General features: G+C 38.2%; 1 protein-coding gene across 1 annotated transcript; it reads right to left on the bottom strand.

Annotated features, from left to right (window-relative positions):
* Positions 1-20,974: 20,974 nt before the first annotated feature.
* Positions 20,975-45,483, bottom strand: LOC139122427 (uncharacterized). The gene is made up of 5 exons (XM_070687805.1): positions 44,975-45,483; positions 41,844-41,944; positions 33,562-33,761; positions 29,094-29,229; positions 20,975-22,683 (listed from the first exon to the last, which is right to left on the bottom strand). Exons 1-5 carry the CDS (start codon positions 45,444-45,446, stop codon positions 22,009-22,011), a joined length of 1,584 nt encoding a protein of 527 aa, XP_070543906.1. The 5' UTR covers positions 45,447-45,483; the 3' UTR covers positions 20,975-22,008.
* Between the last annotated feature and the right edge of the window lie 26,606 nt (positions 45,484-72,089).

Below are 72,089 nucleotides of genomic sequence, written 5' to 3'. Positions count from 1 at the left end.
AGACTCACGCATGCACGCACGGACAGACGGAGCACAATCTAATTAAAGTCCCCGTTCCGGACTTCGTCTGGCGGGGACAATAAATAATTTGCAACATGATATATTACGCTTAACGTCTATTTTCTCTGGAATATTTTGACATCTGAAGTATTTATATTGCTACCGTACCAGCAATGTTAGCGTCTCAAATCTTTCTTCAAACTTATATATTAGGCGTATTATGTTAAAAGATGACAAGATACAGTTTTTTGTCTTCTTTCGCATGTGCAACAGGTGTTAATAACAAGTGGCTCCTGTGCTGTCCCCTTGCATGGTTTTGTCGTCTTTCTTTCCCTTTTTCCTTTCCTTTCTTTTTTTCTCTCTCCCTTTTTCCTTTGGTGTCTTTCGTTTTCCCTCTTCTTTGTAGACTCCATGGGTGTGTGCATGCTTCCTAGCGTCGTGCTACTAGTGAGTGTAAGTGGATTTTGTATGCACCTTGGTTATAGTATTTGACTGTATTTGAGACGGCTGCTATATGGTGAAGAGATACTTTTCCGCGGTGAGGACATGTATGTACAGTGAGGTACACAGGTATGTGGTGGCCGTGGGATACCAGAGCGACAAGGCTTCTGCTTTGTGAGAAGTGATAAGGCTTTGCGTCAAAAAGAGTTATGAAGCATTGAGTTTGAAATGTCATAGTGGTTGTACAGGTTGTACAAAAAATAAATATCTAAAATATGGTGAAGAAAAACGCACACCAAAAAAATTACACTAATTGTGTTGAAGGTAGTTCCAGTCTTGGGAGAATCTTCCTCACTGTCTTGTGCAGATATTTGAGCAACTATCTCACACACATGTGATGTGTTTTTACAGATGCCTACCCAGGATACATTGCAACAGCTGCTGCATAAGGTGGAAAAGTTACAGCAAGCAGCGGACTCTGCCAACGTGGATGAGGCCCTGCAGAAGGTCATGGATCTGGCACACCTGTCAGCGACACGCTACCAGATTATTAACGCCCTCAGAGTGCTTGTGGATAGGGCTACTGAAGCTAACCACCATGAAGTTGAACCGGTTCCGTGCGGTTTTATCCCAATTTGAAGGAAACGAGTTTGGGCGGGACGCAGGAAAACTGATAGTGCTCCTTCTGGGCAACAAAGAGGAGGAGGAAATTGCCTCTAAAGTTGGAAAATTCCTAAAGCATACGAGGGAACCCGCCCGTCCATATCCAAGCCCTCGCCAACGGAGGTTTCGGCAACCGAAACAAACGTCAAGTGCTATGTTTGTGGAAACATCGGCCATGTTGCCAGACACTGCCCTGACAAAAAGCAATGAAAACAAAATACATAATGTGACCCTTGGAATACTCTGATATCGGACTTGACCATGGACTTGATTTGATGTACTTAAGTTACTCTATTTATTTTATGTGTTGCATATATTTGCAGCAAGTTTAAAAAAATGCAATAAAATAAATAAATAAATATAATACAAGTTGTTGTTCATGTTCTTGGAAAATGTTACATATTTTGTTCACCCCGTCATAAAAAATTCTAGATTTAAAAATCCCTACTCGTGGACAGGGGGCCTCCTAGAGCCCTCGGCCTTTCAGGCGGCCTGCCTTTTGCATGGTCCTGTCCGGGGGTGCCTCCTTCTTTTTTGCCACGGGCTGTTCAAAGTTTTCAAGTTTGTGTTTTGACCTTGGTTCTCCCTCAAGATCTCCCACCCTCAGCCCAGAGGATGTTTTGGATGGGTTACACTAACGGTCACCCCCGGAGAGGCACTGCATGACGAGGTTTTCGACGACCTCCAGTTGGTAGCCAGAGGTTTAGAAAAGAGAGCTCCGACCAGTCTTTCTTTTAGAAATCAAGAGGAGTTTGTCGCCGGATAATTGCATCAACATCTTCATGTATGGAAAAAGCTGAGGGCAGACCCTTACAAAGGAAAACTGGTAATGAACTGGTTGAGACTGATGACGTCTCGGTATCCAAATATTTGCAGCACTTCAGCGGGACATTAAAAGGGAAAACTTACAACCACGACACTCCACCTCCATGTGTATTTCAGAACTATCCAAACATTAGATATTTCTCTTCATTTATTGGAAAAACTATTAATGAACGTTTGGAAATGGGGGCCATTTCTATATGGGGTAACGTCGAACGTGATCGTCCCCCTCTTATCGTCATGCCTATTGTTGTCGAACCGAAAAAACAGGATGTGCATAGACATGCGTTATGTTAACCTTTGGATGAGGGATATGCCATTTAAGCTTGACAAACTTGTCGAAGTTAGTAGATACCTGAAAAAGGGCGATTACCATTACAAATTCGACGATAAGAGTGGCTACGACCGTGTTTTAATAGCCAAACAAGATTGTACTTATTTCGGTTTCCAATGGGCGGGTGTGTGGTACGTGTGTAACACCTTGCCCTTTGGATGGAAAATTTCTGCATACGTATACCATACGATGGGCTATGGGATATCCAATTACGTGCGTAGGTTGGGGGGTCCCTTGCATTCAGTATATCGACGACCGTCATGGAGAGCCTTTGCAGTTGTCATCTAAATCATGTATATGTAATGTGCCGCAAGAAAATTTTACCCCTCTACAACTTGCGCAATCAGCCACGTATATATTGTTCGCATTGTGTGTATTGGCCGGTTATTTCATTGCCTTTAGAAAGAGTGTTCTTATGCCAGTCACGTCACTTGTTGTGCTAGGTTTCAAAGTAGATTCACTCACTCAGTCCTTTGCTATTCCCGAGGACAAAAAAATAAGTTTTTTACAGCTAACAGAGGACATACTCGATCAACGGGCTGTCCCCATACAACAAATACAGAAAGTACTCTGAAAATGTAGCTCATTCTCACTGGCTGTCCTATGTGCTAGGTGTGCATTCGCCAGTTAGCAGGAGCGATTTCAAAAAACTAAGAAGAAGGCCACCTATTTGATTCCAATTAGGCAAGGCGTGTATGAAGAGATGTTGGAATGGCGAGAGTTAGTTACAAAAGTTAAACCATTTTAATGGCTATCCACAAGACACTCCAACCTCAAGTTGTACACTGATGCTAGCTCTTTTAATGAGGGGCAGTTCTCCAAGCTAAGGGTGTTCCCTCCGTAGAAATCAGTGACATGTGGGAAGAGGCGTGGAAACGTCAGCATATTAATGTCAAGGAGGCAGAGACACTTCTTCGCGCCCTGATTGCTTTAAGAAGAAGTTACACAATATTAGGCTAGGTGTAAGTAGAGATTCTATGGTTTTGGTACACTCGTGGAATAGCTGGTTTCCGGGCTCAAAAGCAGAAAAACTCAATAAGATTCTTAAAGATGTTTTCTACCACTGCGTCGAGCAAAATTTGCATAAAGGCCTAATGCTGTCCCACGTTGGGTCAGTCGACAACATCGCGGACAAACCGTCTCGACACTTGAGTCAAAATGATGTTACTGTGACCAAAGCAACTTGGCAAAAAATCCAAGCCGAATACAGGCCTCACGACATAGATGAAATGGCCACCGAATCAAATGCGAAATTAGATCGTTTCATATCCCCTTTCTTTCAACCAAGATGCGAGGTTGTGAATTTCTTTTCTCACGACTTCAATTAGCGAGACAATCTATACATTTCCCCCCTTCCTATCCAGTCGCTCGTTATCTAACATGTGGTTAAAGAGAAGCTACGAGCCACAGTCATCCTCCAATTTGAGAAATCAACGCCGCCTTGTTGGCCTTTGGTGAAAAAACATAGCTCAGTTTGTACCCAGATAGCCGCGGCCGGTGAAACGAATGTTATCTTGTTTCCATCGCGCTTAGGATACGTCAATGCACAAACTTCTGGCCCTTTCTTAATAATCACGCCGACGAGTAGATAAAAATTAGTGTTAATCACTTGCAGATCGGAACTAATAGGCAAAACAAATATATACATTTAAAAAAGTTTAAGATAGTACACAAGACATGTCAAACTTTTTACGTTGACAAAAAGAAAACAAAACAACCCCTCCCCCCCAAAAAAACCAAAAAACAAAAACAAACAAAAACAATATGTCTGCTGATAGCTTTATTTTCCGTTGTATTTTTTCAGAGTTGCTGTTTATGCGGTGCGCCACCCCCTGGCAACTGTTCCCCTTCCGACGACTCCGGAAAATGTCACGTTTGCTCCACTGAAAGAGTTCGTAAAGAGGAGCAACAAATTTCACTGTAACACAAGCCCGTCTGGACCTTACAGAGGTTGACGCCCGTATCAACCATTTGCTAGGTGACAAACAAAAAGGCAGATTGGTACTGCAGCTAGAGGCTTTCTTAAAATTATTGCCGGTTCCTAAAGATTTGACCCAAGCCTCTCCCCAGGATATAGTTGGATTTTTGGTCTTCAAGGACTCTGACGCACGGCCTCAAGAGCACGAAGCAACCTGCCGATTTCTCAGACTTTCTGGTAGTAGTCGCTCGGACTGCTCGTGCCCAAAACGGCTACGTTTAGGAACAATTAAGAATGCAGTGGCAAAATGCAGTTCCTTTTACACTGCCATGCAAATGATCGGTATCACAGCGAGTAACCCGGCGGTATCTATGGTAGACAGGTATATAAAAAAATCCGGGGAAGAGCAAGCAAAGGCCTAAGTCACGCCGAAACAAGCTAAGCCTCTGTTTGTTAACAAAATTAGAGGTTTTCTACACCATATTGTGAATAAGATTGCATCCTGCGGATCGTCCATAGAAATGTACATCTACGCTAGAGATATAACTGTGTTCAAAATGTTAATGATGTCGGGCGACAGAGCAGGGGATCTGGGGCAGATCAAAACCCAAGAAATATTTCGGTTAGCGCGTAGCGGACGGTACGGGTCTCGTATTCAACCACACATTTGGAAACGCTGAGAGGGGAACACTCGAATATGTTTATCATTAAAAATTGTCACGATAAATTGCTCTGTGCAGTTACAGCTATAGAGAAATATGTCAAGACAGAATAGGACTGGATCTGTCGCTTGGATATCTTTTCCGCCCAACCTCACCAAGTGGAAGAATCGAATGCAAACCGTTTACATCACAGTCAATATACTTCCGTTTAAAGTATTATTTGCACGAGTTGAACCTCGATGACGGGACCCCCCCCCCCCCCCGCCATAGTTTCAGGAGTGTTTGTGCGATTATGTTGACGCTGGCCTGGTCTACGGTCAGTGAAGTAATGTCACATGTGGGCTGGAGGTCGGAAAGATCCCCTAATCTTTACATGCAGTTGCAGAAGTCAGCAAATGCAGGGGCTCCTGGATCTAGATTTTTGGAGGCAATAGCCAACCAGGCCTTTTTGACTCGTGAATATGAAGTTTTAGAAAGAATGGTTGCCTCCAGTCGACCTGCTTTCCCCTTGAAGCAGTAGATAAGTCACCTTGCTAGCAGTTCATCACAAGATGTGTACCCCTCTCCGTCCGTATATACTTATCAACAAATAAATATTGCGTACGGTGCGCTCATGCATTCAATATAATATTAATAATAGTGATAATATACAGATGTACGTACTATGCTTCTTTGAGGATATGTATTAAAGCGATGAACTGTATATCGTCTCTTTGAGTACCCTCTTATTGAGTGTCTACTGTTTTATGAGAGCAAAAAACATGGAGGAATAGAGGTATTGGTGGTTTCATATAGTAAAAGACCAGGTAAGCGGAGCTAAGGAGGCAGCAATAAAGATATCTCGATCCCAATCCTTAATACAATAGGCTATATCATTGAGCGAAGTGATGAGACTTTAAATATGATAATAGTTTAACATCACTTCTGTTTATAGAATTTCGAGTCTCATGTAGATCTAGCAGGTCACCATTATTGTTAAGTGCACTTTCTAAGTACGTCTCTTTCAAACGAACAACTTGAAAATCACGCATTTTTGAATGGTTCAGTTCTGTTCGGCACGCTTTGGTTGGTATTCAAATGAATACGACTGACACTCATGTACAGTGTATATGCAAAAAGGGAGTAACGTTTGTTGAAGTTCAATTCACCTTACGAAATGCCAAAAAACGAATAACAGATCTTTCTCCCGAAGAAAGACTTCACAATCTCAAATAGACGCTATAATACCCAAGCATATATCGCCCGCCCGCAAATCTTGGAGCAAACTGATGAACAATGGCTAGCCTTGAGTAAAACTGTGGGTCTTGTACGGTATGATTATCGACACTGTGCATTCTGTATATGGTCCTTGAAAGATTTCAGAAGATTTGATCGCTGCTGCTCCGATACAAGTCACGGTCCAGCTCTCTCACATTTTACATCGATGTTCGTGTGCTAGCACATGAAGATACAAGGACGAAACGCACTTACACGAAGTAATCATTCTGTTTTAAAGTCATAGACATATGTGTGTCAGGGCTGGGGTTTCTCAAAGTCTAGATAGCTGAGACGTACTACAGAGAATCGTAATACTGTCAGTAACTGGAGCGTACACCAAGTTGTCAGTTGCACTGATCACCACATCAGATCTTTATTGCAAATGAAGAGCGGCTCTCAGTCCATACTCAGGTTACTGCAGGATAATGGAGAAAGTTTCTTCTAGGTCCAGTTCACTATCATCGATGGGTAGATGGATGGATGGATTCAATTTAATTGATCCATTGATTTATGATTTTTTCTCTCTAAATCTTTGTCTGTCATCATGACCATAACTGATTGTCATTACAATTACGCCCGACACTCTAACTCCTGGAAGCGACTTTCATGTTCACATGATGCACGAATAAGAGACGTTTAGGCGATAGGCTACAAACAGCGAAGGGTATACCTCGAGATTTTCACCAGATCGTGACAAAAATGTACAAGTGATTCACATGTAGCAAATGCACACATGGAGTGAACTAGTCAAAACTGAGTGGTATACACTACATTGAGGTGTTTTATTGCTGTTATATCCAAGCAATATATTGAAGTTTTTGAGTGAAAAGTTACATAATACGGATCTAAATGAGAGCTCTTACGTATTCAAACAATGTTATATCCTGAATTAAGCTAAGAACCAATTTAATTTCTCGCCTAATCAGATCACTTGTATTTCCCCATTCCATATACCGGTACTCCATCGTACGGTAAGTTTATCTAGCTTTCCGTACTCTACCGTAGGGTAAGCTAATCTAGCTTTCTAAATTCATTTTATTGATACCATGTTGTTTCTTTTCTGTCTGAAAAGTTAATTAGTGATGTAAAGCCACAATCAACAGGTGGTTGTCAATTATCCTAACAAGCTAGAACATCCGCTCAGTTTTCGCGAAGTTATCTTTTGCTGAGCCATTTAACGTTAAGTTTAATAAAAGAACGTTTTAACGGTATATTTGTTTGACTTCTTGGTAACAGAATAAGTAGAAGGTATAATTCTATTTGATGGCAATGCAGAAGAGACTTTACGTTTCAACTTGAAAATTTAGTTTTAAGATCTAGATGAGAATTGTGTCAACGTTGAAGAGTTTAGATTCTTACAAGTAATTGAAAACGCCCTCACTAAAAACGTTAGGAAATTGATCAAAACTGTGCAGTACAACTTTAGGGCGATATCGAAATTTCAGAACTTTTGTCTTTGATGAAGATTGAAAATTGTGAACATACTGGTCAAGTAGACAACTAAAGCATCCCGGAACTCTTGCTAGAAAGTCTTTAGCCGTGTTCTTACATGTATGATGTTAGCTTTCACTTTCAAATGTCACTGATGCTGATGGAATCAGTGACATTGGGCCTTAGTTGGTGACCACTACCTATTTGACTTACATATTGATGTATGGCGGGTGCCACATGCGCTTACTATTTTCAAAAACCCTGACATCACTTTTTGGCCATTTGGCCAGCTGGGTCCATATATCTTTCTTTCATGAATTTGATTTTGTTGTGTGTATCGGTGCTTTACTGTTTTTGTTTTGTTTGTTTTTGTCTTTTATTTGTAAAATTCCACATCGAGATAGAGATGAGTACAAGTTCATAGAGTCACTTAGGTTGCTTTCACGGCGAAGAATGACGATATATTTTTCTGGGAGTACTTCTAATCCGATGATGTTGAGTTGTCCTGAAGATAGTAAAGGAACATTGTTCATTTTCCCCAACGGTAAAACATAGGGCCAAAGTCCCTGAAGCTACTAAAGACATGGATACAAAATTAAGTATTTCCTGACTGTATGAAATTATCTCACTAAGGTCATCCTACGGACAAGTAAACTAAATATTAAAGCTGTCTGACCAGCGGTTTTGAAAGAACAAGCAACTCAACAGTTGACAGAGCTCTGTTGAGTTATGTAGAGAATAACCTTTTGTGATACATGTATTGATGAAGAAGGTGGATATCTTTGATTAACATTGTGAGTTCTGTTTAATAAGTTGAGATTGTACATACTCAGAGAAAGCACACTGAAGAGACAAAGGTTTGAAACTTAAGAAGTTCAAGGTCATCAAAAGCATTATAAGGAATCATGTTACACTTTCATTGCACTGTTTACACAGATTGCATAATTGCTATAAATAGCACATGAGGAATCTTTATACAGCCCAGCTTTACCATAAAAACCCTATCACTTTGACCACTCTTTTAATTGACCACTCTATTCTTTTCCTCAAAAAGTAATTTTATTTTATCCTTACCAAGTCAACCATAAATGGAAATTAGAACTTTCTCTATCTCTATCTCTATCTCTATCTCTATTGACTATTTTGAGCAATTTCTTTTAGATAACATACAGAGCACAATACATGACGGTTCAGAATATGTCAAAGTTGGGATTCAGGAAAGTTGCCTTTACATGTTTTAATCCTCCAAGATGGTTTCACTATGAACTGTCAAAAAAAGTTGAACTTTCTGATAATTCTACACTAAAATTATTTTGGCTTTGATGATTTCCTAATTAATTCAATTATTTAAAATCATATTAATTTTTTTTTTCTGGGTGAATTGATAGGGTTTATACAGTACAAGAATTACATACAATGTAAGTCAAATTTGACCAAAAATGAAAAAAAATTCCTTAAAAATACAGATTTGCATATTTCATCACAATTTGAACAGTCTAAGTTGGGTTACCCCTAGGGACCTGTATACCAAATAACAAAGCTGTCTGACCAGCGGTTATGAAGAAGAAGATTTTTTACCAAAAACACCTTTTTTGGCATTAATTTGCCTATTTTCAACAATATCAAAAAATTAAAAAAATGGTTTCTCAAAATCGTATTTTTCATCTACACAACAAATATAAAATCAGTAAGTACTGCGGTTCTCAAGATATTTGAGTGGACGGACGCCTCACAAACGGACATACATACATACATACATACATACATACATACATACATACAGACTGACGACGGACGCCGGACGGATACCCATCCCAATAGCTTCTATAGACTATAGTCTATAGTAGCTAAAAAACCATCGAATTAGTAATTGATTTCAAGACCCAAAGTCATGGCTACTAAAAATAAAGTCAATCAGAACGTTGAGTAGATTATGGAAAGTTTTTGCTCCTTTCTTGTCTGGTCGGGGAGAAAGCTTTCTCTTTCTACTCAACAGTTAGTGTAGTGACATTTCGCCCGGAATCATATATTATATTTTGCATTGAAAGCTATTCAATATGTTGATAAATAAACCTACCTCTTCTTTTTTGACTTATTAGCAATGGAAGGGTAGCAAGTAATAGTCTGACAGGTCTACTCGGACAAGCAAACACACACTTCAATGTACTTGACCTTTGGACGCCTAACTTCGGTCATAAAAACAAAAATTTCGACATTAGGCCAAGAAAAATAAAGAGTTTGTTTGTCATCCTAGACATATTGCAAAAATGATGCGGTGACGCGGGGGTTTTTTGTTTTCATTTTTTTTATTCTTCAACCAATAAGACGGCACACCCCCCCTCCAAAAAAAACCCAACAAAAACATGAAAACAACATAGGAATGCACGCAGAGATAAATGCACAGCAGTGTTGTTTTAATATTTTTGTATAGCAACAGTTCTGTTGTTTGACTTTTAGTACAGCAATGCACAGTTTTGACAGCTTAATATAACAGTGACATATGTGTACAGTTCTGAATGGAATGTAAGTGTCAGTTATTTGTTTACAGTTCTGTTTATACAACATTGTGTTATGCACTATCGTCGCATATTTTTGCGGGTTTTTTCATTTTATATCCTCGTGAGCAGAAAAAAGGTTGACGTTGCGATCTGAATTGATGCGAGAATGAGAGACACACTTTTTATTTTCTTGGCCTTATTGAATTTACCATTTGGAATGAAATTGGAAAGTATAGATATCTCAATGATGAAAGGAAAAACTGAAAGACATATGTCCGTAGCAGCTACTAACGTCACCCTAAGGAAAATACGTTTTGAACTGTTTATACATATTATAGATATGGAATCTCTCCCCTTTGAAAGGCAAAGGGAGGCATGTTCACGCAGGGGGAATAGGATGGAAAGATGGATCCGAGGTTGAAGGTTGAACTGAATCGCAATTGATTTCATGCCATTTTTGTTGGAAATGCCGGGCTAGGCCAGTTATTGTTTTTGTAAGAATATAATTTCTCGATAAAACTAGATATTTTAATTGAATAATTGGATTCCAAAATCAATGTGACAAACGCCTTTGTCGGAAGGAAAACGTGAATTATTGAATGAAAACGCTGAGAATGTTTATTCTGCACACCGTCACTAAGGAACTATGGTCTGAACTGCGAGGACCTTCGGTACATATGATGAAAAATGCTCCAAGGCGTATACTTCGAGAAGCTATGATAGTCATCACTCTCGATTGACTTATGTAGCAGTTCAATAATTCATCAAAACATTTCTTTATTTGATGATTCCCGGCAAAATTAAACAGGTTTAGCTAAATTATTACACGTTATTATCTTTTGATGATAACGACAAGACGAAACTTTGTTGTAGAACAAAAATTCAGAACATCAAACGACGCTTCTAAGACATGATTCGAAGTCATAATTACGTTTTATATCTGTCAGATTTTCTCTCGTTTTTCAGATAGTTCAGGCGAATAATCTCGTAAAGTGTCAGAGTAAAGTCAAGAGCATCTCTTTTTAATGTCAATCGTTTTAAAAGTTTACACCAGTAACAGTATACGCTTTACTTCCCAGACTCAGACATAGATGAATTGTTTGTAGTCTGGCAATCAATTTTTAGCCGACGCATCGACAAAGATTTCTTTAAATTTCATGTAAGTTTTACTATAGGAAATCAGAAATTGCAATTTAATTCCAGGGTGGTTGTATTTTTGAGAGTGATCGTCACGTCAAGAATTAGACGTGGTTCAAGTCTGTGATTTGTGAATGTTTGAGTGGGGTGAACGCGATGATTTGTGTTCTGTTTTCATGTGAAAACCGTGAGTAGGGTGAATGCAACGAGTAGGGTGAACGCTATACAGGGGAGTTTCTCCCGGAATCCGGCAGAAACTAACTCACTACTGCGCAGACTCAAAAGTAACTCCTAATCACTGGAAAATTACGTTAACTGGGCTGCCTAAGTCCAAACACTTGTGGGTTTGTATGAAATAGGAAAGACACCGGAGAAACTTTTACAAATGATCTTGTTTTTCCAAAATTCACCGACTTGAACCAATTCTGAACAAATTATGTCTTGCGTGAAACAATACACGAACTTTGCATGCTTCCTCAAAGTTCTGTGTTAAAATCAGCGGAACGAACAGATGTAGTATCGCGTCACCTATATAATCATAGTCATTATCACGTGATATATTTATTTGTCCGATTTACTGGACTTTTTTCTGTTAGCTCAAAAGACATTATAGGTAAAGATTGCGAGGCTGGATCTGGAAAGTGACGGTGTCTCACAATTGGTGAGAATCTCTTGTTACTCTGACCGCAATCAGTGAGAATTTTTCAATTTTCACCGTTGGGCAGTGAGAATGCTCTCTTTTTGAGAATCGAGAATGTTAATTCTCACCAAGCACAGTAAGAATGGTTATTTCCACATTGAGAATGTATCATACTCATTGTTCACTGATGAGAATCAACTAGGCCCGCCGTTCCTTCATTGGTGAGAATCACCACACTTGTTGCACTGCACTGTGACTGCACTGCCGATGTCAAGTACATAAATTGTGCCCGCTGAGGGCGCCCCATACATTAAGTAACCAAACCTTCCACAAATACACCTATAGTGAATTGGCGGGGAATAAGCGAAACGGTTTCACTGTTTCGGTACACATTACAGTGATTTTCACTAAAATTTGAAGCATTAACGATAGGAATACACTGTGATCAACTCTTCTCCCTACCCAAATCGGTACGCCATCTGGCCCCCGTCTGTTTTTTGCCCAGGTTTATACTGATAATTGAACAGGACTTTGGCCATTTGAAATAATTCAAGACATTAAACTGGCATACTTTTGCTTAAAAACGGATCAATCAATGTAGGTTAACAGTTGCACGAGGAAACATTCGGTGATTACTGCGCATTGGATCACGGGAATCGGGTGAAGGTTTATTTTAAGAAAACCGTGACAGTGCTAGGGAGGGTCGGTTTTTTGCAAAGCCGTGTTTTTGGGGGCATCAATTTATACAGAAGCTGATTTAATATACTTACCAAAGCTGATTTTGATGATATTAAGTGGATTGCTCTATACAGAAACAGTCAACTGAATAAGCTACATGTGTCTGATCTGGACATGTATTTGTAGAAGCACAAGAACTGCACAAAGGCTACGCGAGAAAGATAAAGTTGAACTTGTAGGGGACCATATAAGTCAAAGTCTTGGACATGAAACACTACAAAGACTTCAAGTTCCAAGAACATCGAGTAACATCCGAGAGATGGAAGCAGTGGATGGAAATGCCAATAGTGACAGTGATGATGGATTTATCCGGCGGTACTAGTGGAAGATTAGATGATGATGATGATATTCTCAATGTAATGAACAACAGGAATAATGACTGCATTTGAAAGAGTTATACAGATTGTAGTAATACGGTAACTATCGCTGACAACAATGACAGTGACACTAAAACAGACCATGACATACAGACATGTTTCAAGTAACACGGAAATCACGCTTTTAGTATTGAACAGCAAGTTTGTTCCTAGACATAAAAATAGTATAGCTTTATTATAATCAAGTGCCTTTTGTCAGTCTCGTAATCCCTCTTGTTAACAACATTGACAAGTATGTATGCACACCATCAGGGCTGTAGCCTAAGGGGGCGGGAGGCGGCTCCCCTAGAATTGTCCACAATGTCAATATTTCACTGTTTTATTGGCAAAGCATTCATTAATTGACGATTTTTATTCAATCCAATACATGCGTGTAGAATAAAATGGTCACAGACAAGCTTACACTGACTTACATACTGTGTGACTTTATAGTTTTGCAAAAGAGTAGTGAGTCCCGCTTCCGTTTCAGGGCATTCCCGTTTAACGCGTGTGACAGGAGCGAGTAAATGCGTGTTGGCAGCAGGTTGCAGGTTGAATCGAAGATAGCAGGTCGCAAGTATGTCCGAAATCAACATTCCCAGAAACGACGTTGTATCAAGCAATCTATTTTGACTTTTCTGAACATGCAGACACGGCCAGTTTAACATTCAAACAAAAATTGGCCTGCCAGTGAAAACAGAGAAAATTCAAGTACAGATTTTTCCCTGCGCTAAAAATATTGACTCGTAATCTGGTAAGCCCCGAGGTAGTTTATTCAAGAAAAACAAACCAACACGAGAAAATGACTAAACTAATTAGGTAATTAGAAATTCGACTTAGAAGTTCTGCTTGTACATTTACATTCACTATATTTTGTTATCAAGTTTTATGAGGAGTTATCATTTCAACTTTTTCATGCAAAACATCCTAAAGCAACTCATACAATTAAAAATTGCAAACGACACTGAGATATTGAACCAGTCAGTTTTCTGAGTTCATACAACCACTATTGTTTTATACTTTGTTTTGAAATGTATTTATCTCGTCCTAATCAGAAGTAAAAAAAACATAGTCCATAATGAACATATTTATGATCATTATAGTCATAGAGTAAAGTTGCCAAAGTCATTGAAGTGTGATTTTTATAAACTTTGGCCAAAAAAACATTGACTTCAAAATGCTTTTTTCCCAATTGGTAATATTAATAGGCGTTTACATTATATCACAAACATAAACTATATAATTGTTATAGCTTAGTTTTCGCAATAACCAGGACGTAGATTAATATTCAGCGGATGCGTAGATATCATGATTGTTTGCTACATAAATGCAAATAATATGCAAAATATGTAGATTAATGTAAATTACCTAAATTCGTGATAAGCTAGGTTCTGCTCCCCCCCTTCCCTTGGCAATTTGGTAAGGCTAAGGCCCTGACCATAATCATACAAACGTCTCTGAGCGTCTACTACGTGCATGGTTAAGGCATTTTAAGTACGGCCAAGATCCAGTGGGAGACAGTCAGTACAACAGTGGAATGGAAGGGCCGATATTGAGAATATTCCATAGCGAAACTTTACCCTTACCTTGAAGACAACCAAAGAGAGACTGAAAATTCCATGAGATGACCAAAGGTTAACGCTGTATAGAAGAACTTTTAGAACAAGAACGAACTACGGATATGGAAAATCATGACGTTGTCTTGTAGTAATGAATATCCAGAGTCAGCATTAACAAGTGTGCAATTTGATGTGTGGGTCTTAACAGCTAGTGTGACGTATAATGTAGTGAAATGAAAAAGTAATTCAAAAATTCACAAAAAAAACCCCAATCAACTTCCATACATGTGACCCTAATTGATGAAGCTATTGTGGGTATAATACTAAATTTTGCAGAGGTCTAAAATTTAACTTTTATAGATTTGAAATAAAGAAATACTTTATCAAAATAAAAGTCACCGAATCTCTTTTCTTAACTTTTCTTCAGAAATTTACAACCTGATTTGTTCATTACTAAACTTCCCAAAAGTGTGCCACTTGCAGTCCCTGCAAAACATGGTTTTTATGGCCACTTAATTGTAACTCTGAAATGTTTTGTTATATCATTGAATAAATGATAACTGTATTGTTCCTGCACAGTGTGATAAACTTGTCAGACTGCATGTGTCTTAATGTGTAAGTATGCATGTATATATTGGAGGGACCATGGACAAATTTATAAGACAAATAGAAAATCCTCTAGCCTCCCCTGGAAGTAATTTCTGAACAGTCCTTTAATATGTCTTTTTTTCTTGTCAAACCAATTCAAAAATTTAAAAACATCTTTGATGACGAAGTGGTTATTTTCCTTTGAACTTAAAAAAATATTTCCAGAAGAAATTGATAAAAACCAAATATTGAACAACCACCAAGATATTTCCTGTATTACAGATCACAGTCATTGGCCATTTCACTCACTGTGTGTCCCACACAGCCAATGACATGCAGTGAGTACCAGACACTGATCCATATGATCGGTTTATGAGTACATATCTACTCATATACATGCCTTGCCAATATTACACAGACTCAACCTCTCACAATTAGTATTTGTAATGGTGAAAGAGTGAATCTTTCAGATCAACTGTAAAACAGCATTCCATCAACCACTATTAAATATACCACATTTCACAATGGACACAATCAAAGTCTGGCATGTAGAACAGCAGTGAAAATCTTGATCATTTGATTTATATTTTGTGATCTCTTTGATATTTGTATGTGACCTTTGACCCTCATGGAAGGTCATAAACCACTGACAATTTTTTTCGATATTATAAACATATTGAGCGGCCATGACGGTAACAGCATATGTTTGTTGCTTGGGTGAGTGAAAGTTGCCCAAAAATGTCTGCATGGAAACAAACTCTTTTGGGCAAGGGAAACAAACATATGTTGTCAATTGAATACGGTTAGTCAGTGTTTTTTGCAACACACCTCATCTAAATTTCTTGCTAAAAAATTGAGGTTCTCTGCTATTACTTGTCTCAGTGGCAGATGACTCTGATATCTCCCATGTGTTCTATAATTTTAATATGCATGCAAAGATAGTGCATTGACTTTTACCATCAACAATTGTCTGATTTATTGGATTATTAGCTATTAAACAGTTTTCAAAAATGCATAACAGTTTGGTAACATGATGTGCCAAAATGATGCATACAATACGGCAGTATACATCATACAAAAAAATTTAGATGAGATTTGTTGCAATATATAATTTATATTTACATAGGAACATAATCAAATCAAATAAGACAAGATGTGAAAAACTGTTTAGGTTTTTTCCATAAAGAGTAAGAAAATGAAAATAGATCTGAAGCAAAGCAGGTTGAAAAGTTTATTTTTAGTAGTTCATTTTGACCAGATTGTGATTAAATTAGTCAACATTCAGGGTTCCTCCACCTGACAGGTATCTAGTCATTTCTCATTTGCATGACGTTATGATAGAAAGGCACTTTTCCCGAAACAAAATCCAACGGCAGAACTTTGGGTTCATATTCGTACCTGAGAAGTTTATTTTCCTTTCATTTATTCAAACACTGCATAAATAAATTCACACAATAAAATGGCAGAAAGAAAATTATTTATTATGTAATTATTTATTATGTATATATATTTGTTTGCTCTCTCTTTTACTATATGCAAAAATTTCAAATTTTGTGCTGCGAGCGGGCTACCAATCCCTCCCTTCATGCCAAACAGTGATCAGAAATAATCTGAAGGCAGGGAGGTAGGATTTGACGTATGATATGACCAGCAATAGGGTGTTTACTCACCCTTTCAATGTCCAAAACAAAGAGAGTTGAAATTCCATCATCATGAACATTTCACAAAAACAAATCTCCAGGAAGTATTTACAGCACACCATGCATTCCAATATTTACACAGGTATTAATTGGGGTCAGAGGTTACCAGCACTTGACCCACCATTGGAGACGGTCTTTACCACCTTACCCATAGACTTCTCCAATCTAGATAGTATCTTGTTAATGATGTTTAACATCAAGCTTTCCCTGTTTATGGGATCAGAAATTACCAGCACTTGACCCACTGTTGGGGAAGGTCTTTACTACCTTACCCATAAAGAACATGAATCACAACATTGCTGTCAACTGCATCTTTCTCGTAATTCCTAAATGGACCAAACATCCTTTAAATCTTCTTTCAATGACACAGAATTGATGGAAATGTATACCTATATCTGAATCTCCATCTTAGTAGCTGTCAATGAGTTGACAATATCACACATCAACAATTTCATTCCATCAGCTTTCACTTATCAATACTGGTCAATTCAGGTGTAACCAATTCTTCAGTTCGTCTTCCACTAGGAGGGTATTCCACTGGGATAGTTTTCCACAGAAAATCCCGACTGGGATAGTCTTCCACTGGGATAGTTTTCCACAGAAAATCAATTCAAATCCAATGGCACTCTCTAAACATATTTCCATGCTGAATACACGGTATATATTATGATTAATCTGATCAGAGCAACCTTCATTGGCTCTGGCATTGGTCCACATGCATCTCCAAAACACCGCGGACAAGTAATGCAGATTTTCATATGTTTTTCATAATAATACCATTTTGACAAGTCATGATAGGGAGGCAGTAGGTAGCTAAATTGGCAAAACAAGGCCCTCAGTATTAATACTCATTTGTAATAAAGATTAAAAGGTAATCTTTTATTTGGGCAAGTAATATATTATTCCTACTTGGAAGAATAAAAACAAAGCAGAAATGGAATAATTCATGATGAGAGGTTTTACAAACATTTCCTTTAAATCTAAAATGCATTGCTATCTTTGTGATAATTCATACATTTCTTTTAAATGTTGAAGCAAAATCACTTTTCCATTCCTATTGTGATGAAATTTGTACGTCCAGTCAAAGTAAAATGTAATATACCTCCCTCAAGGTAAACATGCAAAAAGTTGGTACATTATGAAAATGTAAGTGCATTTGTAATTGTGTTTGTTTGTTTGTTACTAAACTGTTGGATAATTAAGTCAATAAATTTGGGTAAAAGCGTAGATGTCAACTTTAGCATATTCCAATCCATGTCCACACTTTGAATAACTTGAGATTTCATGTCATAAAATGAGGATAAAAAAGGGGAAAATAAAAATGCCAACATAGGGAAGCTTGCAGAGTGACAGATATGTGAAAATTAAGTGAAATTAATTTGAGAAAAACAAACCATGGAGCTCAGGAAATGAAACATCAGCTGATGACTGTTAAAAGTGGCAATTTTGAAAGAAATTTTGAATATTTGATTATCCAAATACAGGTTTAGCCAGAACATATGTTTTCAGTCATTTAAAAAATTATTTTTTCAAAATAAGTTGCATGGATAATCTGTTTTCCCATGTGCAAAAATTGTAAATGTAAACCTATGAGTGTACTACTACTGCATGTGTTACCATGATTCATGAATCTTGAATACATTAACAATGGCAATGAGAAATACTGACATGGATGAATAGATAATGAAATTATTGAAAACATAATCTTGTGATTATTTTGACTGAGAAGTTTTCCAGCCGTCCTGTCCTGTGTACTTTCCAAAGTTCAAAAATTATTTGAAATCCACAATCCCTGGAAAATCTTTCTTTTTCTAATTGCTTTTGAACTTGCAATACTGAGAAGAGTTGCATGTGTATATACCGGTACTTCTTTTGCTAATTACGCAAATTCATCAAATACGCAAATGAGCAATAAATTAACAAGCCTAGTCAACTTAACTTTAAAAATAGTAATACTAGAGGATTACAAACGTATGTGAAAAGTCCCACTAAATTTGGTTGAGTATTTCTTGAAATATGGCCTAATTATGCAAATTCATCAAATATGTAAATAAACAAATTATTAATAAGCCTCATCAACTAAACTTTCAATATAGTAATGCTAGTGATTTACCAAAGTGTGTGCAAAGTCCCACTAAATTTGGTTGAGTATTTCTTGAGATATGGCCTAATAACTGAAATTCAACAAATATGCAAATGAGCAATTAATTAACACACCTCGTCAATTAAACTTTTAACACAGTAATGGTAGAAGATTACCAAAGTGTGTGCAAAGTCCAACTAAATTAGGTTGAGTATTTCTTTGCATATGGCCTAATTAGAAAATATCACCAAATATGCAAATGAGCATTTAATTAATAACCCACACCCACCAAAATCTAATTAGAGCTAGATCTTATCATAACAATGCTACATACAAAATTTCATAACTTGGACTCACTGGTTCTCAAGATATGAGTGGAACAAAATCTGTCTACGGACGGACAGACAGAGGGACAGACGGACACACACACAGACATTGTGGCGACATAGGACACCTTTGGCGCTTCGCGCCACGGTGTCCAAAAAATTGACATGCCTCTGTATGGTGTAGGACTTCATCCTTGTGCAAGGTTTGAAAAAAATCAGTTCAAGGGTGTCTGAGAAACGGCTCCGGATGGATGACTCACAGACGGACGGACGGGATCCAATCTATAAGTCCCCACCAGACTGCGTCCTAGGGGACTAATCAAAACAGTGATAACATTATTAATATGCAAGCCAAGCCCACCAAAATCTGATCATTTCTTGCCATTTGATAGCTGAACCTGGGTATCAAATAAGGTTGAAATCCATTCAGCTGTTCTTGAGAAATTGTGTATACAGCCTGACACAGACAGACACACAGAAAGCACCATGACAAGAGCTTGTGGTGTGAACCAAGTGAGGTAAAAAACTGGGTATTTATGACAATTTTCCATGAAGAAGAAAAAAACATATTTCATGAACTGTGTGTGTGTGTGATTGCTGTGAAAGTTTGCATTCATGTCTCATAGGAATTTCATTTGATTTACTGCAGCTGTTGCAAAACTACCACATTATTGCCATTATTTCTTTAAAAATATGGACATATATGATCCTTCAGCTCCCTGGTTGTCATTTTTTGGTCAAGATGTAAGAGTCAAAGCTCACAGGTTGACTGATCTTTCAGTCTATTTCATCACCCCTTTCAATTTCAATCACTGATTACCTTTGTTATCATCAAAGCCTCAGATTTGGAAAATTGCAAGAATAACCGACTTATGAAATTGCATGGATTGAATATACCCTAGTCATTTTTTAGATATCAGTAGAACAAACTTCTGACACAGACGCATGCACACAAAGGCTAACACGCACTCAAAACAGAGGGATTGCCACAATTGCAACAAAGGCCCACATTGTGCCTGTTAATTGCCACATATGGGTGAATAAAAGAACAATAAAACTCTAGGCTATTGTGAAATGTTGATTGTAAAAACAATATTTACTCAATATCAATGGCAGTGCAGCTATATCTATTTGTGGTTTGCAAAAATTACCCCTAAATGAATGTCAGCCATATTTAATACAATATTTACAATGTCTTATGAATGAGAATACCAAAAGATTGCATTGGCTGAAAATGAAAAAAATTGCTTTTGGATTCAATACATATCAGTTTTCTGAATTAATAATATGTAAAATGTCAAACTATGCAAGTGACACCCCTATTGTAAGTCCAAATCATATATATATGTATTATATATATATATATATATATATATATATATATATATATATATATATATATATATATATATATATATATATATATATATATGAATACATTTTTGATATTTTCACGAAATTTTTACACAGCATAAGAACACCCAATGAAACCCTTAAACAAAACTTCAAAGTATACGGATTGACATCTTTTGTAAAAAAAAAATTGACCAAAAATGACAAAAATTGTCCCAAAATTCATTATTGGTATTTCCTACGATATATTGGTTTATCATATACCCATGACCGTATCTGTGTCTCCTCTGACGCGTCGTGACGTGGAACGTAAAACATCAGTCTGATACGGCACGTTATACGTCATCAATTGTTGTTTATTTCCGATTTTGATGTTATGATGAACATCTTACATTTAACAATCAAATCCATCTTTTTCACTTCAATCAAAATTTACCAATATAAAACGAAACATATTACTAGTACATATGAATTTAACGTTCCTTTATTTCAGATCTAAAGAGAGTTACAGGACAGGTTGTTGTAGAAAATTAAATGTTGATGTTTACAATCTGTTGTATTTCGTGCTACTTTGTCGCTCCTGTTCACGTTAGCCATGTTTCAGCAAGAGTTATTAAAGTGAATTCAAACTTACAATATTGTCCTTGTAATAATTATCCACCAGAACACCGGGACGGTGACCAGAATAAGTAAATTGGCTCCATTCCTTTTCTGAACTGCGGTGAAATGCGCTGAAATAATCCTGTTTAGACTGTATACACTCGACATGATGCGATCGACGACTTGATCAGCTGTTGTAAACAAGCATGTATCAATGCGCTCAGACCAGCGGCAGAATATAAAAACATAGACTGACAAAAACTAATAAAATTTCTTTATTTTCAATTACCTTTTACATAAATATACGGTCATGGGCATATGATAAATCGGTTATCCCACGATATCAGCGCTTGATTGGGACGTATTGCCACTCGTAGGGGGTGCGCGCTGCATCAAACTCGTCTTCGACTCGTGTGATGCGGCTCGCAACCTCACTTGTGGCAATACGTCCCAACGAAGCGCTGATATCGTGGGATAACCTCATAATATTACAGTGAGGATATCTATAAAACCTTAAAAAATCAAATTTTAATGCATTTCAACCAGTAATTTGAGAAATTATTGACCCAAAATGACCACAATTAACCCATAAAATGTAATATTACTAATTTTATCCTAATTTGAACAAATTAGATAGATAACAACACCATATATATCCAGTACAAATTTTAAAGCAACTGAGCAACCAATTTCAGGAGAAATAGTAAAATCACAAAAAAAATCAGTGAAAATAGAAAATTAAAGATATCTTCACAAAATGCATACAACCGTATGAGGTCCACCTTAGGGACATGCATATTAATTTTCAGAGCAATCCAAACAGTGGTTCAACAGTTATAATTTTTGACCTTTTTCACATTTTTTAAGGTTCATTTGCATATTTTTGGGTAATGACAATCCACTTATCCCTGAAATTCTGATTCACTGATGTCAGGGTTAATAATTGTGCCACTACCTAGTATTTGGTGTTGGATGAGTTTTATTAGGTGAATATAGGCCATATATAAGACTTGGAAACACTTAAATGCTGAATCAGTCACGTCAAAGCTTTTCGTGAACATGTACGACTTGGACAAGTTTTCTTTTGATGTCATTTTACAATCACCTTTCATATCATGTAGAGTACTTTTTGCAACATGTGTGCGGGTAATAACTACACGGGATGAACCTATCAAACAAATATGGTATACAATTTTAAACTGGTCAGTTTCAAACGGTGACTGTTCTGACATGCTGACACATTGGCCAATTATTTGTGATATTGGTACCGACCGTTTGCTGCCACGCGGCACAGCTGGCCTTCCTGATGATGCCGTTGACTCATGTAGTGTGGATGCAGTACCTGTTGGCTCTAAAGCAGCGGGTATATTTACTGCAGTTGTTTGTCCCGTGGCTTCTTTCTCACTGGTGCAAGTTACAGATGCTGCTGGTGAATGGACCAATGCCGACATCTCACTGCCGTAAGTTACAGTTGTGGTAGTTGTGTGTGCTGTTAACGGCACACAGCAAAAGATCCCAGAAGGTGAAATTGAGTATGCTTCTTGTGCTATCTTTGTTGTTTGCTGCAAGGTCTTATTCTGTAAAAAAATTGTACAACAATATAAGTTTGTCGCAGACATTTTATAACTGAAGACAAGTATATAGTATATTGGTGTTAGAACTGCACACCAACAGCTTAGTCAATATGCATATAATCTACACATTGTAATGGAGTTGTGATTAACATTTCATAATTTAGTTTATTTCATCTTGATTTGGCAGTTAATTCACCCATTTCATCATTATTAATTCACTATTTTGTAATTATTTGCTTATTTCAGCTAGACTTTTTTTTATAATTTTGTAACAATTTATTTTATGTCATTACTGTTACTTTGTTATAAGGTCAGAGAAAAAAAAATACTGTCAATGAGACAGAATAGTCAATGAGACATAATGGCTCACCTTATTAAATGTGTAAATACTTAATCTGCAAATTGAAAACTTATTTGTACAAATGTACATGCATAAAGCCTGGACAGTGGATTCTTCAGTGCCACAAATTTAGTAAGTACTTTACATGTAACAGATATACTGGAAAACATCCATAAGTTTTGATAAATTTTGCTTTGTGTGAGTTAACATTAAGTTAGCCCAGCTGATGATGGCAAATTTTACTAAACTTTAAAAATTAACTACTTTTCAAGTAGAGCAGTCAAAAACATTTCCCAAGATTTTCTGCATTTACGAGTCATCGCTAATGACATTGCCCCTGCTGCCCTACCAGTATATATATAAATTCCTGGGGTGAACACTGTACCAGTGTGTGTGTGTGTGTGTGTGTGTGTGTGTGTGTGTATATATATATATATATATATATAAATATATATATATATATATATATATATATATATATATATATATATATATATATATATATATACCATTATATATACGGATGTGTGTCTGTGTGTGTGTGAAATCTATTGTCAATATGGAACCTGACCAGACCTCACTAATTATACACATACCGGTATAGGCTTGGGCACAGTCAATGCTGCTTGAAGCTTTAATTTTATGCGTATTTGACTTCAGCGGATGATTGAAATAATATATACTGGTCAGTAATCATTGCGTATTGAAAACACGAAGCAAAGCAAAAAATGCATAAGTATTTCCAATTTGTAAAATACGCGGAATTTTGATATATTCTTTGTTTGATGTCATTGTGGTTTTTGCGGAGCCATGCAACTTCAAGCTGTAGGCAAGAGGTTGTATTGCTCGGTGAAAAACTACGAGTATACAATGACATTAAACAAAGAAAAATATCATGGGATTATATATTTATCACATACACAGTCTTCTTATTTTCTGTTAGAGGAGGTTAGTTACAAATATGTTTAAGATTCGTAAAAATGTTTGAGCCTACTAAAATTTTATATTGTGGAATTACTTTCTTTCACCTTTGTTTGGAAGGGGTATGCTAATGAGTTTCATTCATAAATATGATAGACATCACACTTTGTCAGTAAATTGTTGAAGTAAATCATATGACTTGATTTTGATACATTTCGAGTTGAGTCAGCATAGTGGCTGCTGGGCTATGTCAGTCGAGGCTGCAGAGCACGTCGCCTGATTGTCATCCGATCAGCAAAATTCAAACATTTTAAAAAAGAAAATACTTTATATGCAACCATAGGCATTAAAGAATAGGTAGTTCTGTTCCTGAAGAATGTGGTGGCCCTGAATAGGGCTGTTTTAAGGTTTGGTGGTATGTTGTTGATCATGTTGTTGATGACCGGGGCTTTAAACATTGTCCGATGCCCATTTGGGGTTTGCCTCCAAACAGTGATTTATGATCATCTGGACAAAAATTATGCAAAATCGCCCAAACAAGCGAAGAATTTCAGGTTGAGAGGTACATTTAACGGTACTTACAAAAATGTACTTTCAGTCAAGTATTCCTTAGTGAAGTTGATTTTTTTGATCAAACAAAGTATATGTTTTCTGTAAGCTCTATACCTGAACATTATGAATAATGTGTTTATTTTCCAAAATATCCTTTATTATGTTTATTTTGGTCAAAAATACACACTTTTGAGTTTTTTCACTTTAAAAAGTGTAGGTATAGTGGGAGTGTGCCGCTCAGAGGTCTGTAAACAGCTATCAACAGTAGAGCATCTTAGGGATAAAACCGTGTCTCAGAATTTTAAAATTCCTTTAAGTTTTTGAGCAGTTAATGATAATGATGAAAAATATGGCAATTTATTCAAACCAGATATGAACTGAAAATGCTGACGTGTTTCATTATATATTGCAGTTATGTGTAAATTTGAACCTTACCACACGTTTGCAACTTCATTGAAAGTGTTATGATCAACATAATGAATAATATTCACCACAGATTAATTCTAAATCCAAGAGTATATCCCCAATCACGAAAGTTCATTAAAATATGCAAATTAGGAATTGACTGAAATATTCTCATTAATATGCAAATTAGGAATTGACTGCAGTAAAAATGTTAAATGACTTTCAATAATGTCATATCATACCGGTAGTATCTTTAATGTACAAAGCAATTCTTCAGCTTTGGTCTAGTCAAGACAGATAAATACCCTTAATTAAGAAAGTTCATTAAATTTGCAAATAAGGAATTGGCTGAAGTAAAAATGCTTAATGACTTTCAATGTTGTATCATAGTATCTTTAATTTACATAGAAAGTTTCATCAAATTTGGTCTATTCAATACAGATAAATATCCCTAATCGGGAAAGTTCATTAAATATGCAAATTAGGAATTGGCTGGAGTAAAAAGTTTAATGACTTTCAATGATGTTGTTTTATAGTATCTTCAATATACCGGTATATAGCAAGATTCATCAACTTCGGTCGAGTCAATTCAGATATATATCCCTAATTAGTGAAGTTCATAAAATATGTAAATTAGGAATTAGCTGATGTAAAACTGCTTAATGACTTTCAAAAATGTTATATCATAGTATCTTCAATGTACATACCGGTAGCAAGTTTCATCAACTTTGATCAAGTCAATTGAGATATATATATATCTATAATTAGGAAAGTATGCAAATAAGTATTTGGCTGAAGTAAAAATGCCTAATGACTTTCAGCAATGTTATATTATAGGTATCTTTAATGTACATAGCAAGTTTCATCAATTTTGGTCATGTCAATTCAAATAAATATCCCTAATTTGAAAAGTTCATTAAATACCCAAATTAAGAGTTTGATGAAGTAAAAATGCTTAATGACTTTCAATAATTTTAAATCATAGTATCTTCAATATGCATACCAAGTTTTGTCAATTTTGATCAAGTCAAATCAGATAAATATCCTTAATTAGGAAAGTTCATTAATATGCAAATTATCCATTATCTTTTATGTCACCCCTTAGTATCTTGCACAGCAAATATATCTTGGTGTGATCAACATTTGTAGCAAATCTCATTAAATTGTGTGCAGTCACTGTCAATATATATGTTTTTGTAAAATCATTAATTATGCAAATGAGCAAAAAGTGAGCAAGCAACACCCACCAAAAACTAATCAGGTCTTGCCATTTGCAAACTAAATGTATGTACCAGATTAGATTCTGATCTGAGGAGCCGTTTTTGAGATATCGAGTACAGACAGACGGACAGACATCGCTGCGACATATGCTCACGTGTGTGAACACGTGCGCAAAAAGCAGAGTTGTTACTTTCAAAACCTATTGTATAAAAACTAAAAGGAATTTAAAAATTCTGAGACACAGTTATAGCATATATATATATATATATATATATATATATATATATATATATATATATATATATATATATATATTTATCACATACATAGACCCAGTTATCCCTATAGTGTGACATCACACTATAGGTATACGGTTTACAGGATTTCCGTATACCCCTACTTCTGACGTCAGAAGTAGGGGTATACGGGGTCAGCACTTTTTTTTCTACTGAAACTGTTTGCAAGCATTCTCGTGCAGATGAAACTTGAGTGGGCACAAAGGAGTTTACTGAAAAATGCGGTAAAGGTAATAAATAGCGAAAACGTCAAGGCTTTTGGTAGCGATTGTGAAAGTTTGTCTGGTTTTTTTTTTCTACTGGGGAAAACGAGAGCGTTCACTGTCGTCTGCTCCCTACATTTGCTACTATACCACTGTACTGTGCTATCTCGTCACGAGCCGTAACAGCCGAGCCATCGCTCAAAATCGACCAATTTATCACCGAACAAGAATCCAACATATAATATGATGTATCAAAATCAACATCTCATCCTGTCAGGTGACGGGTTAAATTTTTAGCATCGGCAAAGTGTTGTATTGCTGTTGAACTTCTGCGGTAGGCTGTAATAAAGTGAGAATGTTTACTGCAGTAACGTACGCACGGTACGGCAAACGCAGTTTTCAAAAGCTTGTGCCACATCGTCGACAGCTCGATAGGAGCTGCGGCCACAATGAAGTGTTTTCATAAGACACCAGTAAAATCGAGATCGAATGAACATTACATGCCAAATGTTAAAAGTTTCTTTTTGCGCTTTGTTTACTGTGATTGTTTATGATTTTAGTTTCATTCATAATTACAACGAACGATGATACACTTTTCCTCTCAATTTCAAACAACGTGCAAGGCGTTGAGAATATGCGAACGTACAATCTTCATAGGGCATCGTACTCCTCCAGTCCTCTCGCCAGTTTCGAGCAATATAACTTTCCTAGGTACAGTGTGGTTGCATAAATGACCAACAAGAACGATGTGATACAGTTCAATTGTGGTTTTATTCATATATTATGACCGAAGTCAGGAACTGACAGCAGTAATAATGACGACTGCAGCATTGCACAGCATGTTTGTTCGAATCGTAGGCCTACAGTGTAAACAACGTGTAAGTACCGCTATGAACAGCAAGACAAGGTTAAATTTCGATGCATTATTTACATTATTACTTTACCTTTTAACAAAATAATACATCTGAAGATACTATATCGTCCTCCTTTCCCTTGTCCTCGCTGATAACGGCTATATCCATTCAAGTTTTGCGCGGAAAATCAGACAGCGAGAGACTACTCTGACGCATCGAGAGGAATGTGCGTCCGAATGTGAACGGAATCAGCTGGAGCCGTACCACTTCATCCGCCACGCCAACATAATAAAGGTCCAAATTACATCGCGCGGGAAAGTGAAAATAAAAAAAGTGGGTCTATGCATGTGATAAATATATAATCTCCCAGTATTTCTCACTCATGTGACGTCATCGAAGACTCGGGTTTCCCCCAACATAGCTGTATCCCTCCTCGCCTACCGGCGAGGAGGGATACAGCTATGTTGGGGGAAACCCTTGTCTTCGATGACGTCACACTCGTTCGAAATACTGGGAGATTATATATATATATATATATATATATATATATATATATATATATATATATATATATATATATATATATATATATATATATATATATATATTATATATATATATATATATATCTTCACGAAATACGTAAATCTGTATGAGGTTCACATCTAAGGTGTTCGCACACCAATTATTTTCAAACAAATCCAAACTACGTTTCTTGAGTTATTAATTTTTGACCATTTTCACATTTTTAAGCTTATTTGCATGATATGGGCAATGACAATTTCATTTGAACAAAATACCATCTACAGCCAAGAATGCATCTTTACACCAAATACCAAGTTGAAATGAGCAGTGGACAAACAAACAGCCCAATCCATACAGACATAAATCCATACAGACATACAGATACGGGACGCCAAATTATGCTGTAAGCTCACGTTGGTTTACCAAATGTGAGCTAAAAAACCTTGTTCATCAGATTTGCTGGACAAAGGTTCAGGAGCAGTAAGTGAAAATTTTTTTAGACCAAAGGTAACCCTGGTCCCTCAGACTTTTTTCGGGGGTGCAGAAAAGGCGAAATAATCTTTTTACCTTTAGGCTTACAAGATAAATCCCAGACAAGATACACTGATACTGGTTATTGAATTAAACACCATACATGTATTTCTCAACAATAACATAGGGTCGGTGTTTGCACAACATATTTGAAGTATTTCAACATAGCGTCAATTGCCGGGGGGGGGGGGGGGGGGGGGGGGGGGGGGGGGGGGGGGGGGGGGGGGGGGGGGGGGGGGGGGGGGGGGGGGGGGTGGGGGGGAGGGGGGGGGGGGGGGGGGGGGGGGAGACACATTGAACACTACAAATTTCATGTTGAACTTGCTGCATACTGACAACTCAGACTGTACTTTCACATCAACGCGACCATGTGTTTTTTCATTGTCATGATTTCTTATACTTTTGATGCAAGTTTCATTTAGTCCCATGCACCACCCATCTATATCTGTAAAGTAAATTTGACTTGAATCTGTTAGATAATTCTTTAGATATCCTGTTTATATGCACACATACAGAAATTCGCACCACATCAGCTAAGGTGATGTGAGCCAAAATTTCAACATACCTCACTTAACACAATTGGTACAGTAACACGTTTACAGTAGGACTTTGATCTGTCTATGTATTCCAAGAGAATGTTTGTTTGGGATGACATCTTTGCCCCCTGGACAAGAAAAGACACCCTTGTTGCACAGCGCACTCTGAAAAATAATATAGAAGGCTAATTATAATCTACAAAGTACAAATAACTTAAATTTTTGAAACAGTGCTCTGAATATTATGGTTGTGAGAATGAATCCAGAGATAAAATCTGATGGGTAAGTATCTGTTGACAGAAATTTATAACACACATCTACAAACTCATTAACTTTCAAAAAATAGTGTCAATGACACTGTGCTCCCATTTTACAGAAATACTAAGTACTAATACACACATGACATTGCATTCTTACAGGTTGATTACTAAGAAAATTCCATTGTAAGTCCAAATTAATCTTATACCCCAGCAATATGAAATGCTCCATCTCATGACTTTTACATATCTGACAGAAAACAACCCTAGGATCAAGACTATCATGTTTTAAAGTAATCCAACAAATACTTTGGGAGAAAATGATTTTTTGACAAAAAATGGGAAAAATTGCCCCAAAAATACAAATATGAAAATTTCACCACAATTTGAACGAATCTGACAAAGGCAAACCCTGGAATAATAAATACAAGTTTTCAAGGCAATGGGATGAGCGCTTTCAGAAAATAAGATTTTTTGACCGAAAATGGGAAAATCGCCCCAAAAATACGACTTTCAACATTTCACCACAATTTGAAGAAATGTAAGTAAAGTCACTATAAAGAGCCTGAATACCAAGTTTCAACGGAATCTGGTCAGTGGTTACAGAGTTTTAGTAATTTGCAGGATTTTTCCTTTTTTTCTCCCCACATTTGCATATTTTTGACTTTGGCATATTCATTTGAACAAATTCACATCTTCACCCCTGGGTGCACCTGTCCACCAAATACTAAGATGGTAGGTGCTGCGGTTTAGGAGTTTTTAATGTGGATGGACATACATCCGTACATACTAACATACATACATACATACATACATACATACATACATGCATGCATGCATGCATACATACATACATACATACATACAGACAGACAGACAGACAAACAGACAGATAGACATGCATACATACATACATTTATTTTTACAGCTTTTAACCTCCAATAGCCGCCCAACCTATCAATATCAGCTTGTTCAACTTGATACCTGGTACTACTGCTTATAACAAGTCATCGTTGATGACACAGTCCCCACTTGTTAATGGGTATTTTGATTACAGGTCCTCAGAGAGGATAGAGTCCTCTTCATTAGGTCTGTGATAAAAATACTTTTGAATGAATTCGCTTGATACATGTCTGAGTTATGGTTCAGGACATGAAAAAATCGTAACAAAATGGTCGCCTGGGCGGCCATATTGGATTGCATCACAAAACAAATTGATGTGCATAGCTATGACATAGGTCAATGTCCTTGTACCAACTTTGAATAAAATCGGTTGAGATATGCCTGAGTTATGGCTCTGTACATGAAAAAATCGTAATAAAATGGCCGCCTGGCGGCCATATTGGATCGTATCACAAAACAGATTGATGTGCATATGTATGACATAGGTCAATGTCCTTGTACCAACTTTGAATAAAATCGGTTGAGATATGCCTGAGTTATGGCTCTGTACATGAAAAAATCGTAATAAAATGGCCGCACAGCGGCCATTTTGGATCGTATCACAAAACAAATTGCCGTGCACAGCTATGACATTTGTCAATAACCTTGTACCAACTTTGAATAAAATCGGTTGAAACGTGCCTGAGTAATGGCTCTTTACATGAAAAAATCGTAATAAAATGGCCGCTGGCGGCCATATTGGATCGTATCACAAAACAAATTGACGTGCATATCTATGACATTGGTCAATGTCCTTGAACCAACTCTGAATAAAATCGGTCGAAACATGCCTGAGTAATGGCTCTGTACATGAAAAAATCGTAATAAAATGGTTGCCTGGCGGCCATATTGGATCGTATCACAAAACAAATTGACGTGCATATCTATGACATTGGTCGATGTCCTTGTACCAACTTTGAATAAAACCGGTTGGAACATGCCTGAGTTATGCCTCTGTACATGAAAAAATCGTAATAAAATGGCCGCCTGGCGGCCATATTGGATCGTATCACAAAACAAATTGACGTGCATATCTATGACATTGGTCGATGTCCTTGTACTAACTTTGAATAAAATCGGTTGGAACATGCCTGAGTTATGGCTCTGTACATGAAAAAATCGTAATAAAATGGCCGTCTGGCGGCCATATTGGATCGTATCACAAAACAAATTGACGTGCATCTGTATGACATATGAAGTAATCCTTGTACCAAGTTTGAATGAAATCACTCCAGGCATCTCAGAGATATCTGCGTGAACGGACAGACGCACGCACGGACGCACGGACGCACGCACGGACATGACCAAACCTATAAGTCCCCCCGGACGGTGTCCGTGGGGACTAATAATATAAACCTGAGTTAATTACATTCTAATTAAAGTAAACATGCCTTGCTTATCAAGATTTATGTAAAAAAAACCCAGCATATCTGTCAGGTTATAAAGAATCTTCAGCTTGTTATCATTATCAGTATTTTCATCCTATTAAACAAGCACATTTTAACTCTCAAATTAACATTGCAAGTAAGTTCTGTTGAATAAGTTGAGACTGTACGTTCTCAGAGAAAGCACACTGAAGAGACAAATGTTTGCAACTTAAGAAGATCAACGTCATCAAAAGCATTATAAGGAATCATGTAACTCTTTCATTGCACTGTTTACACAGATTGCATAAATGCTATAAATAGAACATGAGGAATCTTATAGCCCAGCTTTACCATAAAAACCGTATCACTTTGACCACTCTTTCAATTGACCACTCTATTTTTTTCCTCAAAATGTAATTTTATTTAATCCTTATCAAGTTGACCACAACTGGAAATTGGAACTTTCTCTATCTCTCTTTATTTTGCCAACCTATCATGACAAACTGTTATGAGCAATTTCTTTCAGATAACATACAGAGAACAATACATGACAGTACAGAATATGTCAAAGTTGGGATTCAGGAAAGTTGCCTTTACATGTTTTAATCATCCAAAATGGTAAACATTTCACTATGAACTGTTAAAAATGTTGAACTTTCTAATAATTCTACACTAAAATTATTTTGGCTTTGTTGATTTCCTAATTAATTCAATTATTTAAAATCATATTAATTATATTTTTCTGGGTGAATTGATAGGGTTTATACAGTACAAGAGTTACATACAATGTAAGTCAAATTCAGTTAAATATCAATTACCGTCTTGCATCATTCCTATAAATAGCACCTCAGCCTGGAACAGCACAATCATAATCTGCTCATTCACACAGGCAGTACTTGACTTTAAATGAATGACCTACTACATTTCACCTGTGTACCAAATTTGAAAGCATGGCAAAAAGTACCACAAATTTGCAAATTTCACCTTTAGTTCACCAAGTCATCTTCAGGTCACTCCTAGGAACATGAACATCCAATTAGAAAGTAATGGCATACACAGTTTCAAAGAAGATTTTTTTGACCAAAAATGACAAAAATTGCCCAAAAATACAAATATGCAAATTTTGCCATAATTTCGATGATACTTATTTTGGGTCATCACAAGAAACCTGCAAACCAAATTTTAAAGCGAACAGACCATTGGTTTCAGAGGAAACAATTTTTTACTGAAATGGCAAAAAAATGAGAAAAAAATTCATTAAAATTAGAAAGCAGCCAATATTGACACCAAATCTATATGTTTGAATGAGTGGGGCCCAAGGTACTTAAAAACCAAATATGACAATGATCAGAAGAGCAGTTCCTGAGTTATTGATTTTTGACCATTTTCGCCCTTTTTTCTACCTCATTTGCATATCCATGAGACTAACAAGTTCATTTTAACAACGGCACATCTAGACCATATATGGCATCACTACACCAAAAATCAGCTTTATACGTGCAGCAGTTTTGGAGTTTTTGCGTTGGACGGACAGACATCCATACATACATACATACATACATACATACATACATACATACATACAGACAGACAGACATCTCACATACAGACTTTTTTCAACCATATAACCTCCCAATTGCCATATATGTATGGCAAATGGGAGCTAAAAAGGTAAATTTAAAATGTAGGATACCAATGAATGATTACGATATGTATTATTATCTGTCGCAAGCCATGTATTGCATGCATCTCCTCCTTGTATATTGGCCAGAGACCTCGGACTGCAAATAAATAGAACTTACTTTATTATCTATGGACAACTGGTGGATCACTGGATAACACCCATGATAGACAGACGGATACACACAACATGCATGTACAAGACAAGCATGAAAAGATGATTACAGAGCTGATACATACGGTTGCCTTACCTAGTTGCAAAATTTCGGGAAAGCCCCTCTTTTTCTAAGATCAACTTGATCAGGTTCTCAACAATAGTATCCAGTTTTGTTTCTGGCAATGGCACTGCATAGGCTGCTTGGAGATCACCAACTAAATCATGTATATCGCTGACTATATTTGTTGACAATGATTCCTTATCCACTGTTGCAGCTATTGTTGGAAAACATTGCTTTGGTGAGAGAAGAAAACATAACACTTAAATTAAAGCTGTATGTTGCACAAACCCTAGGGTCTGCTTGGTAACAATGACACGGAAAACTTGAACATTAGATTTTGACTGGGTACTGCTCTTAACAAAAAACACAGGAACAAGATTTTATGAAATAGCATATTTACATATATACAGATGTTATGATAGAATAGAAAAGTCTCAATCCAAACCTTTTATCTAATCAAAGTGAGACTTAAGTCAGTGGACACTGTGGCTAATTGGCATTACCTCGGAGAAGAATGCAGCAGCCAAGAAATGAATTCTTGTTATTTATGAAAAGCAAAAACTGAGGACTTTACATTGAATGGAATATGGGGTCACCATGTGAATTTTTTAAAAGAAATATATGACAAAATTAAACCTGCAAGCAGCATTGACAAGGCCCAAGCAATTAGCCATAGGCCAAATCTCAGCCATGTACCTAAGATACACGGAAGTAGGTCAAAAGCCACTGTAAACTTTGGCAAAATATTTGGTCCCATATCTATCAGTATCCACCAAGACCACTGCTCTAGCATTAACAGGAAGCCTACAATTAGGCAGGCACATAATTATGAGGTATATTAAATAGTAGCCTTGAATAGTCAGGCTCCAGGGCTCAAAATTAGCGGTAGTCCCGCGTCCACAGACTACCAACTTTTCCCTGGGGCTACCAAAATTGATGAAATGGTAGCCCACATGGACTACCAAAGTTGGGACATGAAATTCAGAACGTGGTGTGCGACAAAATTTTGATCACTTTTTGACTTGATCAACACCGTGCTCATACAGTCACTGAGGCCAGAATACGACTTTGTTATGCAAATGAAAAGGCAACAGGGCAGTTGAAATTTTGCAACAAACTTTCAGTAAAATATATCCAAACTTGCGTACTCTGATGACAGTTTCAAGCAATGATAGCCCTGAAAATGTATTTTCATTTAATTTTCATCACAATACCGGGTATATCAGTCGCAATTATTCACAAAATTATATAAATTGCGTTCCTACTAAACCCGCCAATTTACTATGCCGACTTCATCTGATCATCATTGGGAATTATTTCCAACGAAAGGTGCCAAGCCATGAAACATCCTTAGCCAGTGACGACCCCTGTGTTAAGGACCCTTATATCAAACTTTGCTGATCATAACCTACCGGTATAGCGGTATTTCACTAACTTCTGGGTGTAATTTGTTTTCCACAATATATGATCCTATAATCTTAAAAAGCAACCTTTTTATTTTCTTGTTTATAATGCAAAAACTATCCTTCACAGAAAAAAAATCGCTCTTCATTGAACAATTGCATGGGTTACCAGACCTTGCCTCTGGGCTGCCATGAACTTCAGAAAATGGTAGCCCAAAGGGACTGCCAGTGAAAAAAGTTAATTTCGAGCCCTGTATGTCTTTGTCTAAGAAATTAATTATGCCATATGCTACGTATAGTCTGCTAGAGTGGATATGTGTTTATTACACCTAGTACGGTATGTGCAGTGTTCTGCCAAGCTTTTGCATCAGTGGGGTCTGAGGGCCCATGGAAGCTCAAAAAGTGGGTCATTGTTGAAAAAAGGGAGTCATTCTCAAGACAATTATACACTTTATTAGGTGCCATACCCGTGTTGTTGTTTCGAAGTTCGAACTCACAGATTCCATGAGTGCTGCGGTTTTATGGTCCTATCTACAGTCTACATGGCGAGTAAGTGTACTCGTTCGGAAATTCATGTTGTCTCGGGTCATCGTATTTCGTTTATCATAATGCTTTATGCATACTTTGCAAGTCATTTGTTCTTTTCAGCATCGTAGTGGAGCCAGCTGAAATCACGTAAACATTTTTCGTGAAGATGTCAAAGATGCCTCAATGAAGGCTGAGTTTCCGATGCATGGCTGCTCAATGTTTTGAGACTGCTCTGTTTCTGACTGATGCGTTTCCGATGTGGATGGCCGCAGCGTGCACGGGTTTTCAGATTCGGAGGATGTAGACGGCTGAGACACAATGTCATGTTCGATCGACTTGTCTTCACTCGTCCGGTTGTTGGATTTACCCTTTTAGGGGTGGCATTGGTCCAAAGAAACTAAGAATTATTCTGCCTCGGTGTTTTGATTTATTCATGGAAGCCATTTTCCTTTCCAGAAAGTACTGTGAGGCATTGAATTTAACAGAGACGCTGATTGGCTGACTGGAATCTAGCCAATGAAAACCTAGTTCATGATTATGAAAATAAAAAATCACTGAAGGTTGCTATGGAAGCAACACGTCTCATGTTCTCACGAGCAGCATGCACGCATGAGCAGCGTGGAATGTATACTTCCGCGTTTGGCCTTTCGCGTATAGCACGTAAATAAGTGTATTTTTTTACCCAAAGTTTCGTGGGACTGATAGCACGCTGCCCCTTGCGGACCCGATGATTGATGTTTTTGGGGTCTTCCATTTTTTTTTTTGCGGAAATGGCGCAAGGCCGCGGCCTCGGCAGAACACTGTATGTGAGATGGATGCACACTCAAATAGAACTACCAGCAGACAGTATGTACTAAATCAGTATGTGTTAACAGGCATTAATTAAAATTGAGATAATTTATGCAAAGAAACTAATGGTGCCATATGGTACATGTATGTATAGTCATATAGAGTAGATGTGTATGTATCATCCCTTGTATGTGAGATGGATGCACACTCAAACAGAACTACCAGGAGACAGTCCTATGTACTAAATCAGTATTTGTGGTAACAGGCACTAATTAAAATTGAGATAATTTATGCAAAGAAACTAATCATGCCATATAGTATGTATAGTCTGATAGAATGGATAAGTGTTTATTATACCTGGTATAATAAACACTTATCCACTCTATCAGACTATACATATAGTATACTATACATATAGTACATACTATATGTACATGTATAGTCTGATAGAGTGGATAAGTGTTTATTATACCAGGTATAATAAACACTTATCCACTCTATCAGACTATACCGTACATGCTATATTTATGTGTTCTCACTGATGGCAGCCATATTTGGCTTTTAAGTCAAAAAAATATTTTGTTGTCAAAAACCCAAATTGTGTGTTCTTTACTATTTGAAAATTTTTTGTGGCCACACTTTGAGAAGAACTTTGGCTTCAGTTACTTTTGATCTGAAGTCATGTTAAAACAACCGTGAAAGCATTTGACATTTGATTTTGGGGGATCTGGAAGATTTTCTCATGCATCATTTTTAGTCCACATCCTCTGCTGGATATACATGTATATCTTTTCAGCATTTCAACATTTTTTTTATAGCAAACCATCTGCAGCTGAAATTTTTTTCATTCATGTCTGCTGGGTTTCTCCCAGCAGACATGAATGAAACCAGATATGAACTGAATATGCTCACGTGTTTTACAACAGGTTCATTAATAGTAGTGCGCTTCACAGAACAATAAGATATATGTTATCACTATGTAGCAGGTTTTTTTTCAACATTGCACAGTACTCTCAGATTTTAATCACTAATTACAAAACTTTATTTAATATGCAAATGAGCTGTTAATTAACTTGACACTGCTCAATGCTTCATGGGACAATTAGATATCCATCAGATCAATATTTGTAGCACGTTTCATTTAATTTAATGCTGTAATTTTAGAGTAATGTCACTAATTACAAAGTTCATTAAATATGCAAATAATCCCTAAATTAACTTGACACTATTCAATGATTCATAGCACAATTTATGAATATTTATCAAATCAATATCTGTATTACGTTTAACAAAATTTGGTGCCATAATTTCAGAGTTATATACCTAATTACAAAGTTTATTAAATATGCAAATGAACCCTTAATTAACTTTACACTACTAAATGCTTTACAACACAGTTAGATATCTGTCAGATCAGTATATGCAGCAGTTTTCATCACATTTGATGCAGTTATTTCGGAGTTATATGACTAATTATAAAACTTCATGAAATATGCAAATGAGCTAATTATTACCATGACACTGTTCAATGCTTCTCAGTACAATTGGATATTTATCAGATCAACATCTGTAGCAAGTTTCATCAAATTTAACGCTGTAATTTTGGAGTAATATCACTAATTACAAAGTTCATTAAATATGCAAATAAACCCTTAATTAACTTCACTCAAGTAAATGCTCTACACCACAATTAGATATCTGTCGGATCAGTATCTGCAGCAGATTTCATCACATTTGGTGCAGGTATTTTGGAGTTATATCACTAATTACAAAATTTCATAAAATATGCAAATGACCTATTTGTTACCTTGACACTGCCAAATGCTTCTCAGTACAATTAGATATTTATCAAAACAATATCTGTACCCAATTTCAAAGACTTGGGTGCCGTAATTTCAGAGTTATATACCTAATTACAAATTTCATTAAATATGCAAATGAACCCTTAATTAATTTTACACTACTTAATGCTTTACACTACAGTTAGATATCAGTCAGATCAGTATCTGCAGCAGATTTCATCACATTTGGTCAAGTTATATTGGAGTTATATGACTAATTACAAAACTTCATAAAATATGCAAATGACCTATTTGTTAACTTGACACTGCCAAATGCTTCTCAGTACAATTAGATATTATCAAAACAATATCTGTACCCAATTTCAAAGACTTGGGTGCCGTAATTTTAGAGTTATATACCTAATTACAAATTTCATTAAATATGCAAATGAACCCTTAATTAATTTCACACTACTTAATGCTTTACACTACAGTTAGATATCAGTCGGATCAGTATCTGCAGCAGATTTCATCACATTTGGTCAAGTTATATTGGAGTTATATGACTAATTACAAAACTTCATAAAATATGCAAATGAGCTATTTATTAACTTGACACTGCTTAATTCTTCTAAGTATAATTAGATATATATCAGATCAATATTTGTTGCAAGTATCATCAAGTTTGGTACAGGAATTTCAGAGTTATCTCACTAATAACAAAAGTTCATTAAATATGCAAATGAGAAGGTAATTGACATGACACTCACAGTACCATCATAATGTTCTGAGATTGTCATCTGTGAGAAGTTTCATGAAATTTTGTGCAGTATTTCTTGATATATGTCTACACTGTCATTACCGTCTCCATAGGGAAACCATTATACGGAAAAAAACGATATTGCATAACTTCATTAATATGCAAGCCACACTAACCAAAATCTAATCAGTTCTTGCAAGTAGCATATGGTACCTGTGTACCAAATCTGACTTGAATCCGTTTAGGCGTTTTTGAGTTATCGTGTACAGTGTTTCCGTTAACGCAAAATCCTGCGTATTTTACGCAAAATTGTTCGGAAATACGCAAAAAAAATCATGACTGCGTAAACAAATACGCATTGAGAAATGCCGCCCAATGACACGACGTACTTTGCCCATTGCCTAAACGAGGTTCAATGCAGATCAAAAATAGAACATATGCACCTGCTTGCAAGTGACATTTATCATGATATTGCAACATTTTAGACTTTAGCAGACCGCAGCACTTTATGCAACATTGTATTTCAGCATCACAAAACGTCATGTCAATCAGTTCTGTACAGACAATGGCACTACAGATGCAAAAAATTCGAGAAACGACCGAGTCTACGTTGTTGGTAACACAATACAGTTAATGGTCACTACGTTGCATGTTATTTGGAAAGTGTTTACGGGTGACCATTTAGACTCAGTCGGGTTGCATTTTTGAGAGGTCCCGCTGGACTTTGAACAGTATCTGCTTTTTGTTAGCCCTTTGAAAACACTAATTTCGTAGTCAGAAGGTATTTTCATTGAACATGAACTCATTGGGCTGCTCAACGATCATATACGGGACATGCATTACGGCATGGCAAACGTTCAGCTGCACCTTGAAGCCCCCCCAGGTTGTTGTTTGTTGTTAATAGAGCATGCGCATTACAGGAAACCCCCCAAGTTCTACAGAAAAGACTGCCCAGCTCACTTCAGATACTGATTCCTACCGTACGCATTTTTAATACATTTCACGCAAATAAAAACTCAGTTGCGTAAAATCGTACGCAAGTTTTGAAATTGTAACGGAAACGCTGCGTGTAAACAGACAGACAGACACACACACACACACACACACACACACACTAACACACACACACACACACACACACACGGACAGACAGACAGACATCGCTATGACAATAGCCCACGTGTTTACACACGTGAGCTAAAAAATTACATGTACCTAAAAATTCAGGTTTGAGGGTATTCCAACACTTTGAGCCAAAGGTTTATCTCATAACACCCCTAGGGACTTTTATGCAAAATTGCACAGCTATCAGACAAGTAGTTTTTGAGAACAACTTATATTAACAGAAAATGACAAAAAATACCGCAATTATACTGTGTCGCTCAAATTTGATCAGAATTGGTACATACAAGTATGGGTACCAAAGATCAACAATAAATGTTGTTTCTATCTGTTCAGTGCAGGAATATTTTACGTTGATGTTATGACAATGATTTCTGCACAGTACAACCAGAAAAACAACAAGAAATATTTAAACCAGAAAAACAAGAATGACAAAAGTAATTAAGGTCTGAAACTTTAGGTACTGGAGGTCAACTTTAGCAACATGCATAGCAGAAAGGCAGCTAGCCCCCTTACTGCCTTAGTTTGACCATAGACGGTCTTCCTCCCCTCTACTGACGGTCTTCCTCCCCTCTACTGTCTATGATTTGAGCAGGTCTGTTAATATGTAACAGTTCAATGACAATGAAAGGAAATGACTCCAGTCAGTGGAGTAAGCCTGATTCAAGCCTGTTTCAGAATTTTGCTTTTTCTTACCTCATTTGCACATTTTTGACACTGATGTGTTCATTTGAACAAATTCACATCTCAACCCCTGCATCTACCTGTACACCAAATACTGAGATGGTAGCTTTGGCGGTATGGGAGCCTTTGTGTGTGACGGACATACATCCGCACATACCCACAAATATACAGACATGCAAATCAGATGCAAATGAACTGATTCAGCTCATAACCTCACATTGGTAAACCAAATGTGAGCTAAAAATGTCTAAAAAATACAAATTTGCATTAGGCAATGCAAGTGAAAGGTTAAAAAGACTCGTATTTAGCGCGTGAAAACTTGAAACTAGTCATATATGGCGAGTGAAAACTTGAAACTACACGCATTTAGCAAGTGACTTTGACCGCAAAAGGCTCACTGTATATAGACCATTGTGCGCTACACAAGGTAAGGCCAAAGTAATTAAATTCTTTGTTTTGCGTCCCAACCCGCCTAGGTTTTTAAGGTTTTCATGAAAAACACACACAGTGTTTTTGAATAGGAAATTTTACGACATAACCGCTTAGCTTTCCTGAACTAAAATTTTGTTACATTTTTTATTTGCTGCAATCAAATTACATTGTGCTAATTTTCTTGTGTGTGTTTTTCAGCCGCTAGAAGACGTGTTAACGATTTTTTTCATGTTTAACACCATAACACAGACATGTCTCAACCAATTTCTTTCAAATTTGGTAAAAGGGCATTGATCAATGCCTTACATATGCACGTAGATTTTTGTTGTGATACGATCCAATATGGCCGCCTGGCGGCCATTTTTAGCTTACATTTGGTATACCCCCGGTACAAACATACATACAGATGACAGACGTAAACTTATAAGTATAAGCTCACATTGGTATGGATATACCAAATGTGAGCTAAAAATTAAGAGTGATAGCATCATTAATATGCAAGCCACATCCGCTAAAATCTAATCAGTTCTTGCCATTTGATATCTGTACCTGCGTATCAATATTGGTTGAAATCCATGAGCAATTGAGTTCACAGACACACATGCACACACACACACACACACACACACACACACACACACAGATAGAAAGTGCTATAATAGGTCACTTTGTATGAACCACTAGAGCTAATAATTTTTTAAAACCAAAAACAGACAGACAGCTGGTGCTGCCAGGGGAACAATTATTGCAGCTATTAAACAGAGGAAGTCGTTACAGTTAGCACACAAAGAATATGTATAAATGTAAACAACTTACATCAAATTTATCTAACCCTTCTTTATCTTTCACAGTTACTGCATGTGCTTCACGCAGCTTGCCAACCAATTTTCCCATGTATTTTAAGATGGGCTCATTCTCTGCAAAGTCAAAGAAATACAACCAATGAGAGAGGTGCTCACATTATTGAATGTATACATGTAAAATCTATAATTTGAAAACTTTTTTACACACACATACACATACACGTGACACACACACACACACACACACACACACACACACATATATATATATATATATATATATATATATATATATATACCACTCTGGGATTGTTTGGATAGTCTCTTGCGTGATAAGAGGCGTTCGCTGTTTGCACAGTCTATGCATTGTTCACTGTACAGAGTAAAGTTTGAGACCTCTGGTGAGTCATTTTCAATCCTCGATCCACAATGTGTTACCATACTCTGTGTGCCCAAGTTCTCAGGTCGCCATAAAGCCACTATGGTAATAACTGGAACTGCACATTGGTATACATTTTATGTATTGGGCTCACTGTTCATTCAGTTAGAGCACTCTGGGATTGCTTAGATAATCTCTTGTGTGATAAGAGGAGTTCGCTGTTTGCACTATGCATTGCTCACAGTACGCGATTGTGTTAGAGAAAGGTTGGATAGTCTCTTGCGTGATAAGAGGCATTTGCTGTTTGCACTATACATTGCTCACTGTACACTATATAGTTTAAGACCTCTGGCGAGTACATTTTCAATCCTTCCCCACAATGTGTAAAGGTAATCTGTGTGCCAAAGTTCATAGGTCGCCATAAAGTCACTATGGTGATAACCGGGAGGGCACATTGTTATACGTTTTGCATATATATATATATATATATATATATATATATATATATATATATATATATATATATATATATATATATATATATATATATATATATATATATATATATATATATACTGTACACGAATAATTTGATCATAATATAAACCCCCTTTGTGTCAGTGTAGCCCTCTGTTGATGTTTAATTGCATGCAGCTGTGCTGGTGCATTCTTGTACTTCACAAACTTTACACAAGGTGTACTGACTGTTCAGCTGGAACACGTCGCGACCGGTTTTACCATTATTTGAGCCTTTCTATAGACGTACATGACTTGCTGTTGCACAGCGCCCTCAGACATCGACCCTAGGTATCTCCGATGGCAGGAAAAATCCATGTGTGTTTAAGATAGCATTTTACTAATTAGACAATTTTCTATGAACCCATACCACATAAAATTATGTAAAAACATCAAGCTTATATTTCATACCAAGAAAATGGGGGTTACATGTAATTAAAAAATAGTGATCCACTATGACCCTACCATTGACTTCAGGTTTCACCTTTGTTTACAGAAGTTAGTCACATTCTGATATAGCGCATTTCCATATTACAAATTTATGTCAAAGATTTTGGGCATTTATGGTTTCCTTGTCTATTAAGGAAGACATTAACAAAGAGTTAGAAATGCCTCATGCCAAATATGTAAATGGCAGCCATATCATTGAGACCTTAAATCCCACAGTCACTTGTATTGCCGTATATACACATGCACACAACGTGCGCGATCACACTCGGCATTCGGCAGTTTCACCTCTATCTGTATATATATGCAGATAGACACAGGCGCTTAAACCATTGCTACGCAAAGCCGGCCTGTTTTCTCCTCCAGTATACAGGCCGGCTTTGTGTTGCGACCGTTTAAGCGCCTGTGCAGATAGAGGTCTATCTGTGATAGAGGTGAAACTGCCGAATGCTATATTTGTAATTAGGGACATTTGACAGTAATCAAGCTTCGAGACATTTCCTGGTGGTCATTGTTAAGTTCTTTATTGGTTTTCATATTCGTAGATATCTGTTCGGCAGATTTCATTTTCGAATGCTGCGTACGCTTACGGTACACTGCACTTCTCTACAGTACAAGATGATTGGCAAAGCCTAATAGAAAGGGTGAACGTTTGCGTCTGACGTAAACACAAAATTGGTCGGGCTTCGCTCTATGGGCAATCACATACACGATCCCTCAGACAGCAGACACTACAAAAGTTTTTGTAATCAGTTTATTGATTTCCATTTTCACAGATCACGGTTCGAGCGCCTGAATAAAACCACTCCGGTCGGCAGCCGCCACTGATTTTTAAGAAAGCGTGCACAAAGGACTGTGGGATCGGCCGAAAATAATTCGAGCAAACACATATAATTAATTCACCCAAACACATATAATTAATTCGAGCGAACACATATAATTAATTCGCTCAAACACATAATTAATTCGAGCGAACACACATAATTACTTTGACTGAACACAAAATTAATTCAAGACACTAAAAGAAATTAATTCTAGCACAGATTAAATTAATTGCAGCACGTGAAAACATTTTGAACCCAAAATTAATTGCAGGAGTTAATATATTAAATCTAGACTACATAAAATTAATTCCGGCACATAAAAAACATATAAATAATTTGAAATGTTAGCAAAATTAATTCTAGACTACATAAAATTAATTACAGCAAAGATAAGGAGAAATAATCAATTGGAACACATAAAATTAATTTGGCATGACTACACAAAATTAATTAAAGCATATAAAAATTAATTAGAAGAAACATACAATCGAGGTGCTAGTAAATTAATTCCAGTCTACATAAAATTAATTCTAACATACTAAAATTAATAAAACATAATTTTGACCAGAACGGACCCCCATATCCCCCAGACTTCGTCTACGGGGACTAACAACGGCATGGGTCACATGAGGCTACAGGAGCTACAGAACATCAGTATTTAACATTTCTATTACTGTAACTTGCCACACATAATCTTTTTCTATCATATTGGATGCAATAAATTTGAATTACTGAGTCTTTTACTTATGTTAGCTGCATTGTCTGTTTATAAAGGCCAGCTAACAAATATCAGTGATTATTTTGATTATTTATATAAGATATGAACCTATGTTTATCAAATATATTTTGAAAAGAGATTGTAATATCGTAAATGCTTTTGAAATGATAAAATTTACGTCTCTACGAAAAATGGTACCGGACGTAAAAATTTGGCTCTACAAGTCTTGAAAAATGTATTGATTGTTGTATTTACTGTACCTGTGATCTCTGTGGCGATTTTCTCCACAACACGGCCATCAGCGATATCTGGGGGGTACAAAATAGCCCCTCCAGTAGTCAGAGGCCGAAAAAGTAGCTCGTTCAGAGGCTGCTTTACACACGCTGACAGAAGTCCGACGGAGTCGCTGAAGTAATCCGGCTTTAGAGGCACGTTGAAAATATGGAAATTCAATCTATCTACGTGTTCTGATGTCCATTTACTGGTAGATGGACCACGATTGCGGAGCGACGAGGTTGTTGATTCACCACTGCTGCTGGTTGAAGCAAAAACAGAACTTCTTCGGAAAATGCATGACGGTGTTGTTGTCTTGCGGAGACGAGCCTTATACTTCGCACGACTGCTGGGAGTGCTGTCGCTGTCCGATACTCGTTTACGTTTTTGCTTTCCCATGCACGAGCTCTGCTCCTCCGCTTCGACGTGCACACCATCACCCCTCCTCACGTCGGCCATTTGTGCGTGACCCCTATATAACCTTTAAACTCGAACTGGAACATACGCGCATGCGTGTTAAATTTCACCGCCAGCACAGTTTCGATTACCAAGCTGAGTACGTGGTTGAAGAATAAACAAAAATATAGAGGAAATAAATAAAAAACTGCGTCAGCGCATCAATTTTGGAAGATCTAGGATGAAAAAACAAAGGTTTTTTTTTCCTGCTCTTGGCCTAATGGTTTGTTTTCAACCTTTACTCACGGGATTTTTTTAAATGACGGGGAAAGATAGGTAGGCCTATCAATCGTCAAAACCGTCCGGTATTGAAGTTTGAGTCCTTAGGAAAGCGGGATGGGATAGTCCTGTACCATGAAACAGCGTAGACCAGAGCAGTTGAAGGGACAAGCAGCTATGCCTAAAGTCTGGATAAAGTCGCATTTCCTTGGATTGAGATGATTATTCGGTGATGTCACTGGTTACATATGATCAAAAATGCTAAACGTAAACGGGATTTAAAATTTGTTTTGATCACAGTCCCTGGATGAAAGGACAAAGGTTTGACCCAACTGTAAGAAAATACACACTTAACTGGCATGGAAATTGCAACATCGTATTTTTATAAACATCTCTGTTCAACCAATACCAAAATAATAGCCGGAGTGAATATCAATCCGACGCAATTCTGATGAGTTTTATTATCATGTTGATAATTTCTGAACTCCGTTTCCTTCATAGGTAGTAATGTTATATAAAACACATTATTCAGGGGCAGCCAACAAGCAGTTCACTTTAAAAACAGTTTTCTTTCCATGACAGAATATATTAAATAGGACTAGAGATACTAACTGTCCAATTTTAAGTTCAAAGGGTAATAGCTCTTCACAGGGTACCCGTCCCTAGGAAAAATTCTGCTCCCCCTCCCTTACTAAATTCAATTTAACGTCCCCGACATATTTATGCTGCTTCTCCTCCGTAAGGTAAGCTTTCGTGTCCGATGACAAACAAATTGATTATTCCGCAAAAAAACAAAAACAACTTTAAATCCTCATAATTAATTTTATTCGTATTATGAATAGATGAAAGACTCGGTACATCAGCTCTCCTTAATTTTATTGCGTTTGGCCTGTATTTGTTATAGTGTGCGGTTGTTGGTGTAGGCCTACTCTTTAGCTACCGCGAGACACATCACTGTGTTTCCGCCGCGTTTATCGTAAAAGTTCTTGTCCTGTCACCGTCCCTCCACCCACTGTGGGTGGGGGGACGGTGGTCCTGTACAAGTTTACGAGCAATTTTGCCTCTCGCCAGTCGTTTATTACCCGTTCCCAATGCCAATCATGTTATTTTACCCCGCCCAAAAACAAAATCTGCCACACACCAGTTAATTGTTTCACTGCCCTCAAAACATTAAGGTGCGGAATTGTGTTTTTATCGTTTTTAGAAAGTTTAGCTGGAAGTTTAGAAAGCTAAATTAGAATTGTCTAAATCTAAATCTAAACTTAGAAAGTTTAGCCAGAAACGATAATTATCGCTTTCTAAATAGCGTTCTTTTAGAAATTAGCTGAAGTTTAGAAAGTCGGGCCTCGGGTGAAAACATTTTTCCAAGGATATATCGGATAAAAACGATAATTACCACTTTCTAAATAGCGTTCTAAGTTTAGAAATTAGCTGAAGTTTAGAAAGTCGGGCCTTGGGTGAAAAAATTTGTTCGAGGATATATCGGATAAAAACGATAATTACCACTTTCTAAATAGCGTTCTAAGTTTAGAAATTAGCTGAAGTTTAGAAAGTCGGGCCTTGGGTGAAAAAATTGTTCCAGGATATATTGGATAAAAACGATAATTATCACTTTCTAAATAGCGTTCTAAGTTTAGAAATTAGCTAAAGTTTAGGAAATCGGGCCTTGGGTGAAAAAATTTGTTCGAGGATATATCGGATAAAAACGATAATAATCACTTTCTAAATAGCGTTCTAAGTTTAGAAATTAGTTGAAGTTTAGAAAGTCGGGCCTTGGGTGAAAAAAAATGTTCTAGGATATATCGGATAAAAACGATAATTATCACTTTCTAAATAGCGTTCTAAGTTTAGAAATTAGCTGAAGTTTAGAAAGTCGGGCCTTGGGTGAAAAAAATTTGTTCGAGGATATGTCGGATAGAATCAGGAAAATACTGTATCAGTTTTGCCAAGCGGCAAATCCAAAGCTCAAATGTGATTTTTTTCCATAAACCCGCGAGAAAAGCACCCCGTATTGAATTGACCATTGCAACGGGCAAGAATTGAATGTCATGAAGTAGAGAAATGTGGCTCTGAGTGAGCGATGTCGAAAAATTGTGAATGTTTATTCTTTGACCGTCAAAAACAAAGACTGTCGAATAGCCACCGCTAGTGTTAATGACAAATAAACCAGATATGTGACGTGAAGACGAATGTAAATAACCGTACTGCCACAATTCGCATGACCAAGGTGTGTTCAGACACAGACAAGAAGAGGGTCAGATAGTTCCACGACAATCGTGTCCATTGTGGTGCAAATTAATGCTAATAGCCTTATCAATGCCTCATTAGCATTAACTTGAAGCACAAATTGACGCGCGCGATCGTAATTGAACACACCTTGGTCATTAGAACTGTGGTAGTATTGTTCCATTTTTGGGCTATTGGACAAGTCCCATTTGAGCTTTGGATTTTAAAACTTACTTCTGGGGGAAACTGATAGTATTTTCCGGGTTTTACAAGAAAATTCCTACATACTCATACTTTTTACTTTAATTAAAACACTTGGGAATATACAGATGACAACAGAAACGTTGTATCAACCTTTTTTCCGACATATTCTTGGAAAAGTTTGCGGGACTTCATCTCACGCACTCCACATTTCACTGTGAGCACGCAGCCTGGAGATGGCAGCCAGGCCGGCAACACTTTTGATAGGGCCAATGTATTAATTTGGAGGTACTATCTCGTCGGTCTATTGGACAAGTCACATTTCAGCTTTGGCTTTTAGAACTTGCTTCTGGGGAAAACTGATAGTAATTTCCAGGTTCTACAAGACTGCTCCTACAAGCTCACACTTTTCCCCTTGAAACACTAGGGAATATACAGATGACAACAGAAATGGTGTACCAACGTTTTTATCCGATATATCCTTGGAAAATTTTTTTCCACTGACTCCGACTTTCTAAACTACAGCTAATTTCTAAACTTAGAACGCTATTTAGAAAGCGATAATTATCGTTTTTATCCGATATATCCTTGGAAAACTTTTTCCACTCCAAACCCGACTCTCTAAACTACGGCTATTTTCTAAACTTAGAACGCTATTTAGAATCAAGGAAAATTTGTTTTCACTTCAGGCCCCATTTTCTGAATGATTCAATCTTTCACTGTGAGCACGCAGCTGGAAGATGGCGGCCTGGCCGGCAACACATTTGATAAGACATTTGATAAATTTGCATTAATCAGCACAAATGGACGCGATCGTTGTGGACAAATCTCAATACACCTTGGCAACCACAGGAGCAACACGTTTGATAAGGCCATTAGCATTAATTTGCACCATTACTTAATCTGTAATTGTACTGTCCAAATCATCATAAACATGAAAATTTTGGCAGTCGAACCATCATTATGTACCACAACCACATTGTGCCCATTATTACATGTACACAATTATTCAATCATCAAGTGCCCAGGGTATAATTTAAACATTCAGTCATTCTGCGTTTTAATGAATTCGAAATTGTTGTCATGTCAGTTGTAAGATAGGAACTTAACAGTGTCAATTCTAAAGTTTGAATGCAGTATTTTGAATGAGCTGTGAATGTACTCCACTCTTTTTATGCATAAAGCAGATGTCCAGAACTGTTGTAAGAAAAATGTGATTGTGAAATATTAGTGCATGTTGCTTTGTAACACTGAATTCTCATAGAAGAAACAAAAAGGTATCAGGAACTTGTCATGCTTTTCATATGAACTGCAGATTTCATAATGATTAGTACACTTTGCAAAACAGACTTTTAATTTACAGACATCAAGATATATTTGACATAATATCTCTGATATATTAATTTACTGCGCCCGAAGGGCGCGCAGAAAAATATCAAACATCCAGATATCTCTAATATATATACATATCTGATATATGAAAGTCATGTAGCTGAAGGGCATGCTGAAAAATATTGTTTGATATTTTAAAGAAATGCGCCCGAGGGGTGCGCCGAAAAATTTTAAACATACAAGTATGTCAAATATATATATATATATATATATATATATATATATATATATATATATATATATATATATATATATATATATATATATATATATATATATATATATATGTCTTATATATTAAAGTTTTGCACTAGGGCGGGGCTCTGAAAAATGTCTTATTATTATTAAAGTTATGCGTCCGAAGGGCGCGCCGAAAAATGCAACTGAATGATGAAATTTGTGGCTGGCACAATGCATTTTCCGCAAGTATGAGCCATGTCGAAATCACAAAACACACTGACCCCCCCCCCCATTGGGCATTTCAAAAACATGGTGACCCCCCTACGACCAAAGTCAAAAACAGGGTGACACCCCCCCGGAATCCACCCCTCCTCCCCGGCCGAAGAAACTGACCAGTCCCTAAATGAGACAATCTCTGATCAGCACTTTTATCTTTTCATTTAGATGTTATTTCATGTCAACTTAATCGGCACCAGCTATATCGGCAGGTTTAATTGCCGACAACGTTGCCTGCCTTTAAAGGTCACGATGTCAGCGTATTATTTGAAGAAAGATGAGATAATCCTAGCATCAAAGCTATGAAATATGAAGTTTAATCGATATTCACCATTATCATAGTGCCAATAGAAAACACACTCATAAAAAAATCAAAACAAGTTATTTTCAGAGAGAACAACCACGAGGCCATGTTGTATTAATAACCAGTTCCTGGGCCAAATGCACAAAATACATCATAGTAATCACAAGCAATTATAGATAGACGATACCCGGTATCGGCACAGGCGACCCAATAAGTTCTGAGTTTTTCACACTGTTTTCTCTATCATTTTCTCTTCTTTCTTCATGCTCTGAATGATCGGAATAAATACAATAAATGGTATATATAACCTAACCTAGCCTCTGTGACTCTTTATTTATTTTACACTCCATTACAAGGACGTATATCTCTCATACACACATGCTGTAATTAATTAGTCAACACAACTAATTATGCTAATCCGTGGACTTATCAGAGGTTGGTCAACATCGGAAAGATAGTGATGTTAATGAAAAAAGGCCCGTTTTAGTAACCATTCCTATCTTTCGCGATGTTGACCAACCCGTAAAATCCCTGATAAGTCCACGGATTAGCATAATTAGTTGTGTTGACTAATTAATTACAGCATGTGTGTATGAGAGATATATATCCTTGTAATGGAGTGTAAAATAAATAAAGAGTCACAGAGGCTATAGGTTATATAAACCATTTATTTTATTTATTCCGGTCATTCAGAGCATGAAGAAAGAAGAGAAAATGATAGAGAAAACAGTGTGAAAAACTCAGAACTTATTGGGTCGCCTGTGGTATCGGCAGGTAACACTGCCCTCACCGTCACTTGACGTCAAAGGTGTCGATTTATAATGGAACAGTGCACAAACCAAACTTTTGAGCAAACCAAATTGTAGATCTATTGCTATGCTAAATGTAGTAATAAATTACTGTTCCAAACAGTATTTTGCTTAAGGTGGTACTCATTTCGAATTTAAAAGACTTAAAAACCTTTTTGCTGAAACTTTCTGTGTGCCACTTTAAATCATTGGCTTTCGAAATCAAGTATGAAAATTAGGGGACACCGTGCAAAATCACGTCCTGGAGAAATAAATTACCCAATATTTTCACACTCTTGAAATTCATAGTGGCCGACATCTGTGAATTTATTCTATCAGGCAAAATTAAATACCATTGTTTTCACAAAACGTAGTCGGGCGATAACTTAAGTTACTCCGACAAGCTTAAAATGAGCCTGCACAAGTGGTCTTCCGAAACGATATTGTAAAAGTTTGAGAGTCCCAATATCTGTCACTGAGGCCCATCTTAATTAATTGACACTATCATATTGGCCCTGTTTATCGGCAGCTCTTTCAGCGGAAGGCATCGCTGCCGACGTCGCTTTCCAATAAATATTCTATACGATGGATATGGCATGATAAACATACTTGTATTTACTTGTTGCCTCGTAATAAGGTAAATATATTGAAGGTAACTCAAAACAATACTTTCCTCGATGAAGACAATCATATACATGTCACCTTTATTGCCAGCACCTTCATCTGTAGATAAAAGTACCAACAACTTAGCCTGTGTCAAAAGTTTCAATATCTAGCATGAGATAACTCGATGCCAGAAAGACAACGTTATTTGATTAATCTTCTGAAGACAAGTTGCGGGGTCTCAACCCAGCACACAAAGAGAGTTACATTTTCAAAGAGAAATATTATCAAAGAATTAAATCATACATAAAAACATCGAAACAAAACAGCAGCACATTTAGATACATCACTGAGGTTGTGTATGCTTTACAAAGAAATCTTTTTCTTAAACGATTTGTAAACAAAATCAATGACTTATTCTGCTACTTGTTGATTTTTACATGCTGATAAGGCAAAACGTTTATCCTGTATAGGATAATACTGGTATCTTTGAGGAATCAACTCAGACCTCAAATCATTTTAGCCAAAACAACAGAAAATGACACGCGTCCTCAACAATTGAAACGCCTTGACTTTTACATAACATGCAAATTCTCATATTGACAGGCATACGTGGAATACAATGACGTTCATTTTTGAAAATCGTGATAATGATACTTGAAAGATATGATTCAGGTTCCGGTCATCGGCAGTACACGAACGTGTGTGACAGCTCACCGTAGCATTTGAGTCTATGACTGTAATAGTGTAGTTCTGCACGTTACAACTTTTAAATGCTCAGTAGCATAAACAATGAATTAACTGTTGTGCAGTCGGGTGCAAAAATGGCTCGAGGAAGAACAAAAACGGTGTTAGTTTTTACCGTTTTCCAACAGCGGCTTTTTCGAAGACAGCGGCTAAAGAAAGTCGGGCGAGTAGGACGTAATAGGGCCTAAATGTTAAAAAAACTGTCAAGATACAAAGTTATGCTTTGCACCTTTCGAAGATGATTGTTTTAAAAGGGATTTCGGGACTCTAATATCAAAACAAGACGATACTGCACAATGTGGTACGTATCTTGACATGCTGAGTTAACCCACGGTCCTTTGTGGAGGGACCGTGGTTACCTACTATGACCGGTTTTAACCAAATAAACATAGGCGATTTCGGGACTCCGAAGACGAAACTACACAAAGCGTCTCTTATCTCGACAGCCCGGGTCTGCAAAATCGCCGATATATAGTATATACACTATAAATATGGGCAATTTCGGGACTACACTTGGTAATATTGATAACAGAAGATAATAGAACGACTTCTTGCCTATCGTGTCTCGGGCACGCTGAGAAATAGCTGATATTTACCCTATACATATCGGCGATTGCGAGTCTCTAATATCGATACCAGACGATCATACTAGATTTACTTGCACTGTGTCTCGGCACTCCGGGTCTGCAAAATCACCAATATAAACCCGATAAAAATCGGCGATTTCGGACTTTAACTCTGATACTAGACGATAATTTGCCAAATCGTGGGTAAATACCCGATGACGTATATCTGAGATTTCACCACCTAACAGATCTGCATGACCACCCGACTACCTCTGTCCGACTCTCAGTTCAAAAATAGCATCCATGGCCGGTAGTCAAGAATCCTGCATGTCACATTGTTAAATTTATCCATGCAAGAAATACACTTTTTACATTTAAAGCATTTGTTTTTCATTAAATGTCCACACGAAACTTTCCTACACATTACCAGCGGGACTTTGTCGAAAGGGCCGATCGGATACCATCGGGAGTTTGGAAGGGGCTTGCAGGAAATACATTCTTTACATGTAGCTAGGCTTTATAAATTTTTTCTTGACGATCGGGACTTGGACAGAGGACCGATCGGACATCATTGGGAGTTTTGGCTGGTCTTCCATAAAATACTTACATTCTTTACAGCGATAGACGACACTAGATTTTTCATATCGCGGGTAAATATCCAATATAAGCTTATATCGAAGATTTACAGATCTGACCAAGCCCGACTTTCTCAGTTCGACCCCAACTCCTAAAACTAGACGATACTATAGATTTGTCTCGCGGATAAATATTTTCCGATATATCGGAGATTTTGCAACCTTAAAAATCTGGCCAAGCTCGACTTACAGGACACACAAAATCAGTCAACCATTCCGTATCATTCACAAACCAAAATTAATTTTAAGCGACTGATGGAGAAAACTCTATTTTAGAAACGTAGCATTGAAGGATTGCAGGGTCACTTAGTGTCTCCAATCCAGTTCGAGGTCTGTACAAGCACAGTGACTCCCTCCACCACGGTCTCTCGGGGCGTTGCCTCCACGGAATCATACACAAAACGCAAACAACCAAGATATGAACGATGAGTGGATATGCTTTCCCATTATTACACAATCTTGGTTAAAATTGATATGGTTTGATTTCAGTCGGGGAAAAGTAATACTCGATGTCAGAACATCGCTGTCCGAACTCTCCATAGTCGTCCTACGAACGTGCTGAACCGTTCACAGTACTCCTCCAGCTGCAAGCTCCAATCGTCTGTATCGCCGATGACGTCACGCACGCTCCTCCCACGAGCCCTTTCGCGCCCATGGAATTCAGAGCTCATTTTCATAAATGTCGTCTACTTCAACTTCTCTTTACGTCGCGTCGTAGTCGTCAATGCGTGCAATTATGTTGCAAATTTGAACTGCAGTTTATTCAAGGGTTCTATCAGAAGGGATAAATGATGAAATTCGCTGGACTTAGGTTTCCCTTTAAATTGTACACTTTCTATAATAAGAGAGTATTCGTATCCCCACATTTCTGCAATTACCGGGACAACAGTTGTATCAAAACGTTTAAACGTTTGAAGGAAAGGAAGTCCTCCCAGTTTCTTTATAACAACCTTTATTTGATGCCGGGCCTTGCTTCCCTTGGTAATTAAAGTTTCCTTGGCCGATGACCAAAGTAATCGTGATGAAAGGAGAATATCAAGAAAGTTATAGTGCTTTCCGACATTTACAGGCACTCCTTGTGAAAACACTTTTTGTACTCTCTTAATATACCCCCATTTCTCAAAACAATTATACGTACAAATTCACTGACATACACAAATTATTAAAAAACAATTAATTTAGTTTCCTTGCTGCAGTTTTATGGCAGATCCGCAACGTCAGTTACGTCATCTTCATACATAAGAATACCAATAACACGATTGGAACTATAATTTGGGATAATTGGATTTTCATATTTTGCAAATTTCTCAAAAGCGTTAGGTGCTATATAGCTGAATGTTGCAATATCACAAATTACTCAAAAAACAAGTGAGTAATATAAAAAGAAAAGTAAATGGAATTACATTTGTAAATTAAATCGACATTACTTCACCATCCAATTATCCCAAATTAGTTCCAATCGTATTTCAATATTATTGAAGTCATTGCAATCTGTGATATTATTCGGCAAACTATTTTTTCAACTTGAAATCAGAAAAGGAAAGTAAAAATATGCGCAAATTTCATGATTTCATCGGTTCACTTGACCATTTACATAAAAATTGGACAAAATTTCGATCTTGAATTTGTTATGTTAGCATTCTATTTCTGAATTAAGAATGACCAATGAAATTCCAGCACTTTATGTACGGAATATACTCAGCTGTTTATCAGGCACTTATCGCAAGCCTATTGGTACGGAAAATGTCGATCCTTTACCCTGCACACCTTTGGTCTACTGCCGGTTGATAGCAATTGCAATCTACGCGCTTTTTGTTCAGGAAATTTCAACCTCTTTCTCGGATTACCTGTTCCCGGCAGCCCATTGAATGCAATTGCAATCATCGCAGTTTAAGTACGCGAAATTGGTCGGCCTTTAATAAGCACATATGTCGTCCAATGGCCGCCATCCGACATTCAAATACCCTTACTTGTGGTACCGAACATTGTCAGTCTTTTACGGGACTTTCTTAAGCTTCTATCAGGACGGTCGTCAACTGCCGCAGGGAAGATATTAAAATCCCCGTAGAACAGTGCCCCGCCCAAAGGCATTTCCGCCATTTAATTTGTGCTGAGTCATTGAAAGGTAAATTTCGTGTAAAGAAGAAAATCAATAAAACTGGATTTTTGGCAGGTATAGATATTCCCATCTGCGGCAAATGTAGACGCAGAATAAAATTTCTACATTTTCATCTTTCTGACGGGAGTTTGGTAGTACTGCAGCGGCATAGTTGTCGGCTTCTGCCAGTCTGTAACCATTAAAATCCTCGCACTATAGGTACGGAAGGTAGTCAACTGTTTATCGGGCACTTATCACAAGCTGCCCGCCCAGAGTCATTCAGTTTCATGGACCTTAGGTACGGCACATTGGCAATCCTTTTTCGGGTAAGGCTTTTGCTAACTGCCGGCTGAAGGCCATTCTAATCCCTATTTTTTGGTACGGAAAATGTCGACCCTTTACCGGGTACATCTGTGGTCTGCTGCCAGTTGAAAGCGATTTCAATCTACGCGCTTTTTGTACGAGAAATTTCAACCTCTTTCTCGGCATACCTGTCCCCGGCATCCCGTTGAATGCAATTGCAATCATCGCACTTTAAGAACGGGAAATTGGTCGCCCTTTAATTAGCACATATGTCGTCCAATGGCCGCTATCCGACATTCAAATACCCGTACTTGTGGTACCGAACATTGTCAGTCTTTTACGGGACTTTCTTAAGCTTCTATCAGGACGGTCGTCAACTGCCGCAGGGAAGATATTAAAATCCCCGTAGAACAGTGCCCCACCCAAAGGCATTTCCGCCATTTAATTTGTGCTGAGTCATTAAAAGGTAAATTTTGTTTAAAAAAGAAAATCAATAAAACTGGATTTTTGGCAGGTATAGATATTCCCATCTGCGGCAAATGTAGACGCAGAATAAAAGTTCTACATTTTCATCTTTCTGACGGGAGTTTGGTAGTACTGCAGCGGCATAGTTGTCGGCTTCTGCCAGTCTGTGACCATTAAAATCCTCGCACTATAGGTACGGAAGGTAGTCAACTGTTTATCGGGCACTTATCACAAGCTGCCCGCCCAGAGTCATTCAGTTTCATGGACCTTAGGTACGGCACATTGGCAATCCTTTTTCGGGTAAGGCTTTTGCTAACTGTCGGCTGAAGGCCATTCTAATCCCTATTTTTTGGTACGGAAAATGTCGACCCTTTACCGAGCACACCTGTGGTCAGCTGCCGGTTGAAAGCGATTGCAATCTACGCGCTTTTGTACGGGAAATTTCAACCTCTTTCTCGGCATACCTATCCCCGGCAGCCCATTGAATGAAATTTCAAATAATCGCACTTTAAGTACGGGAAATTGGTTGCCCTTTAATAAGCACATATGTCGTCCAATGGCCGCCATCAAACATTCAAACACCCGTACTTGTGGTGCCGAACATTGTCAGTCATTTACGGGACTTTCTTAAGCTTCTATCAGGACGGTCGTCACCTGCCACAGGAAAGATATTAAAATCCCCGTAGAACAGTGCCCCGCCCGAAGGCATTTCCGCCATTTAATTTGTGCTGAGTCATTGAAAGGTAAATTTTGTTTAAAAAAGAAAATTACTAAAAATGGATTTTAGGCAGGTATAGATATTCCCATCTGCGGCAAATGTAGACGCAGAATAAAATGTTTACATTTTCTACTTGTGACGGGAGGTTGGTAGTACTGCAGCGGCATAGTTGTTGGCTTTTGCCAGCATGTGACCGTTAAAATCCTCGCACTATAGGTACGGAAGGTAGTCAGCTGTTTATCGGGCACTTATCACAAGCTGCCCGCCCAGAGTCATTCAGTTTCGAGGACCTTAGGTACGGCACATTGGCAATCCCTTTTCCGGTAAGGCTTTTGCTAACAGCCGGCTGAAGGGCATTCTAATCCATATTTTTTGGTACGGAAAATGTCGACCCTTTACTGGGTACGCCCGTGGTCTGCTGCCGGTTGAAAGCGATTGCAATCTACGCGCTTTTTGTACGAGAAATTTCAACCTCTTTCTCGGCATGCCTGTCCCCGGCAGCCCAATGAATGGCATTCCAAATTATCGCACTTTAAGTACGGGAAATTGGTTGCCCTTTAATTAGCACATCTGTCGTCCAATGGCCGCCATCAAACATTCAAACACCCGTACTTGTGGTGCCGAACATTGTCAGTCTCTTACCGGACTTTCTTAAGCTTTTATCAGCACGGTCGTCAACTGCCACAGGGAAGATACGGGGTAGAACAGTGCCCCGCCCAAAGGCATTTCCGCCATTAAATTTGTGCTGAGTCATTGAAAGGTAAATTTTGTTTAAAAAAGAAAATTACTAAAAATGGATTTTTGGCCGGTATAGATATCCCAATCCGCGGCAAATGTAGACGCAGAATAAGATGTTTACATTTTCTACTTTCTGACGGGAGGTTGGAAGTACTGCAGCAGTATAGTTGTCGGCTTCTGCCAGTATATGACTATTGAAATCCCGGAGTTTATGTACGGAAAGTAGTCAGCTTTTTATCGGGGATTTATCACAAGCTGCCCGCCCAGCGTCATTCAGTTTCATGGACCTTATGTACGGCACATTAGCAATGCTTTATTCAGGTTAGGCCTTTGCTAACTGTCGGCTGAAGGCCATTCTAATCCCTATTCTTTGATACGGAAGATGTCGACCCTTTACCGGGTACATCTGTGGTCTGCTGCCGGTTGAAAGCGATTTCAATCTACGCGCTTTTTATACGGGAAATTTCAACCTCTTTCCCGGCATACCTGTCCCCGGCAGCCCGTTGAATGCAATTGCAATCATCGCACTCTAAGAACGGGAAATTGGTCGCCCTTTAATTAGCACATGTATATGTCGTCCAATGGCCACCATCCGACATTCAAATACCCGTACTTGTGGTACCGAACATTGTCAATGTTTCACGGGACTTTCTAAGGCTTCTATCGGGATGGTCGTCAACTGCCACAGGGAAGATATTAAAATCCCCGTAGAACAGTGTCCCGCCCAAAGGCATTTCCTCCATTTAATTTGTGCTGAGTCATTGAAAGGTAAATTTCGTGTAAAAAAGAAAATCAATAAAACTGGATTTTTGGCAGGTATAGATATTCCCATCTGCGGCAAATGTAGACGCAGAATAAAATTTCTACATTTTCATCTTTCTGACGGGAGTTTGGTAGTACTGCAGCGGCATAGTTGTCGGCTTCTGCCAGCATGTGACCATTAAAATCCTCGCACTATAGGTACGGAAGGTAGTCAACTGTTTATCGGGCACTTATCACAAGCTGCCCGCCCAGAGTCATTCACTTTTATGGTCCTTAGGTACAGCACATTGGCAATCTTTTTTCGGGTAAGGCTTTTGCTAAATGCCGGCTGAAGGCCATTCTAATCCCTATTTTTTGATACGGAAAATGTCGACCCTTTACCGGGCACACCTGTGGTCTGCTGCCGGTTAAAAGCGATTGCAATCTACGCGCTTTCTGTACGGGAAATTTCAACCTCTTTCCCGGCATACCTGTCCCCGACAGCCCATTGAATATAATTGCAATCATCGCACTTTAAGAACGGGAAATTGGTCGCCCTTTAATTAGCACATATGTCGTCCAATGGCCGCCATCCGACATTCAAATACCCGTACTTGTGGTACCGAGCATTGTCAATCTTTTACGGGACTTTATTAAGCTTCTATTAGCACGGTCGTCAACTGCCGCAGGGAAGATATTAAAATCCCCGTAGAACAGTATCCCGCCCAAAGGCCTTTCCGCCATTTAATTTGTGCTGAGTCATTGAAAGGTAAATTTTGTTTAAAAAAGAAAATCAATAAAACTGGATTTTTGGCAGGTAAAGATATTCCCATCTGCGGCGAAAGTAGACACAAAATAAGATTTCTACATTTTCATTTTTCTTACGAGGTTGGTAGTACTGCAGCAGCATAGTTGTCGGCTTCTGCCAGTATATGACTATTGAAATCCCGGAGTTTAGGTACGGAGAGTACTCAGCTTTTTATCGGGGACTTGTCACAAGCTGCTCGCCCAGAGTCATTCAGTTTTATGATCCTTAGGTACAGCACATTGGCAATCTTTTTTCGGGTAAGGCTTTTGTTAAATGCCGGCTGAAGGCCATTCTAATCCCTATTTTGATACGGAAAATGTCGACCCTTTACCGGGCACACCTGTGGTCTGCTGCCGGTTAAAAGCGATTGCAATCTACGCGCTTTCTGTATGTACGGGAAATTTCAACCTCTTTCCCGGCATACCTGTCCCCGGCAGCCCATTGAATACAATTGCAATCATCGCTCTTTAAGAACGGGAAATTGGTCGCCCTTTAATTAGCACTAGGTCGTCCAATGGCCGCCATCCGACATTCAAATACCCGTACTTGTGGTACCGAACATTGTCAGTCTTTTACGGGACTTTCTTTAGCTCCTATCAGTACGGTCGTCAACTGCCGCAGGGAAGATATTAAAATCCCCGTAGAACAGTGCCCCGCCCAAAGGCATTTCCTCCATTTAATTTGTGCTGAGTTATTGAAAGGTAAATTTTGTTTAAAAAAGAAAATCAATAAAACTGGATTTTGGCAGGTATGGATATCCCAATCCGCGGCAAACGTAGACGCAGAATAAGATGTTTAAAGTTTCTTCTTTGTGACAGGAGGTTGGTAGTACTGCAGCAGTATAGTTGTCGGCTTCTGCCAGTATGTGACAATTGAAATCCCCGCACTTTAGGTACGGAAAGTACTCAGCTTTTTGTCGGGCACTTATCACAAGCTGCCCGCCCAGAGTCATTCAGTTTCATGGACCTTAAGTACGGCACATTGGCAATCCTTTTTCAGGTAAGGCCTTTGCTAACTGCCGGCTGAAGGCCATTCTAATCCCTATTCTTTAATACGGAAAATGTCGACCCTTTACCGGGTACACCTTTGGTCTGCTGCCGGTCGATAGCGATTGCTATCTACGCGCTTTTTATATGGGAAATTTCAACCTCTTTCCCGGCATACCTGTCCCCGGCAGCCCGTTGAATGCAATTGCAATCATCGCACTTTAAGAAAGGGAAATTAGTCGCCCTTTAATTAACACATATGTCGTCAAATGGCCGCCATCCGACATTCAAATACCCGTACTTGTGGTACCGAACATTGTCAATGTTTTACGGGACTTTCTGAAGCTCCTATCAGCACGGTCGTCAACTGCCGCAGGGAAGATATTAAAATCCCCGTAAAACAGTGCCCCGCCAAAAGGCATTTCCTCCATTTAATTTGTGCTGAGTCATTGAAAGGTAAATTTTGTTTAAAAAAGAAAATCAATAAAACTGGATTTTTTGCAGGTAAAGATATTCCCATCTGCGGCGAATGTAGACGCAGAATAATATATCTACATTTTTATTTTTCTTACGGGAGGTTGGTAGTACTGCAGCGGCAAAGTTGTCGGCTTCTGCCAGTACATGACTATTGAAATCCCGGAGTTTAGGTACGGAGAGTACACAGCTTTTTTATCGGGCACTTTTACAAGCTGCCCGCCCAGAGTCATTCAGTTTTATGGTCCTTAGGTACAGCATATTGGCAATCTTTTTCGGGTAAGGCTTTTGCTGACTGCCGGCTAAAGCCCATTCTAATCCCTATTTTTTGATACGGAAGATGTCGACCCTTTACCGGGCATACCTGTGGTTTGCTGCCGGTTGAAAGCGATTGCAATCTACGCGCTTTTTGTACGGGAAATTTCAACCTCTTTCTCGGCATACCTGTCCCCGGCAGCCCGTTGAATGCAATTACAATCATCGCACTTTAAGAACGGGAAATTGGTCGCCCTTTAATTAGCACATATGTCGTCCAATGGCCGCCATCCGACATTCAAATACCCGTACTTGTGGTACCGAGCATTGTCAATCTTTTACGGGACTTTATTAAGCTTCTATTAGCACGGTCGTCAACGGCCACAGGGAAGATATTAAAATCCCCGTAGAACAGTGCCCCGCCCGAAGGCCTTTCCGCCATTTAATTTGTGCTGAGTCATAGAAAGGTGAATTTCGTTTAAAAAAGAAAATTACTAAACATGGATTTTTGGCAGGTTTAGATATCCCCATCTGCGGCAAATGTAGACGCAGAATAAAATTTCTACATTTTCATCTTTCTGACAGGAGTTTGGTAGTACTGCAGCGGCATAGTTGTCGGCTTCTGCCAGTGTATGACTATTGAAATCCCGGAGTTTAGGTATGGAAAGTAGTCAGCTTTTTATCGGGGACTTATCACAAGCTGCCCGCCCAGAGCCATTCAGTTTCATGGACCTTAGGGACGGCACATGGGCAATCCTTTTTCGGGTAAGGTTTTAGCTAACTGCCGGCTGAGGGCCATTCTAATCCCTATTTTTTGGTATGGAAAATGTCGACCATTTACCGGGCACACCTGTGGTCTGCTGCCGGTTGAAAGTGATTGCAATCTACGCGCTTTTTGTACGGGAAATTTTAAGGGCATTTCCGCCATTTGATTTGTGCTGAGTCATTGAAAGGTAAATTTTGTTTATAAAAGAAAATCATTAAACATGGATTTTTGGCAGGTATAGATATTCCCATCTGCTGCAAATGTAGACGCAGAATAAAGTTTCTACATTTTCATCTTTCTTACAGGAGGTTGGTAGTACTGCAGCGGCATATCGTCTTCTTCTAGTATATGACTATTGAAATCCCAAAGTTTAGGTAGGAAAGCTTTTTATCGGGGACTTATCACAAGCTTCCCGCACAGAGTCATTCAGTTTCATGGACCTTAGGTACGGTACATTGGCAATCTTTTTTCGGGTAAGGCTTTTGCTAACTGCCGGCTGAAGGCCATTCTAATCCCTATTTTTTGGTACGGAAAATGTCGACCCTTTACCGGGCACACCTGTGGTCTGCTGCCAGTTGAAAGCGATTGCAATCTACGCGCTTTTTGTACGGGAAATTTCAACCTATTTCTCCGCATACCTGTCCCCGGCAGCCCAGTGAATGGAATTCCAATCTTCGCACTTTAGGTACGGGAAATAAATTGCTTGCCCTTTAATTAGCAAATATGTCGTCCAATGGCCGCCATCAAACATTCAAACACCACTACGTGTGGTGCCGAACATTGTCAGTCTCTTACCGGACTTTATTAAGCTTCTATCAGCACAGTCGTCAACTGCCACAGGGAAGATATTAAAATCCCCGTAGAACAGTGCCCCGCCCAAAGGCATTTCCGCCATTTCCGCTGTGTCATTGAAAGGTAAATTTTGTTTAAAAAAGAAAATCAATAAAACTGGATTTTTGGCAGGTATAGATATTCCCATCTGCGGCAAATGTAGACGCAGAATAAAATGTTTACATTTTCTTCTTTGTGACGGTGGTCGGTAGTACTGCAGCAGTATAGTTGTCGGCTTCTGCCAGTATGTGACTATTGAAATCCCGGAGTTTAGGTACGGAAAGTAGTCACCTTTTGATCGGGGACTTATCACAAGCTGCCCGCCCAGAGTCATTCAGTTTCATGGACCTTAGGGACGGCACATGAGCAATCCTTTTTCGGGTAATGCTTTAGCTAACAGCCGGCTGAAAGCCATTGCAATCCCTATTCTTTTGTACGGAAAATGTCGACCATTTACCGGGTACACCTGTCGTCTGCTGCCGGTTGAAAGCGATTGCAATCTACGTGCTTTCTGTGTTTCTGTGTCTTGGCCACCTTGTTGTACGTAATTATACCATACCCCCATGATGAAGCCAGTCGGAAGCATGATTGTGCGATAGTGTTTTATAATGATGTGACCCATATTTAAACTTTTACTTTGAGTTAAGGTACAATGCGCTCCGGGGACATATTCGACCGCTCCATACGTTCATTATATATTATTAGGTTTACCTACCACTTGTCGGGGCCCATTTAAAGAGAAAGGAGTACGTAAATTTTTTTCCGGTTTATTGTTCTGAAAACTCGAAATCTTAAAGCCGCAATTTTCAATCCCAGGTTCTCGCATTAGTAGAGTTCTCCTCCTAGTCAAACACTTGACCAGTACGACGTTTGATTTATATAACATTATTTACACAAACTGATTTCTACCTTTCGGCACCTTTTGCAAATCCTACAAGTGTTTGATTGACGGTCGGTTCAAATCGCCAACGGTCATTGATTCCCCACCACCAACGCTCGACTTTCCTAAAAATCGTCTTCCAGTCGCGTTAGAATTTGAATATAACCACAGAGTTCGATCGGGAGCAGCTTCGTGCGGACCGCTTGACAGTCTGTCTGCGTTTTTGCGGCCAGAAAAAAAAAAAACTTAAAAGAGGCATTTTCTGCAGCGTGTGCCCGCGTGTTGCCTGTTTGGTGTCCACTTACACAATCGCGTCTTTTTTAAAGGGAGGCGCCGCCTTTAACCGGCTTTGTGGTCATTTTGAATTTCAAGTACACAGTCACCTTGAATGTATTCTCGATTTTTATGGGAAATGGTTTAAAGTTTTCAAACGGAAAGCTTGCACAAAAGTTTAAGTCTTTCAATTTCGAGGCGATAACTACCATAATAAACAAGAAAATACAGATATAAAAATGTTTATTCTAAGTTGAATGCAGAGCTAAAATTCTATGTCTGTATCACAATTTTCGTGCAATTGCAGCATAACGATGTTTCAGAAACATTAGCAATTATTTTGTGAGAAGATGTTTTCATTTTTATCTAAAGAGTACACGACACTGGACATAAGAATTGAAACTGATGATTATACGATATTGTCTCTCATGAATTGATTAATATTTCAATTGTCATCAAAATTCAACGATATTGTCTTCAATGACCATTTTAATAATACTATTACAGCAGCAGCTCCTGCAGATTTTTTGCTTCATACATTCAGAGCCAAAATAGTAGTAAAATAAAGGTGGTCAACTGTGATTAATAAGAATTTTACACCCCATTTTATTCATTTATCTACATGAAGCGAAGGAAAAATTAACCATCCATGTAACTAAAGTATGACCCTGACCTATATACGAACTCACGCATGCGCAACAGCTGGCGCAGCAGTGCATTGTCCTGAACTAAGCAGGGAAATTCCCTTCTGAGTCACACACAACATGTTTATACATGTACTGGAAATTCCGTGTGAGTCATCACCATCAAACTAGCCTATATAAAGGACCCCCGTTGTCAGTCCGGCCGGCCGGTCGCGGAGTCTAGCTGATGTTGAACACGAAGTTCCTATCGGTGCGAACTAACTTTCATATCCATTCAATCCATAATATCGTAGATATCGCTCCAGAGGTGGACTAAATCCTTCTTGTTTTTGAATTTCTAGCGCCTGATGAAATATGTTCTGAATAAGTTCTGACCCCGGAGCCTCCTCGTTCCGAAGGGTTGCACCTTTTTCTTGTATTTGTGTAAGCAGCTGTTTATATTGAACATAATAATGTTTATATTTCTCTCGTCTCTTTGCTACACCAGTTTTCCCTTGTATCACATCAATAACAACACCTGGTATAGGAGTTAAGGCTAACAGTACCGGAACTGTCGGAATTGCCGCTATGACAGCAGAACTTACAAGAATTCCCTTAGTAATATTGAGAGCCATATCAATTCGACCCATTAATTTATAACTTCGTCGATATGCAGCACTTGTTCTTTCAATATAGTCGGCCAATTGTTCAACACTTTCAACAACTGAGATGTGCATTTTTACTGTATATGTAAGGGATGATAAAAAATAATTGTAGTAATATAGAAATACAATATGGCAGAAGGAGGAGAAGATATACCACTCCAGGATTTCGATGATGCAAATTTAAATGATGATGATGATGACGCTACTGCTGAAACATACTTCATAGACGATGATAATGCCCTTGCAGAAGTCGATCCTTTCCGGGATAGACCCCCAGGTGATTCGTTAATTAACCAGAGATTAAGAATTACAAAATCATTGGCTGAAGAATTCTTAGATGAGAATAATATTACTGATGAAGCAGCACGAAACGAATTAATTTTGAATGCAAATATTAGGGATGGAAAGCTGTATTATAAAAACTCAAGCTATCAAAAACTACAGGACGTGGATTTAGATCACTCGAGACAGTAAAAAGAGAAGCGGGAGGATATGAATTTGTAAGTAAAGTATACAGTTTGAGGGGGAGCAGCGCAGAGCCCGAAAATGTGAGTCGTGAATTGCATTCTGAAGATGTGAAAAACGATAAAATACCGGCTGAGAAGATGTCACCAAAAGACATGGGTATATACAAAGATAAACTGACAGAGTTACGGCAAGATGCTTCTGGTAATGCACACAAAATACAAGCTTTTGAAAATAAAATCGACCAATGGAACAATCTAAACCCAGAATATAGAGCTTTTGTTGATGAATTAAAGATAGCAAATATGCGTCTTGATGAGCTTTACAGTGAAAGAGAAAATCTGTTAGAGCAGACAGAACTTACACCGAACTCAGAACAAGACTAGCTAAAATTGATGATCGAATTGAAGTACAACTTGATATGATCAGTGGGGCACGTGAAAGACTGGCGTCGACTAGGTCTCTTCGTGATGTAATTTCCGATCCAGAATTGTCACTCAGGCTGAAGCTGACAGAGTTATTTAAACGAAATGGTATAACAATCGCTGCAATACTGACTGCCCTTGGAATGACAATATCAACAATTGCCCTGGCTGTAACTAAAGGAGGGGGAGGGGGAGGAGCGGGAGCAGGGGGAGGAGGAGCAAACGCAGGAGGTTCAGGTCCGCCCAAAGTATATACAAAAGCGAAAGAAATTGTAAAACAATTTGGCGAATGGTTAAAAACCTTGGCCGCAAAAAGTGCTGCTGCAATACCCGGTTTAATCGGTTCCCTCGTCAGTTTTCTATTAAAAACAGCAGGATCGGTGGTCGGATTTGTTGGAGAACAGCTATGGATATTTTTAACTGGATTAACATTAGTCATTATAAATAAAATTATGTATTAATATATGACACTCCCCTACGGCATCAACATGTTTGGTGAAAAGAATATTGCAAAGTTTCTTTCTAAAAATAAAGACCTGTTTGGTTTCTCTGTCGAATTGGAATGGTGCAAACTTCGAGCAAATCCAGGTGTCCGACTCAAAGATGATAATCTTTATCATAACATATTAGCTTTCGTGAAGGAATGTCAGAAGACTAACTTCTTTAAGCGACTAGAATTCATAGCTGTATTCCAGGATACTGAGGATGACCAAGAGGCTCATCATCTCCAAGAATATTGGGTTCTTCGATTGATTCGCGACACAGGTAATCGATTTATCTTTCAAGCAGACGGAAATATTTATGTAAAGATGTGATTTTCTTTTTTTTCTTCTAAGTCATTATATACACGAAGTGAAACTTAAGATGTGATTAATTTTCTTTTAAACTGTAATTTCTTTTTTTCTTCTACTATATACATTACACGAAAAATGGGGTACGATAGAATATTATCACCGACTTTCACCAACCGAATACCGAATGGAACGAAGTCAGAAAGAACTCATCATGTGATTGCTCATAATCCAAGTGAGGCAGATCCAGGCCAGACACTTATCATACGATGTCCAAAGTTAGAAAGCGGAGTACTCTTAGTTCCAGATACTTTCGACCTGGTTTTTGATCTCGAAGTAATGGGAGATGAATATAACCGAGTAGTACAAAATGTTGCAAAAAATTTGGTGGAGCGTATGAAACTCACATTGAGGGTCAGACACTTTCGATTTGAATAAATATAACTTTATTGAATGCTATCGTGATCTCTTCAAACATAAAAAGGAGAGAACGAACATGACACTGTACGGAATTCAGAACGAAAATCTAAGAAAATGAGAAGCGGTTCGACCGATGGAGATCAAAACGTCGTGGGCGATAAGTTACTTTTCGACACATATAAAACAAAATATGCTATTCGTCTCACTCATCCCCTAATAACAGGTCATGGAGTTGCATATCCAAAAGCGTTAGGAGTCATATTGAATGGGAAATTACGTTGGCACCCGCCCCCCAATTACTTGTCAGTAATCAGGTTGTTACAACCAATTATAAATTAAAAAACATTCAAATGGAATACGAGACAATTTGACCTCGATCTCGCGAGGTCAACTGCTGGTTATTACAACGGTGGAAAAAGTTACCTTTACGAGCATATACATTATTTTAGAACAATCCCATTCAAAGAATCGGACACGGTTATCAATGAAAATATAAATGTACCACGACGTAGCATTAGAGGTATCGCAATACTCTTCACTAAAAATCAGAATCAGACAGAACTGAACAGTGAACTTTTCTTTAACCCCTCCATTGAATCTGTGTCTGTAATGATTGAAGGCATTGCAAATAAAGTGTACGCTCAGAAGATGATACCAAGACAATTTTGGCGAGAGGTGCGACGGTATTTTGCTGAAGATAAAGATTGGTGTGAAATTGATATAGATGAGGTCGATTATTTGAAGAATAAATTCTGTCTGTTTATCGATCTGCGTAGCTTTAAAGATATTGAGTTTCATGGAAATGGTTTAAAAGTAATGAACACAAAGGACGGAATTCAACTTGAAATTCTGAAGAAAGACACCTCAATTAAGGTTGGCGATGTCGCTCGCGATGACAATATTTGCCCACATTTATGTTATCAGTGATGCCCTGGTCTCTATTGAAAATAGTAGATTAATGTCTTTACAATATTAACCATGACCCGTCGTCCGTCCTATCGGCCATGTTTCTGCCAGCCATTCGCCCGTGTCTGGATTATATAACTGCACACGTTTGATATCATTTGGCGCCATCATGATTTTACTGCGCTTTTCACTACGGATTTCTCCAGCCTTTTTTCCGTACAAACTGTACAAACTGTGCCGGCTCCGGCTTCTTCCCAGTTTCAAATAGATCTTTATAATCTTCAAAGTTCAAATGTTTCTAACACAAACATCTTTCACCCCTTTATTTTTTTTCGTCTCGGAAACGGGAGTTCGAAAAGCATACACTTTCGAGCGTATGCCGACAAAATCAAGAATAGGTTCACCATTCAACTCATCTTTAAATTTACCTATCACTTTTTTATTAATCTTCGGAAAGTTGGGGGCGGGCCGCTCATCCCACTAGTATCATATATAGACTTCTCACCATTCTTTTCAACATCTTCTCGGACTATATCATTGAAAGTTACGTCCGGGTCCGGGGATGGGTACACTGTAAACAAAACTGTCAGTATCCATGTAGGCTAATCGTATTCCAGGGAACTTGACCCGAAAGTAATTGTAATGCGTCTCATACATAAGCAGCTTAGAAAGTTCCAGTACTGCGGCGCCGATGAAACTGGTTTTACATATTTATGCTCATCCGTTTTCAGTTCCAGTAGGACACTGTCGCAGGAATCGCCATCCTCTTCGGAAGTTATGAAAGTTATATGTTTCATCTTTGGATTATACTTCTGAATCTTTTTACGTCCACTATCCGTGCTGTTCCAGTCCGAAACAAATTTAAAGTCTCTGTACTTTCGAACATCTTCTATTGTCTTACCGAACATTGCATTATTCATCAGCTTATAGAAATTCTTTTCAAAATCTGTCCTCCCTTTGCCCTCATTTTAGTGTTAAAGTCAATATATTTCGCGAGACATGGAGCTTCATCGAAAGCAAGCACCCGATAAATCTTTTTCAATCTCATTCCCATCCGAAGATAGAATTCCAGCAACTTGTAGTGTAAGACATAGGACTCTCTATCCATCACACTTGTAATCAGTCGACCGCCCTGCCTCGGAAATTCATAGTGATGCGGGTGCTAATGGCAAATCGCTGTGTTCTTCATGTAATTCGGGGGGATATTCTAAGTCTACTTCTAGAAAACTTGGTGGAAAGGTGGAACCAGGTCCCCACGCTCCGCAGCTCCGCCCGCCGCGGCCCATTCCTCCCACTCTTCCATCGTCATCCAATGAAGTCCGCCCGTAGGCATTGCCTGACTCATTGCCCAGCCGTAGAGATTGTTTGCATCGAGATATTTTATTTCGGTCACCGGCTTCTCTGGATCGTAATTCCCGCCGGCGGGCCAGCGTAAGCCGGATGATTTGTCTGTAAATAATGAATATTACACTGGCTGATACCTCCTCGTATTCCCCGTTGTACGAAAGTCATCTGCTCAGCATCTTGAATGAGCCCAAACTTATTACCCGTGTAAAGTAACATAGCATCCCATGTCAAGCCAGGCGCTGACATATAGTGGGCTGGATCTAACTTGTACGCTTCTAAACATGTGTCACGGAAATTTTCAAATATATTTGCAAGAAGTAGAACGTCAGTCTCACAATAGAATTCCATATAATCACGAATCGTCTTACATCCAACTTCGTCCCATACTCTTAATGCATGTTCGTAATCAGACTCTGAAATCCCCTCTTCCGTCAATTCGCTATAAAATTCCCCCCTCTCCGGGAGCTCCTCCTCTCCCAGTCTGTCAACCGAGTCTAAATATTCGTAGGGGAAGAAACCTTTCGCCCTTTGAATGTTCGGATACGAAAGTGGCGCCGCCGTCCACCCGTGGGTCTCCGGCACAGTTTTTGCCAACTTCGCCAATGACCCCATCATCAACTGAGCACTGTCCATAAACTTTATAGAAAAGAAACGTCTCTTTATCTCCCTCTTCCCATCGACAACAATTGAGCCACTAAAAATAAATGTTTTGAGAGACCCATAATTCCACCATTACCCGTCTTAGCTATTAATTTGGCTCTTGTCCGGAACCACCTCCATCTATTTCATGTAACTTTTCAAAATAAAAGAACCATCGTATCCCTTGAGGTTGTGAAAGTAGATAGGAATGGTTCTCGACGGGCGACATCCCTCGCAATAGAAGGTCGCCTCCTCCTTCACTACTCGGTATCCTGCCGGCTCTCCACATGCAATACAGACTGGATCACATCCGTCACGCTGGTAATTAGATCTATCTTTCATCGGTATATTATTTTCAATAATACGATTTCGAATAATACTCGGCCCGTTCTTTCATATCCTTCAGAAAGTCTGTAACACAGGAGAGACCTGTGAATGTTCTTTTACCATAAACAGTGGGTGGTCGCCCTTCGCCCCACCGTTCCACCATAACATACGAAAGACAAATTGGAATGTGTCGGCCGGTCCCCTTCTCAATAATTGCCTCAGTATCTGCATAGACGACGTAGGGGGCGGGGACCTTCTTCCGATGTCCTTCGAATTGACACACTTCCTTAGGAAAAACTGGCTGGGAGTCGTCTGTTCCACAGTACACCTGATGTATTTCTAATTCTTCTGTTGACTTAAAACCTCTTTTACAAACCATACAAATACACTTCTGTCTGCGCTCATTCTTTCGATTAGTACGAGAATTACGAAGGCGATTTAACGCAGTAATTGGTACATAGTGGCACCTTCGGGCTTCACGATATCAGTAAGATATTTGCTATTTGATCGCCTTCGGCTCCGCTACTATATAACACAGTTATGTCGGACGGGGGAGTGGGATCATTTTCGTAGATCTGAAATACTTGAAGTTTGATGCCTGGATTTTGCTGCTCGAAGCGCCTGAATACAGTCAGATCGGCGGGCGTGGGCGTGGGAATACCTTCCCAACAGTAGTCAGCCATAAATGGGGCGTACGTATTCCATTTCTCCTTACCTGACCACATTTCTTTTCACGAAACTCGGGGTCGGTCAACTTTAAACTTGCTACGATGGCGTATTGAAAACAGTTCTCAGCCCCCACCGGTAGAATAAGATCGCTAACACAATGCTTATTTTTTAACCATCCGGGAAGTTGGACTGCGCCAGCCCCAGCCCCGAGTAAAACTTCTACTAGAATTACTTCAAAATTAAGTATCTCCTCGAGAACGAGACCAGAACCCTCAACATTTTCAATTGTATCAAGCATAAGGTCGTAGCGATCTATTAATTGTTGCCCCACATCCGCCCCTCTTACATCTTTTGTGTATGTATCTTTTAATTTAACATACAATGTACGCGGTTGTGTATTACCAGTTTTCGGATCCGATAATTTGACTTCCATTTCGGTATAAACAGAGTACATCTTTCGTTCCGTTTCTTTGACCATACCTTCAATATCCACCAGCTCCCCGATATCCTCGACTCGCTTGACTTCAGGAAATTCTTTTCGTAAAACTGCTCCCTTGAATGCTTCATGTAATCGATGGGCCATAATAATCTTTATGATATATACTATCCTAAAATTTTTAAAATGAAAAAATAATTATTCTATGATAGGTCATCAAAATCCACTATAATATTTTTGTCAGCATTTATTTGTTTATATATCTCACCTAATCTTTCTAAGTCGACTATTTCTTCCGCATCTTGAATTTCTGGTTTATTAGGTGCAGCACAAAATAATATCTCTCAACAGTGAAAGAAAGGGCACGTTTATTTAAGCGCGGTTTAAATGCTAAGAATTCTATCTTACTACCTTTCCGGATATTACGAGGTACAATAGCAGGATTTTCTCGGACTGGCAA

Source organism: Ptychodera flava, chromosome 22, assembly GCF_041260155.1.
Source record: "Ptychodera flava strain L36383 chromosome 22, AS_Pfla_20210202, whole genome shotgun sequence".
NCBI classification, from domain to species: Eukaryota; Metazoa; Hemichordata; class Enteropneusta; family Ptychoderidae; genus Ptychodera; species Ptychodera flava.
Note: the sequence above shows the minus strand (reverse complement) of the source record. Positions and strands in the feature narration are given on the sequence as shown.

Bases quoted from the DNA above. Each gene is read 5' to 3' on its own strand.
- LOC139122427 (XM_070687805.1), bottom strand. From the start codon at position 45,446: ATGGCCGACGTGAGGAGGGGTGATGGTGTGCACGTCGAAGCGGAGGAG. The intron at 33,762-41,843 runs GTAAGTTGTTTA...CTCTCACCAAAG, and splicing joins AAGGGTTAGATAAATTTGAT to CAATGTTTTCCAACAATAGC. The intron at 22,684-29,093 runs GTATGTTGAAAT...ATTTTTTTACAG, and splicing joins TACCAATTGTGTTAAGTGAG to AATAAGACCTTGCAGCAAAC.